At 36.9% G+C, this 66,867-nt stretch overlaps 4 protein-coding genes and 1 long non-coding RNA gene across 5 annotated transcripts; 3 read left to right on the top strand and 2 right to left on the bottom strand.

Moving 5' to 3' along the window:
- The first annotated feature begins 7,345 nt into the window (after positions 1 to 7,345).
- Positions 7,346 to 9,293, top strand: LOC133875013 (mediator of RNA polymerase II transcription subunit 30). The gene is made up of 3 exons (XM_062312979.1): positions 7,346 to 7,816; positions 8,513 to 8,614; positions 8,814 to 9,293. Exons 1-3 carry the CDS (start codon positions 7,403 to 7,405, stop codon positions 8,910 to 8,912), a joined length of 615 nt encoding a protein of 204 aa, XP_062168963.1. The 5' UTR covers positions 7,346 to 7,402; the 3' UTR covers positions 8,913 to 9,293.
- Positions 9,294 to 10,407: 1,114 nt separating this feature from the next.
- On the bottom strand, positions 10,408 to 13,426 carry LOC133875012 (non-specific phospholipase C6). The gene is made up of 3 exons (XM_062312978.1): positions 12,004 to 13,426; positions 11,221 to 11,397; positions 10,408 to 10,882 (listed from the first exon to the last, which is right to left on the bottom strand). Exons 1-3 carry the CDS (start codon positions 13,115 to 13,117, stop codon positions 10,584 to 10,586), a joined length of 1,590 nt encoding a protein of 529 aa, XP_062168962.1. The 5' UTR covers positions 13,118 to 13,426; the 3' UTR covers positions 10,408 to 10,583.
- Positions 13,427 to 18,329: 4,903 nt separating this feature from the next.
- On the bottom strand, positions 18,330 to 24,991 carry LOC133875438 (CBS domain-containing protein CBSCBSPB5). Its single transcript, XM_062313572.1, has 15 exons — positions 24,528 to 24,991; positions 24,028 to 24,174; positions 22,532 to 22,700; positions 22,274 to 22,406; positions 21,996 to 22,166; positions 21,805 to 21,883; positions 21,567 to 21,680; positions 21,321 to 21,387; positions 21,029 to 21,134; positions 20,896 to 20,954; positions 19,975 to 20,084; positions 19,757 to 19,890; positions 19,266 to 19,351; positions 19,079 to 19,168; positions 18,330 to 18,839 (listed from the first exon to the last, which is right to left on the bottom strand). Exons 2-15 carry the CDS (start codon positions 24,144 to 24,146, stop codon positions 18,660 to 18,662), a joined length of 1,617 nt encoding a protein of 538 aa, XP_062169556.1. The 5' UTR covers positions 24,147 to 24,174; positions 24,528 to 24,991; the 3' UTR covers positions 18,330 to 18,659.
- Positions 24,992 to 37,972: 12,981 nt separating this feature from the next.
- On the top strand, positions 37,973 to 45,769 carry LOC133875067 (uncharacterized). Its single transcript, XM_062313065.1, has 3 exons — positions 37,973 to 38,202; positions 43,486 to 44,696; positions 44,781 to 45,769. The coding sequence occupies exons 1-3, from the start codon at positions 37,973 to 37,975 to the stop codon at positions 45,767 to 45,769; spliced, it is 2,430 nt and encodes an 809-aa protein (XP_062169049.1).
- A 3,664-nt stretch (positions 45,770 to 49,433) lies between these two features.
- LOC133874651 (uncharacterized) lies at positions 49,434 to 57,231 on the top strand. The gene is made up of 3 exons (XR_009901342.1): positions 49,434 to 49,563; positions 55,452 to 55,773; positions 56,810 to 57,231. It is a non-coding gene; the product is annotated as an uncharacterized LOC133874651 (long non-coding RNA).
- Positions 57,232 to 66,867: the final 9,636 nt, after the last annotated feature.

The following is a 66,867-nucleotide window of genomic DNA, read 5'->3' as shown; positions in this document are numbered from 1 at the left end:
CTCTATTGCATCTTTCTACATGGAAGGTAAAGCCCTCATCTGGTTTCAAGAATTAAAATCAATTAGGGGGTTGTCTAATTGGGATGGGTTCTTGAGAGCCTTGACCATTAGGTTTGGCAAGGGATCTTATGATGATCCTATGGAGACCTTGACCAATCTTAAACAAGTTGGGTTACTGGAAGAGTACAAAACCCAATTTGATACTTTAACCATTAAGGTGCATGACTTGCCAGATTCCCTTAAGCTTGGCATGTTTCTTATAGGATTAAAAGAGGAGATAAGAGTACATGTGAGAATGTTTAACCTGAAAACCCTTATAAATGCTTATTCTTTGGCTCATATTCAAGGGGAAGCCATTCTATCCAACAGGAAGTTAGGCAAAAATAGTAGGAATTTTTCTCAGTATCACTCAGCTTCTTTTTGGGGGCAGCAGTCTTCGGGTGGGTTTTCAAGGAACAATGCTACCATGGGTACTAGAGTCGCAATGCCAGGGCCACAAAGGCCAACTACTCAGTCCCAAATTCTAGTGGGGCAATCTGGAAAAGGAACTATGGGACAGCAGTAGAGCCAAGCATTGGTTCCAGTATAAAAGATAACTCAGGCTCAGATGGGGGAAAGAAGAAGAAAAGGATTGTGCTACTCATGTGACTCCAAGTGGTCTAAAGGCCACATTTGTAGTGTGCCTAAGTTGTTTTTGATAGAGGCCATTGGAGAGGTTCAAAAAGATAAGTTGCAGGGTTTAAACCCTTAAGAGGTGGACCCGGGAGAATTCTTTTTAGAAGAATTTTCCGAAATATCTCTCGATGTCATTATTGGTTCACCTAGTCCTAAGACTGTGAGGATAATAGGCATTTTGAGGTATCAAAAAGTGACTGTCCTGATTGATTTAGGCAGTACTCATAATTTTTTGGATGTGAAGATTGTAACTTTATTGGGACTTCAATCGGTGGTTCATAAAGGGGTGGAGGTTCAGGTGGCTAATGGTCAGTTGATACCTAGTCCAGGGAAATGTCATCAAGATAGTCTCTAGCTCCAAGAATTTTACTTTAACTCAGACTTCTTCATTCTACCCTTGGTAGGGTGTGAAGTGGTGTTAGGGGTGCAGTGGTTGCATAACCTAGGTCCAATCCTATGGGATTTTGAGAAGTTGCAGATGCACTTCTCTTATTTGGGGAAGCCAATGGAATTGCAAGGTATTCGGCAGGGTCCTTCTCTTAATTTGGAGGAAGCTAGTTCATTTAAACTCTCTAGGGCTGAAAGTAAAGGAGTTTGGCTACATTTGGGGTCTATTATAGCACAAAAGACAACAACTAATTCTCAGTTGCAGGGGCCATTGCAGGACTTGTTGGGGCAGTTTGGAGATATTTTTCAAGAGCTTAAAGGGTTACCTTCGGTTCAATCCCATGATCATACTATTCCTTTGCAAGAAGGGATATCTCTAGTATCAGTTTGGCCTTATACGTACCATTTTTATCAAAGGGAGGAAATAGAAAAGATTGTTAAGGATCTTATGAAGTCAGGAGTGATTCGTCCAAGTCGTAGCCCATTTTCTTCTCCAGTTTTGTTGGTGAGAAAGACGGATGGCACGTGGCGTATGTGCATGGACTACAGGGCCCTCAATAAGGTAACAATCAAAGACAAAATTCATATTCCTATTGTAGATGAATTACTTGATGAACTGCGGGGAGCCAAAATATTATCTAAGCTGGATTTAAGATCCGAATACCACCAAATCCGGGTAGTAGATGAGGATACCCCTAAGACGACATTTAAAACTCACAAAGGGCATTATGAGTTCTTGGTGAGACCATTTGGCCTCACTAATGCCCCCATCAACATTTCAAAGTTTAATGAACCATATCTTCAATCCTTACATTAGGAGATTCATACTAGTATTTTTTGATGACATACTAGTTTATAGTAAGGACTTTGAATCTCATTTAGGCCACTTGAAGGTTACTTTAGAGCTGCTGAGACATCATCAACTTTATGCCAAGATGTCCAAGTGTCGGTCTGGAGTGGCAGAAGTGGATTATCTAGGCCATATTTTTTATGCACAAGGAGTGTGTGCTGATCCTGAGAAGATTAAAGCAGTCTTAGATTGGCCTTTTCCGAAAAGTATCAAATCTTTGAGGGGTTTTTTGGGCCTTACAGGATACTATCGGAAATTTATTAGAGCATATGGTTACATTGCTACTCCATTAACTGGTATGTTGAAAAAGAATTCATTTTTTTTTTTTGGACAGCCGTGGCTAAGGAGGCTTTTCAATCACTCAAAACAGTCGTGGCTCAAGCACTTGTTTTGGCCTTGCCTAACTTTTCTCAACCATTTGTTATTGAGTGTGACGCAAGTGGATTGGGAATTGGTGCAGTGTTGATGCAGAAGAGAAGGTTGATTGCTTACCTTAGCAAAGCCCTCAAGGGTAAGGCCTTGCATATTTCAACCTACGAAAAAGAACTTTTTACCTTAGTTACGACCATTCAAAAATAAAGGCCCTACTTATTAGGGCAATCATTTGTCGTAAGAACTAATCAGCAAAGTCTAAAGTTCATATTGGAACAAAAGGTTGGCACTCATTTTCAGTAAAAGTGGCTTATGAAGTTGCTGGGATATGATTTCAGTATGGAATATAAGAAGGGAGTTGAAAATAAAGTAGCTGATCCCTTGTCCAGGAAGGAGGAATGGGATAATGATACTGAAACTAACACTGCAATGATTATGTCCTTTCTATCGATTCCAAGGGCTGATTGGGTGGAGGAATAGAAGACTCAGTATGCTTTTGATCTTGAATTGCAACCTCTGTTGGTTCAATGGCAGAATCAGGAGCTGGACTCTCGCAAGTATTCATGCAGGGATGGAATTCTACTTTACAAAAACATAATTATACTTGGCCAGTCTCCTTAGCTTAAACAAAAGGTCATCTATTTTGTTTATAGTGATCCAATGGCTGGTCACTCTGGCTATGACAAAATATTTCAAAAAGCAAAGAAAGATTTTTATTAGAAGTGATTTGAGGCATTTCATTCGGGACTGTGAAGTCTGCCAAAGGAATAAGCATGAGAATGTTTCCCCTCCAAGGTTATTGCAACCACTCCCAATTCCAACTCGGGTTTGGTCTGAAATTTCAATGGATTTTGTAGAAGGATTGCCTCTTTCTCAAGGCCATTCTATTATCATGGTAGTAGTCAATCGATTATCTAAGTATACTCATTTCATTGCTCTCTCCCATCCCTATATTGCAGTCACAGTGGCTAGGGTGTTTGTGGCTCAGATTTTTAAGTTGCATGGCATGCCCAATTCAATCGTCTCTAATAGAGATCCTGTGTTCATTAGTATTTTTGGAGAGGATTTTTCAGACTGCAAGGGACTTCTCTTAATATGAGCTTTAGTTACCATCCACAGACAGATGGTCAAACAGAGATTGTCAACAAAGCCTTGGAAAATTACTTGAGATGTTCTACTCAAGATAGACTGAAGCAACGGTCTAGTTGGCTACCATGGGCGGAATACTGGTACAATACCAATTGGCATACTGCAACTAAGATGACTCCTTATGAAGTTGTTTATGGAGTACCCCCTCCCCGGTTTTTGTCCTATATACCAGGTACTACATAGGTGGAAGCAGTAGATGAGGTGCTTAGAGCACGCTGGCAGATCCTTACTCTCCTTCAACAGAACCTGCACCAGGCTCAGCAACGTATGAAACGTTATGCAAATTTGAAAATGAGTGAATGAAATTTTGATGTTGGTCAGCTGGTCTACCTTAGGCTGCAACCTTATAGGCATTCAATTATTGCTATTTGAATGGCACTTAAACTATCACCTCGCTTTTACGGGCCTTTTCCTATTCTTCGCAAGGTGGGGAAAGTTGCCTATGAGCTGACTTACCTTTAGAAGCCCGAATTCATCTGGTTTTCCATGTATCTCAACTCAAAGCTAAATTGGGTTCTTCATCTTCTGTTATTCCCACATTACCACCAGTTAATTCTGAGGGTGTCTTACAGTCACAGCCTGCTGAGGTCCTTGATTGTCGCATCAAGCCAAAGAACAACCGAGCATGTGTTGAGCTTCTTATTCGTTGGGAAGGATAGATTCCAGAGGAGGCCACCTGGGAAGAGTTTCACCAATTGAAAGACACATTTTCCACACCTTGTGGGCAAGGTGTTTTAAAATGGGGGAAGTAATGTTACAAGTTTGGAAGTTAGAAGGAAACGTGGCAATTCTGGAGTATGCGACGCAAAATGTGGATTCCAATTGGAGTAGGTGGATTCCAGTTGGAAGTTGGTTGTTCGGTATTGCACGTGCATGAAGTTGTAATGTCGTTTTACTCGTAAAAGTATCCGTTTTGATTCTGTTTTACAATAGGAGTTCAGTAGCAATATATTGAGCAGAGTTGAGTTGTAGAATTACATTTTGACATATGTATAGTTCTGCTGAACTAAGGAGATTAGCTTTCTGGAAATAGCTTGAGATTGGCACTCTCAAACGTTGCCAAGTCAATAAAATGTAGAATTCTTCTTCAATTCTCATTCTTTTCTTTCTTATTCCTTTCTTTCTTTCATTCTTTCGCTGAAATTACAGTAGCAATTGAAGATAACTGCTACAGAAAGGGTGAGAAAGAGCTGATCTGAGAGAGAGACTCATAGATTGAAAGAAGAATAAGAAGAAAAAGATGGTGAAGCCAAGAGGGGTTTCATTAATGAGTTGTTGAGAGGTAAATCTCTAGTTTTTCTCTATGTTTTCATTATACCCGTTAAAACTAGAGCTCGATTATTGGGTCACTGGTATGTGAACCGATTATGAAAATTGATTCAGGTTTTCATTTGACAATTGATTTTTGGGGGCTTCGGTTGGGGATAACCGGATGGGTTCATTGAGTTTTGATTAGTTTATGTTTGATACATCTCAGACTTGTGAATTGGGTATGACCGATTAAAATTAAAAGATTGATTTGATTGTTTGAGTTTTGGGTTGAGTTATTGAATTGAGGTTTTGTTTTGGACGTGTTTTGTAATAATTTTGAATGGGTTTTATATAGGATTGAGGTTCTCTTTGGTTTTTGAGTGAACAATTGATTGGGGATGTTTATGTTTTTAGTATCTTAAGCTTGCGATTTAATTATGGGTTCCTTGGATTTAGTTTTGTGGAGGTTTGAGTTTAGGTTCATTGATTTTTGTATAGAGGTTCTCTTTGGTTTTTGAGTGAACAATTGATTGGGGATGTTTATGTTTTTAGTATCTTAAGCTTGCGATTTAATTATGGGTTCCTTGGATTTAGTTTTGTGGAGGTTTGAGTTTAGGTTCATTGATTTTTGTATAGAGAAGTGATATTTGTGTTAAGAGGTTGGAATTATTACAATGGTCGAATGCTTATTGGGTTTATTTGGGAAGATTGTAAATTGCAATTGTTATCCTTGTGTTATGTGGCTTTAGTAGCTAAGGCTAATGGACTTGATTTGAGAAAGATTATGAGGTAAGTTGTGATTCGGTGTTTAGGGTATTGAATTGGTTTTCTTTATAGAGGCTGATTGTTATGTTTACGGGTTTGTTGATTGAAAATCTTAGATGCATGTTTAAAGAAAGATGAGTTACTTGGAGTCTTTATTTTTGGCTTTGGTGAAAGGGAAGAGAAATAGAGTGGTGAGAGAGAGAACTAGGGAGTGAATGAGTTAGCAAGAGAATGGGAGAATGCCAAAGCTGCAATTGCAAAAAGAGATAAGAGAATCTTTATTTTATGTTTATGATAGTCTTTCACATATAGGAGATTCAGAGTTTGATTGTAAACACTCTTTTTCATAGACTTTCCCTTGGTTCTTTGAGTTGAACTTAAAAGATAAAGGATAACAATAGAAAATGAGAAGATACGAAAAAAAAAAAGAAAAAAGAAAAAAGAAGAAGAAGATTTAGTAAGAAGACAAAAGTGGGAAGACTAAATTCTAGGAATTTTATGATTTAAAGAAGGTGAACTTTGATTGTAGGTATTAATCTTTAATTATTTTGCTTTTAGGATGAAGTGACAGACTAAGGCATGGTAAACTTCAGTGGTAGTAGTGCAGGAGCTTAAGGTAAGTAGAACTAATTAATTAATAATTTTATGAAAATAATACGCCCAAAGTAAATATTTTCAAAATAAAATGTATTCGTGTGTATATACATGTGCATATGTTTTATTGTCATTGATTCTCAAAGTAAATGAAAATTTTTGAATAAATCATGTAAATAGTGAGTCAAGCTATATTTTGATAATGATGATACATAATCTAATATTTGATATAATAGTGCTATTGTGGAATTTATATGTAAAATTTTATAAATGCAAATTGCATTGATTAATCTGGAAAGACATTGAGTTACCAATGTGATATGTGAGAATTTTATGATGAGATATGACATTTTGTTTTTCAAAAAATGGTAATTGGCACTTTATGTATAATTTTCTAAATGATTCAGTTATCTGTGAGTACGTTGATTATGATTTGAAAACTCCATATGGCGTAGTGAGAAATTTATAAGTTCGGTACCGAATCTAGTCCTTATATGAGGATGTCGAGTGTTTGGATCCTAAATGTTGGAATCGTGCAACTATGTGTGCTTTAGAGGGAAAGACAACATAGTAATCGGTCATGGGTGAATTCCTCAGAAACTGTATGGGCAGTCCCATGGCTAGAGACTCCATGGATGGTCGTTTCTTCTTGCCCAATAAAAGGTCTCAATCCCAATATGGGGACTACACAACCCAGTCAGAGGGGGCGAAAACGTTTGACAACAAGTGTATGACATTTGGGAGATGGTTTTAATATATTTGAATCATTGCGTTATTTTATTGCTCACAGTAAGAATTGTTACTCATGTGTACAATTCATTTTCATGGTTATTGAACGCTACAAAAAGTAATGTTTCGTATCTTGTTTTGAAAATATCTAGCATTGTTCTATAAAGTTATGTGCATAATTTCAACTGGTAAATGGCTTGATATCACTCACTTGATTAATTATTTCTATTTACTAAAGTTGCTCATTATATTTTATTTACACTTTTTTAGAGGTATCACAGACCTTGGAGTTTAGCAAGAGACTTATCTTGTGAAGTATTTTTGGTAAAACGTTAATATGGGAAAACCTTATGTGGTTTATTATGATGTATTGATACTAAATTTATATTTTGTTAACTTGAGATTTGTTATTAGTGTGGTAATTAAGAAGTGATTGATGTTATTAGGGTGAATTAGAGTATTATAATTTTATCATGTGAAGATAAAATTCTTAGTTGACTATTTTGATAATTTATAAAACATATTAAAGAGTATAAATGCTCTAGTTAACCTTTGAGAATTCTTAAAGGCGGATATTTATGTAAATTTTTGTATGGAGAAATATATGCTTTGTGCCGTTTAAGATTTGGGATGTTTCACAAACAGACTCCGAAAATGGAAGAGAAAACTGCGAGTGCGATAACGAGCCCGAAGACGACACAAGAGCTGGCAATGGAGGGCCAGAAGCTTCTAGAAGAAACCATAGAGTCCGCCTTCCAGATTCTCTCCTCCATGAACGACGAGCTCTGCAACCCAGCCTTGTGGTCCACCACGTCCTCTTCTTCTTCATCTGCTACAACTACGACTTCGATTGCCAATGGTCCTTCGCATTCCTCAAACGGCGTCTTCAACGGCGAGGCGGCCTCTTCCGATGCGCACCACGCGGAGAGTGGCGGTGGCGGTGGTGCTGGCAGTGGAGGAGCGCTCGAAGAGGCTCGGTTCCGGTACAAGAACTCAGTGAACTCGCTCCGGGCAGTTCTCGCCGCAATCCCTAGCTCTCAGAGGGTACAGAATTTCAAAACCCTAGCTCGCTGTTTCGTCATTTTGGTGTTTCTGTGAGCCTTTTGGTTGATAAATTTTGGTTTCTGAGTTCTTTGTTTGGCTGGGAAATTTTTTTGAATTATTTCAATTTTGTGGTAGTGTTTCTATAAAGTTTTCAATTTTGTTATATGGGTAAGCTCAGTATTGAAGACACTCATGTATTATAGACATAATTTGCTAGATCTTAGAGAAATTAAGGACTTTTTTATGGGTTAGTTTGAAGTTGGGGGTGAGAGCCCTGAGAGGGGTCGTTGTTGATTATCTGCTAGAGCTTGGCACAAACTTCATTTCAAGAGACAGAAGAAAGCACGCATAGAGGTCGGAATGCGGAATGCCTTGAAAATCATAGAGCTGGATTCTGCTTTGAGTAAGAGAGTAGTTATCACTATAGTGAAAAGCTATGCTTAATGTTCTTCCTTCGTTATCCCTACTGTTTGAATAATGAGACAGTATAAAATAAAAATTGCCATTGTCCTATTATTGGTATTCATTCGAAAGGAAATTGTATTTCCTCTGGGGGTTTTATTTCTTGGTAACGAAGCTAATGAATCATATTCTGATGTCATTTTCCTTCCCAGTGAGATGTGTTGGCCGCAATAGGGATGTGGGGTTTGCTTTGTGTAACCTGTTGAGCTAACTCAGTTTTGGATGTTAAAATAGGCAAAAGCATTCGAAATGGGTTCAACTCCAAGTGGTCCGGTATCCCCAGCAGATCAGGTTGAAATTGAAAAGTTAGAAGAGCGAGCCTCTAATCTAAAAAAGGTAGTTTTGCATTGAATTGCGAATTCATATTGATGAATCTTATATTGGTGAATCTTTCAAGTGTTTGGGCTATGTTCTATCAAATTTTCCATTCTTGGTACTGGGTCTATGCTTTCGCTGAAATTGTTACCTTTTATAGCTCATCTTTTCATAACCTGACTTTAAATTTCAATTTGAATCCTTGTGTTTCTTAATGTAGGAGCTTGCAAACAAGAACAGGTACCTCAAGCTTCTCATAGATCAGCTGCGAGATCTTATTACTGACATATCTACATGGCAAAGCCCTTGTTCCGTCTGAAGTTGTGGATAGATATCTTTGTCTTGAGTTACGGTTCCTGAGAATAGAGACTTTAGTCCATATTTTAACATGAGGTGATGATGCATCCGTCCTGACTTTCTTGCTCCTTCTGTTTAAACTTTGACATATATTCATTTTAGAGGTTAAAAGCAGGGTGACCAGGTTCCACAGGGGGAAACAATTATTTTGGAGAAATTTTGAATGAAAAATAGAGCAGTGAAGGATTTTGTATATCCTGATATATTTTACATTATGGATAAAAAGGATTTCAGGTCTGAATAACCTAGTTTGTTCATGATAGTCATTCATGTGATGAGATTGTTCATCTGATTGATGTATGAAATGACATCAGACAGATATTAATGTTAATTTGGCGTGTAAGTTTCAGGAGTTTGAGCTAATAGGTCTGCAACTTGAGGATCGAGTTGTTCCTCAAGATAGCAGCTACGGAAAATAATAACTCTATCACCAGTATGTTTTGCTTGAATAAGCCAAGTGGTTGGTTTAACATCGCTTTAATTGTTGCCAACTCTGTCACCACAGAGCTCCGTGAAGGTAGCAATGCTGTTAGGAGACTGAGTTACTGCTTTTTAGGCCATTCCTTGATCCTCAATTTAGGAGACTGAGTCTCTCTCTCTATTCCAAATATTTCATTTTTTACTGGGGCTGGTGATGTATATGTACGCCGCATGCGTTGCTATTAGCCTATTATGTATAGAATTATGGCTAACTAAATAGAACATATCCTTTGTTTTCTTAGAACTGAATCGTGGAATTGGTTTCATGTAGGCAATCACAAGTAGTTAATTTTGAGGCTTGTTCAGCTGATTTGAGTTTTAAGAAAGTTATGTCGAGTTGAGTAGATTCTAGTTAAATATATGTGGACCTTATATATATAATTCATCTTGATTGTTATCTCGTTTTATTTCACCTTTTAGAATCTTGCTTTGGCCATTGGAATCCTTGGCTATTATTGTAGGATGTAGGCCAATGTGTTAGGGTGCCATGAATGCTAGGAATTCCAGGTGCTTGCATATCTTTTTCCCTGAAAGATTCTCTCCACTTAGCCTAATCTTGCTTGCCAACTAACAGACAAGTTGACCCATCTGCATTCCTTACCCTTGCATTCAAGCCCCATCCAACGATTGGTGAGCAAAGCTAAAAACTATATTTTTATTTCATAATTATTTCACAATGTTGATGCCGATACGGCAGTTTTAATCAACTCTTAGATCAATTATTATTAAATAAAAATAATAATAATAAGGGTTGGTTGAGGTTGTTTCGTCGTCAATATTGTGGAATAATTATGAAATAAAAATATGGTACATAACATTACTCATATTTGGTACCATGTGTATATATGCACCGCAAGTGCATTGGTGAAGCCTATGGAATCACTCTGATAACGGTGAATTCTTATATGAAATGGAAAGGATCCTATTTGATTCTTTATAGGTTCTATTGATTGCCTCCATAACCACTTAAAAGCAAATGAGAGACAATGGAGATAGCCAAATCACTCTAGAAATTTCTGCTTCCCCTTGTTTTCATTGAATTATACTTTGACAAAATCAATAAGAATAGACCCTTTCTTAGACATTTATAAGCAAGACATGGATTTTTGACATATAACTATATTAAGATAAGATATGACTTAGGAGGATTCTTTTAGTTATGAATTGAGGATCTGGTGGTGAGGGATGATCTCATATCAACAATGGCAGACTGATCTGCGCCTAACTTGATGGCTTCTTTGCTGGCTCTTACGAACCTTGCAACAGCACGCCTCACATACGCATGGGCTTCTTTCACATTCATTTTGTTGCTCATTTCATTTGGAAAGCTGCTCAAGAAGTGGTCGCCATTAAGAACGGCTGCTAGTTGAACCACCTCACTCTGAAATTCGGAGAGCCCACCGTCTTCCTTTGCTCCTGTACTCCTCAAAGGAGCCACATCTGGCAGGGTCTCTGCAATAAAAATTTATGTAATATGTTAGAGCATTCTCTTCCGGTTTTGCTAGCGGGGATGCTAAAAGGAGAGTAACAAGAACTGTATTTGGCTCAGCAATTTGGAGAAACATTTGGTGAGCACCGTTCACTCACCAAATGTAAAAACAAAGCATTTTTTTAAATACAGAGCCAGATGTTGATGTTTTGAAAAAGTAGATAATTAAAATAAAAAAACGTAATTTTTTAGCTAAAATAAAAAGCAAATTTGTTGAGCCCGATGTAAATGATTTTTCACCGCTTAGTTTCTTATGGTACGTAATTGTTACAATGGGTCTGCAATGATACGATAGATATACCTGGGCAGTCAGTTCTAGGAGAGGTAAGTTCCCCGACAACCTGCTCAAATGTTCCAGCCCATGCATCCCTGTGAGTCAAGAAGTTAGAGGAGAGGTTGAACATCTTCTTTATGGTGGCAGGGATTGAAGAGTGCTCGAACTCGGAGTTTGGAGCAGGCCCTTTTGCGCCACTTATCACTGTAAAAACAGATGCAGATCAGTACAATAAAAGACGAAAGTGATACATCAACATGTAAATTCAAGTTTGAGGTTGCCTTCAATGAAAAAATAATTGGACTTCTCCCCCAATCTTGTTTTCGCATGAGATCTCTAATGTAATTCTACTTTTCACACTCATTTCACACCGGTTGACATAACGTGTTTTAAGTAATTGACACGTTAGCTAATGTAAAATGATTACGAAGAGTAGCCTTACTCGTTCAAAAATCAATTGCCAACTTGTCAAATAAGTTGACACCAAACCCGTGACCAAGCTCCCCAACCTAATCCACTCGACCATTACTCCATTAGACACGAGTGTGTACAGAAGATATGCACTTGGAAAATTAACCACCACCACCTAATCCAACTTAAATCTCAGCAATAACATATGGAATTATACTGCAATAACTACAGAAAAGGCCAGCATTTATGATATAATTATGTAGTTCCCAATCAATTCAATACCAAACAGAATTATTTGCCTCTTCAAATTAAAGCATTTCCAACATGAACACATGCAAACAGCTTTAACTGGACAGAAATATTTAACAAATGCAAAAATAAGAAAAAATTTGAGCTTACCAGTCCCTTTTTTGATCCAGGGAGAGATCATAATTGTCGGCACACGAACACCAAGCCTATCAAACTTGAAGAAATATGGAGCAGGGCCGGTGTTCCCATCTGGATTAGGAACATTAACATAAGGAGTCTCGACATGATCATAGAACCCACCATGCTCATCATAGGTGATCACCAAAAGGGTCTCATTCCACTGAGGACTTGCTCTCAATGTCTCATAAACTTCCTTAACTAGTTTTTGCCCATTAGCCACATCATGAGAAGGGTGATCATCATTTGCAGGAATTCCCTTCAGATCAAAATACCTCGGCTCGATTACTGTCAAGCTTGGAAGCTTACCATTTCTAGCATCTTTCTTGAACTTCAAATCATACTGGTGGAACTTTGATATGTACTTTAACTTCCTCATATTTCTGTAAAAGAAAGTTGTGGGTATGTTTTGGAAGTAAATCCCAAAGTCCATGCCATTCTCATGAAGAGAATCAAAAATGGTTTTTTGTGGATACCCAAGAAGCAGCTGCTTCTTAACATGGCTTGTTGAGCCATGAGAAGTTGCAGAGTACACAAACAGCCTATTGGGTTGGGTCGGGCCTGGAATTGAAGAGAACCACCTATCAAAGACAGCAAATTCGCGAATCAAAGCCGCGTAGACTGGCACAGATTCAGGTCTAAAGCCCTTCATGACAGTTTCTGATAGATTTGGGGACATTGACAGTGCTTGTTCCACAAAACCAGACATGGAAGGAATGGGGCCTGAGCCAAATACCTGTTGCGCCACTGCTTCAAAGGAGTGGCCCGGATCCGGATCCACGAACTCGGCATCATCCGTGAAACAAATGGATTCTGGGTCTGTGTGGTTGGTGGATACCGGGTTGCATTCTTCGCCCGTGACTCCATTGATCAATGGGTTGATGGATTTCTTCATCCATCCAAGCATGTGGTCAAAGGACCGGTTTTCCATGACCAAAACCACAATGGTTTTGATGGGCTGCTGGGGTGGTGGGATAGCTGAGACAACATGGGTGGGTGGGGAAACATGTGAGAGAGTGAGAAAGAGCAAGAAAACGGAGGCAAATGAAGGTACTGGACCTGGTGGCGTGGCTTTGGAACCTCCCATACTGACTTTCTGAAGAGATGGGTGTTTCTCTGTTTTGGGTCTTTGGATTCAATTCAAGCACTCGATAGTGGAGCAAATGGTATGTAGAGCAGTAGAGGAGAATCTAATCCTAAAATATACCATATCTGATATCACTGTGTTTGTCAGATATGTTTCACAGAGAGAGAGAGAGAGAGAGTTACAGTAGTTGTTGATATGGAGTGGAAAGCAAGTAGAGAGGAGAAGAAGCTTCTGGTTTTTAAGAAAAGTGAAGCAACGGAGAAAAAGAGAGATGCTGTGTCTGTTTTTGGTAACTTTTTTGGAGTTGGAAGGCAATCTGTCACATGGTCACTGTACGTAGTTAGGGAGTGTGCCTTTCACCAGTTTCAAGCAAAACACGGGTCAAAAACAGCGCGTCTCTTTCGCCAGTTTCAGTTACCAGAATTAGATTACGCAACATGGTACACAATTCTAGGATCATGAACACATAAAACTAAGCTGACCGTCCAGATAGTGTGAGACTGTATACGTGGAAAATGTTGGAAATAAAGACAGTGGAGCTACAAAAAAGCAAAAAAATAAAAACTGTATGAAAAGTTATTGAACTGACGAATATTAATTTGTTTCTTAAATAAATATTACCTCTTACTTAAACAATAAGTTTTACAAAAAATAATACAACAATTTTGTCCTCAGGATATAATACAGCTCGTATGTAATGTGTAATTTATAAATCTTGTGTGCAACGATGCACACGTACTAAGTGTGTCTAAAGCAACTAAAAGGCAAGCGTGCGTGTGACGACTGGTACGAATTGACACAATTAGCACATGTGTACTCAAAATCTTATCTAATATAAGAGTAAGACAAATGCTTATAAAGCACACAAAAAATATATAGCTTTTTAATGTGAGAGAAAGAGTAATTAAAAAGATAGAGGAAAAATTGAAATATTCAAAAAACTTAAATTTTCATGAAATAATTTTCAACATAAAATGCTTGCCGCAACTTTTATTAGGACTTTTTTTATTATTATTATTATTTTAACTGAGTTATTTCTAGTATTTCTCAATTTTAATGGGTTTATATTACAAAAAGCATAAAATTTAAAAGAGTGTGAATAGTTGCTCATGAGTACACGTGACACTTACTAAATCAGCCGTAATAGAATTTAATTGTTTAATGGCTGATTTGGTAGAAGATTTATAGTAAAAGTTGTAGCATTCCTAACAACACTTGTGCAAATGAATCATCTCCGTTATATAAATTTTAATCTTTTTTATTTATTTATAATTAAATGTTTCAAATTTGGAATTTTTAAACAATAAATAGCTTTATATATATATATATATACAGATAACATTATTATTTTTTAATTAGATAGTTCAAAATTTTCCATCTAAATATACTATTTAATGAAATACAATGAATTGATGAAAAATTTGACATCCTTTACACGTGGTAAATGGTAAATATATAAATGATAAATTTTGAATCATTTAAGTAAACAAAATATTTTAGGTACTTCACTGCAAGATTTTATTTATTTTTTTTTATCCCTATCAGAATATGGGCTGCAAGTGTTCAATAATGATCATGCATCTTTCCTTCTTTTATTCCCAAGTCAATTGGACAAAATTTTTCCTTTAAATTTAGTTGGTGGAAATTATTTTTCAGTCTTTTAAACTTATATGTATACAAAATGCATGTAATTTTCACATCCATTCTTAATAAAATATGTTCAGACACATGATAATTTAATAGGCTGAGATGTAATTTTTTTTAATTTTTTTTTTTTCTAATTTAAACGAAAACTTAGCCTAAATCAATAATGAGTCTACTTGGTATGGATATTGGATAAGAAGCAAGAATGTGAAAGCCTCAAAGGCATGACGGAAAAGGTAAGTTGTTTTATTCCCCTTCCTTGTTTTGAAACAAATTGATTTTGCTGGCATTTTAAGACTTTGGTGGTGCATGAAGTTCTTTATCAATAAAAACAAAAGGCTTTTTATATTAGAATGGAGTCACCACCACCAGGTGTGAAATGAAACAATATTGAGAGTCAGAATAGGGTAATATAATACATTAAGGACAGGTTGTACAGAAAAAGGCTAATTAAATTAGTCAGAAATTGATGATAATCATGATTGCTTCACACAAAGAAATAACTGGCTTTTTGTACTAATTGTGTTCTTCTTTTGCTTGTTATACTGCGAAAAAGGACAGTTTTCTTTGGGTTCTAAGAAATTCTTTCAGCCATGCTATCAAATCTTAGATCAGCCATTTTTTTTTTTCTTTAGATTAGGGGTTGTTTTTCATTTTTCATCAAATTAGAGAATTCTTAAACACATTAGGTGTTGTTTGACAACGTGTTTTCTGTGCATTTTTTTTGTTTATCAATTTGAATTCTATTTTTTAGTGTTCTCTGACTTGCAACACTTCAAAACCTAAGTTTGCAGCTACCCAATAAAAAACACAGTTCTTCCACATTCTGTGTAAACTAACATTTATTTCACTTCTACAATAATTTTTTGTGCTGATGTCAACGCTTCTTATACAGTTAAGCGAAAATACCTGTGTAAGTGAAAGTAAAAGAATGGGATAACTTTACAAAAAGATACTAAAATACCGCACGCTTTGACATAAATGTATTAAACTAGTAAACGTCTCGAATTGGGATATCAAACTATCAAAACATCTCATGGAAGGGTATTCAGTCAGGATTCGCTGTTAAATCCTGACGGAGTCCGCAACACATGCCTGTCATGTAATTTTTGAAGGGCGAAGTACCCATTTTGCCCCTCGAGGCCAGGTCCTTTATTTGTTTAGATGAGGAGTAAAACGGGTACTTTATCCTTAAAAAAATCACGTGACAAGTACGTATTGCGAGTTCTGTCAAAATTTAACAGCAAATTCTGACAAAATACCGTTTACCTTTTGGATAAAAAGTAAAAATACGCCCATTAATCGTTTGCAAACAAGCCCATAATCTCTTCACCCAATCACCTATAAACCACCACTAATTTAAAAAGTTGATTGCTAGATATTAAGCATTTGATCAATCCCAAAAAAAAAGAAAAGAAAAGAAAAGAAAAGAAAGTAGAGTGTAAAAGAAGAAAAAAAGAGATTTGTTGAAAGAGACATCGGACATGGATGTAATCAACACCAACACCTTTAATGCTGCTGTGACATCACTCTCGACCCTCTTTCTCTGCCCACTATCATGTGTACCTCTTTTGCCATGTGGACCGCCCTACTTTGCATACTTTAATCGCATGCCCGCGGGCAATAGCCAATAGGGGTTGGGGTCAGGGGTGTATTAATTAATTAAGCCTCACACTAAGCCTAAATATTGCGCCTCCCATAATTTTATTATTAAATTCTCATATGATGTAATGCACGTGAAGCATGTAACATATTACATATCTTTCCATTTTGGCCTCATTTGGGATTCATATCATGGACCTTATAGTGCTTCATTCTTTAAAACATTAAAGATTTTTTTTTTTAAAAAAAAAATAATTGTTACACTAATTACAATCCTTTAACAATTGTCTTGATGTGATAGTGAAATGTCAAATGTGTGATTGCCATGTCAGTTCTCTCAAAGAAATTTATTGATATCACGGTCAGGAGTAGGGATAGAACTAGGTTTTAGTGAGGACAATAAAAACTTTTCTCTTTTTAAAAAAAATGGAGTAAAAAATCAATTTTGGAGTCCATCTCATATAAAACATGAAAATTTGAGGGATTTTATTTATTTATTTATTTTTAAAAAAAGTGAGGACCTTTTTAAAAACTTTTTTTTGGAGGGGGGTTCACGGTTGTGGAGGGCATATAAAGAGTGATTTCATCCTTGATCACACGATGTAGCACTGTCACAACAGTTTATAAAAGAAAAATTGTCCAGCCTTTACCCAATGCATTATTGGGAATGATCGCAATCACTCCCATAAGTCCACGACTCGAGAGTGGTCGTGGCCATTAAATCCGACCAATCTGGAGTAGTCTTATCATCTCTACACAATGGCCGGAAGTGATGCTGATTAAGAGGAGGGAGGGGTGTAGATTTTATCTCTATAATGTGACAGTACCACATGAGGAAATTAAGGAAAAAATTGTAAAAAATAAAAATAGAAAATAAATTGTTGGTGGGGGCATTATTCAACGCTAATAATACAATGCGAATGTGGGACTGCAAGAGGCATCTCTTACCATTTTATCTAATCTATGGAGGGGTACGCGATAACCGTGATTTAAGGTGATTTTGCTAATAAATCATAATCATATTAAATAAAGGCATAGAGACTGTTTTGATTCTTTTGTCAACAAGACCAAAGGCAATAAAAGTATATTAGTATAGTGGCATTAGTGGGGAACAAAAAAGTCAAAAGTTTCTACTACAAAATGTCAAAAAGAAAGATAACATGGAATAGGCGAATAGAGCCAAATGGGCCCCATGCACCGGCAATGTATTACCCGGAATTACAATTCAACCTTGATGGGCTGGAAGGCCTAGGCCCAGGCCCAGTCCCCGGCTGTTCTGTAGATGCCATTTGAAAACCCGCCGAGGTCCTCAACTCCCAATTTTCCCTTAAAGGCCACAATCTAAACCCACTCCTCCGATTATATTATTAAAAAGTGAAAGAAAAACTTTGAAGGGGTAGGAAATGGGCCAACACTTGAAATAAAAAACCCTCTTCAATGGCTTCGGTCCAATCGTTATCAATGTTATCTTTCTCATCGTGGCTACCAAGATCTCTTGCCATCACAGTAGCAGTTTCTTAAGGCAATTTATCCACTTAACTGCCTAAAAAACAGTTGTTTTCGACTATCCCTTTCTTGACCTATGTGTCATCAAACCATTGGATCGGACCTTTTGTTCAGGCCATTCTCAGATTTTTTTCTAGATTTTTTTTTTTACACTGTAATGTCTGTTTATGTTGTCTTTGTTAGGGTACCACTATCTTTTTTCTTTTTTCCTTTATTCATGCAATCCTGTTAGGGGAAAAAAAAAAAAAGGAAGGTGAGGGGGCTAGAAAGTGAGTTCGGTGCCCCCAACCCCCACCAAACAAGGGATAGAAGATGTTTTGACAGTTCGGTTCTTTTTCGTCGGAGGAGATACCGTCTGTGATCCATGTATCTCCGATCGGGAAACCGTATCTAAGTTCTGTAGCTTGTCTGTGCTCTTTGGACTTTTGGAACTTAGCCAACTTAATTAGAGCCATGATAATTTATGTAGGTAATTGGAATTTCAGAAACCTGAAACAAAATGTAGATTCCACGTGTCATCATTTGCTTTTACACAATCTCAAGGTCCACGACCTTTTAGTGGACGAGAGTATACATGGTACGAAAAAGTCACGCATGCAAGCAGTGGCAGATAAACCAATGCAACCACCAGTGCAGTATCCAGTGCCCACAAAATTGATTTTCGTTCTATATGATTTATACGTAAACAGATATCAACCACAAGACATGCCCACCGGACCAATTCCAATTTGGGCTCTCAGTTCTGTCAGTCTTGAACTCGTTTACTGACTGAAAAAAATGATTCACAATATTAGGTCCCGGCTCTTCTCAAGTAAGCTAATACGCCTAACCCAGCCACAAGTGCAGCTCCTGCTGCAACGGCGCTATATGCGGAAGCCCATGCATCAGAATTAGCATATGCCAAATCTCCTGAACTGGAAGCTTTTCTACGACCATCTGTTCCTGAATATTCTAAATGCAATCTCAAACCCTGCAAAGTTCAAATAAATCACTCAAATGTCAAACTTTAGTTCAATTGCTGTGAGAAAACAAAGGCTCCTTTCCATGGAAAATAGTTCAGGATGCCTTTTCCAAAATCCTCCTAGGTATCCGTATTTTAAACTTTCTTATAATGTTCCACATTAAACTGTCCTTTAATTATACAGGACAGTACCCTATGTTTCCTCTTCTAAAATAAGCATTAAGAAGCAACAGAAAGATTAATCGTACCTTCAAACCAGCTGACCTTGCATGTTCAACAGCAGCTGCAAGATCATTATCTGATGCTAGTACAACTTTATCGTGGTCTTCATCTTCATACTACAGCATGTGGCCAACAATTAGCATATAATCGGGGGTCTAGATAAATCAATAACCCAACTGAATGCTGATGAAACATGATGATCTTAAGATATACCAGAATCTGAGGCAGGTTGTTGCGGTCGATGTCATCTCCCACCCTCTGAAGAATCCCAGCTAGAAGATCTGTCATACTCTGGGTTTCTGAAGTCAAGCAACAACACAAAAACCCAATCAACCACCAAATATAAGTTCATTGCTATATTTGGATGCTGGAGCTGAATCCAGATGTAAATGGCTAATCGAGATAATCTCTTAATGGAAAGGCCTTATCCATTGTTCAAAATAAACAAAACTAGATAATAAGTAACCAGTATCCTTCATCTAGACAACCATAGTGTTACCAGTGCAGTTTACTAGCTTCACAATCACAAAATAAACAAAACATATAGTGGTGGACTGCTAAGTTCAGAACTCAGGCAAACAAAGAGCTAAAAGTGAGTCACCCAGATGGATCAAACATGGAGCTACATGTATTAAGAACGGAATACCATAAATTATAGCCATTTTATGAGTGCCATATGTGATAAGCAGAAAAATGTAGCATACCACAAGTAAACCTGTGCATCCTGCCCTTCTTATCTTCGATCTTAAAAGCAAATGTATTAGAAAGTTTTGATAAAGTATAGGGAAGCAATCTCCCTGTCTCCGTTGCATCTGAAGCCAATTTTAAGGAACCTTCACTGAGACATCACAAATATTTGTAAATACATATTAATGGCAAAGTCAGAAAAATACTATATTGTATAACCAATGAATATAAATACCTTTGCGTATCCTCATCATCATCATTGGTACTTAAGGCCATGGCAGAATCCCAGAACTTTTGCATCATAGTGTTTGTGGCTTCATTAGTTATGCCAGAAGTATTTCCAGCCTAGATAGTGAAGGAAATGATGAAACCATATTATCCTCCAAAACCATAATATTTTGAAGGTCGAATAAGAAAAAAAAAAAAAAAAATCATATGCTTCTTCAAAATGAAAATCTCCATCGCAAATTTTGGTATTTATTTTTGCCAAGTAATTTTCTATAGGTGCCTACTAACTCATGTCTTCTGTATACAATGATTAAACCTCACCTAAATCCCAAATATTTTGCAAAAATTTCAATTCAAATAAATAAAGGATGCTCATACAAAAAAGAAAAGAAAAAAAGCCAAGGGGGAGGAACAGGTTTTAGTTTATCATTACTTTATGAATTTCTTAACCACCCAAGTCTGAAATTAGATGAGACAACAGAAGAAAGGAGAAAAGGTTCAGTCTCGAAGTAAAGGAAAAGTAGTTTCCAAAATTACAAAGACATGCTTTAAGTGAAAGTAACATATAAGATGAAAAGATAAATTGCCAACTAGTGCCTTGTATATGTTTTTTGACAGAATGAAGGAGTTATATAACTTGCGACCATGATGAATCACATAACATGCCACCTTCCCTTTTTCTCTTGCTTCTAGTTTCCCACTTCCCCCGCACCAAAATAGATGATGTGACTTCAAATGAAAAGATTAAGACTTGCACTTTTTAAAGTTAAATCTAATAATCAAATAGCAACTACAATTAAGACATGAGTGCTACTAAAGAATAGGTTATCCCTTCGAATCCTGTTAAATTCATGTAAGATTAACACATTGTATGAACTCGACATTATTGAGCAGTATATAGTCTCAGAAAGGTATAGACTTGACTTACTGTTGCCACAGCAGCATGTGTGATATGTATTACATCCACGAGAGCAACTATAATTCCATCTGTATTCAACCATCAATATTTATCAGAAACTACCACGACTTATGTGCAACATTTTCTCCCATTAGTGTATTACCTCTATCTACTACGGGAAGGTGCAAAAACTTCCCGTCATGCATACTATGCAGTGCATCAACAATTGGTGTATCTACCGTTGCGCATTCTGGATTTGGAGTCATGACCTGTAAATCAAATCAATAGCACGGTGCATCAAGAATCAAGTTATTTTTCTTTTATTAATTATACAAATCAAAATTGTGCTGCCTCTTTGCGGTAGCTAATATTCCAACTTCTAGCAAGGAAAAAATCTAAAGGAAGTTTTTAAGACAGTAGGCCAAACATAAATTCCCAGATGAAAGAGAAAATACCTTATCCACCAAAGTGGACTCTGGAGGAAGATTTTGTGCTATTACCCGCATCAAGATATCCTTTGATCTGACAATATTAAGATGCAAAAATCATGAATATGTTTGTCATTAAATAAAGATGCAGCACAACGATAAAAATTAAAGATCGTTCTCTTAGAATTAGAAAAATTATGGGCAATGTTAACTTTTTCTCTGGGAGTTCATAGATGCTCAGGGGTAAGGTGCAGCAATCAATAAGAGACTTACGTAAGAATTCCCCGTGGTTTGTTATCAATTGTCACAACTGCACAACTTAATCGAAGTTCAAGCATCTTCTTTGTTGCCACTAAAACTGTTTCCGTTGGGGAAATTGTTACAATCCTGAAAGATGCCACTATCTGTTTAATAAAGCAATTTTTTTTTAACTAATCATTTTATGACTTATATAGTATTATTATCAAATAGCCATGCACACATAAAAATTTACAAAAGAAATATTACCTACTTTGAATTCTCTGGAATGATTGTAGACAGAGATGGCCTAAACATCCGCTCTCGAAGCGTCTCAACGAAGGTATTGGGGCCTGCACATCAACCAAAACAGCATAGAATAAAATGTCGTTTTTTTTTTTGGAGACACACCTAAATATATATTAGCAACGAATAAAATAATAAGGTATTCCAAATAACTCCAACCAGAAATTGATGCCCCCCAATGTTTTTCGACACCTTCAACAGCTGCAGCAATAGCCTTTCCCTTTTCAGCTGCCCTTTCCATACGAGCAATAGCATCATATAAACACTTTGCTATATCAAGTAAAGCAATGACCTCCCCGTTCTCCACCACAGGCAAATGTCTGAATTTTCCTGCACAGACAGGCATCAGGCTCATGTTCAAAAATCAAGATACAAAAAAGTTTTATTTTTCAAAAAAATTGAAGAAAAGGTAAACAAAATTGGATGTGCCCCTAAACCTTGCACCATCTTTTGGAGGGCTTCCACAGCAAGAGTGTCAGAGATAACAAATATTGGGTTTTTTGTCATAACTTTAGAAACAGGTGTATCCTCAAGGTTAACCTCACGGGCAATAACCCTAGTTGCTATATCCTTCATCCACAAAAAGGAATAGTTAAATGAAAATGTATCACTACGGTTGTTAAAATCCAGCAAATGTAGCATTTAAGACCATTATTTTCATGGTAATTTGATCACATGAAGAATTCAAGTCAAACCTTGTCCGTAAGGATTCCAGAAAGTAATGCATTGGAGTCAGTTAGCAATAAAGCATCAACTCTACGAGCAGCCATCCGACGGCAAGCCTCAAGAATAGTTGTATTTTCAGGTATTGTTAGGGCCTTTGACAGCCGCAGCCGTTTTACAGTACGTTCTCCACTTAGCCCACTGTTCCAGATGCAAGTAGACAGGGAGATTCATTACTATAGTTTCATTTAACAAAAATTAAATTGAGTTAGCCTATTAGCCACCTGGCTTTTATAGCAGTTTGTAGAGCTGGTGTGGATATAGCTGTGTGTCTATAGGTGTGATTCTGATAATGTTGTGTAAGGTTCAGAGAGCATCTCGTTTGACAAAGAAAAGCGAATGCTCCAGTTTTTTATCAAGCTGTCAGAGAACAACTGATTCAACTCTTGAGGCCAAAAGAAGTAAAAGATTTAGGCCATCAAGAAGTTGCAACCCAAATGTACAGATATTTGCAGAAAGTAAAAACTCCCATGATAAATAAATCTTTTTACCCCTCAACCAGCCTTCGCAGAATTAGGCGGGGAGGGGGGCATCCCCCACCCTGTTTAAAAAAATTGTTAAGGAAACAAGAATCTATGATTGGTAACCCAAAAGTACAGATATTTGCAGAAAAGTTAGGAGATGAGGAGGCATATATAAGTGTCTAATTTAATACACTTGCTGTTATGCCTCTTAAACCCCTGCATCAAAGTAGCTAAAGATGGAATCATAACCTAAATGCAGAAACAGGACTGTGTTCTAAGTATCCTGGTGCTAAGTTATAGCATCTCTAAGGAACAGCTGATGGCCAATGAGAATCTCAAATACTATGCACATCCCAATTGAGTCAGAAGTATAGAAATCACTATAATGTCTCCTAATCTAAGAGTTGCTAAAAAACTGACACTCACGCATAGGCAAAAAAACCATAAAAGACAGGATCCCCCTGTTGCATAACTAATAAAATTCAACTATGACTTTTCAATCAATTAACATTCATCTTCTTCTTCTTTTGAGTAACTATTCTTTTGTATGTGTGATATTAAACATCCAAATTAAATGCCAAATATGCACCTCTGATCTGAAGGACCTTTTTCAGACACTCCAGTTAATAGCTAAGTTATCATAGGTAAAGTACTAAGACTCTTGAAGCAGGTTCAGATTAAATAAATAACGTTCTCAAAATTTTCTTCCACGACTCATAAAATAACAATCAAACAAACAAATATGTACCGATTCACTTCCCACTTACAAAACAGATAACCCAGATCCAATACCTAATACATTTGCTCTGAGACAACATAAAGCAGAATCTCAAGCACCAAAAGCTAAAACCCTTTGATAAAGGACTAAATAAGTTTCTAATATTGACATCTTTTCACAATTCACACGAGAACACAACCAACGGACAAAACAAAAAACGAGAAATGTCTACAGAAAAAAAAAAAATTAATAATAATAATAATAATCTAGCGTACTCAGGACATACATGGATCGCGAAGTTGAAAGAGATTTTCGTGCCGCAGACTCAGGGCCTCCATTCTCCGAAGTCTTCTTCTTGTTTGTCAGCGACAGACTTCTCCTTGAAGAGCCGCCTTGACCAGTCATCTTCACCGATAAATCAATTCCAGAATACCTGCAATAGTATCCCCATCAGTATTACGCATAATGAAAATAAAACATCCAACGGCTCTGTGTTGGTTGCTGAGAAAATTGGAAATAATTAATTTTTTTCCAAAAAACAAAAAAAAAAAGCTCGAAGAGTTTTTCATTTCCAGTTTTCTTTGCTCTTAGGCTTAGATTATTTCATTTCTTTTTCTTTTTAAATAGTTTCTGAAACCAAGGAAACAAAAACAAGAACATGAAATATGAGTTCTCAAATTATCCTCGTGGCGGTTAACTTAATTTTTCTCTGTTTTCTCACCAACCAATCAGAGCGTCAATTCAAAAATTCGAAAGTTCTTCGCAAAAAAAAAAAAGTAAACTCACCGAAGCTAAACCCTCCCTCCGCAACGAAGATTGTTGATGATATCAGAGTCAGCGATTTCAATGAGAACTTGATATCTAATTCCGATTAATCATAGCTGAATCATGACAAGAACGAAATTGGAAATCAGACGGTTAAGGACCACCGAATATTCTTCGCGTCAAGGAACGCGAGAAAAGGTTTGGATATTGGACAGATGTAGAAGAATTTGAGATTTTCTTGGGAAAATAGAACAAGAGCGGTCGGGGAATCTTGTCGGAAAATATGAATTTTCCGGGGAAATGCACCGACCGGTGAGAAAGAGTAAGACAGGTCAAAGACGGAGCCCCAATAAATGGGAGGATGAGAAACTCAATTCGATGCGATGAGAGAAGAGGAGCCACTACGATTCGTGCACGTCAACGAAACCTTTAACAGAAATACCTCCAATTTCAGATGACGTTTTGTCAATTGTGAATTGTGAGGCCTCCAAATTTTTCGTAGAACGGTAGAAGGTTGAGCTTTTAATTAAAGGTAAGGAAAAAAAAAAAAGGATTGATTTACGTTTTTGGCCTTTGGACACAGAAGGTAATACTAATTAATTACTTCTCAAACCGAAAAATTGAAAATTGTAGTAAATTCGAGCTAACGAGGTTTTTGATAGAGTTTAACGTTAAATACTTCATTGGTACATGAATTTTAAGCGTTTTTAAATTTAATACTTGAATTTTCATTTGTATTATAGGTGGTACTTGAGTTAGGGGTAAAAATTCATTTAGTACCTCTGTTAGATTTTCCATCCAAATTTTAACGGTTCACCTCATGTCAACCTCAGCACACGTGATAATATATAAAATAAAATAAAATAAAAATCTTTAAAAAATAATAAAATTTGAAAAAAAAAAAAGAAAAAAGAAGAAGAAGAAGATGGGTGGCTGAGCCACCCCTTTGGCCGATCTGAGTGGCTGAACCACCCCTCACCCCATGGCAGGAAAAAAAAATTTGATGAGTTTTGGCTCATAAGGGTGGTTTGGCACGTGACGAGCCGTTAAAATTTAGATGAAAAATCTAACAGAGGTACTAAATTGGTTTTTATCTTTAACTCATGTACTACCTATAATACAAATAAAAATTCAAGTACTAAATTTAAAAACGTTTCAAACTCAGGTACCAATGAATTATATAACCCTAGAGTTTATCTGTTTGAATAAATGAGTCATCTATCTTAAAGTTTGAGCATTTGCTCGAATATACAAGTAGAGTTGGTAATCTTTGACGCGAACTCAATATGAAATTAATAAATTATGGTTAAAGAATTTGATCTGTTTAATTAAATGAGTTGAATTGTGATTAATTTGTATAATGTTATGTTCATATCTCGACATAATCTAAACCCAATACGTAAATACAACTTGTCATCCCTACAAACAAATAGACTCGATTAACTATCAAGGCCCTCTTTTTATATTTTTTCTTTTGGTTTCATCAAAGAGCAAGACTTAGGCAAGGCAGAGTTTAATCTAGGTTGGGTTTGTTAGGTTTTTTTCTAGCAATAAGTAAATTAATTATCAAACTTCACTATTTATTAAGTTTTGTTGAGTAAATCAAATATGACGACTGTATTTTATAATTTAATAAAAAACTTCTGACATGATATGAACGGTTAAAAACTGACTAAGATATTATGGGGAGCTGGGGACTATCCTGTCATTTTAAATGGAATCGAAGAAAGGTTGTTTAAAAGGCAAGACTTTCTGATATTCATATATATAATTGCCGGATTATAGACCGTCCTTGTAGGCTTGTAATGCTTAGCAAAGGTTTCAAGGAAAACGCGCTGAAAAATGAAATGCAAAGTCAATGCCTCTGAGTTTGTACACGTGTTAGGGCATCACAAGTCCAGGGTCCACTTTGAGTCACCACCTACGTGAGAGCCACCGACCATGGATCGGAAGACCTGAGCGCGCGCCACTGCAGCCTTGACCAACTCGTTTCCATGAAGGAGAAAAGAAGCTTTTCTAGCCATTCTTGTTGCCTCTGCACTGCTCTCTTGTCAACTGATCTGAAGCTAACATTCACCACTCGGTGGCGCGTGGTTCTCACTCGCCTTCAATACCGGTTCCCACTCCACCTTCTTCTATTGCTTCTGTTTATATGTTATCTATGCTTTTTGTTTACGTGTTTGTTTTTAGACTTTTCTGTATTTACTTCTCATTGTTTATTCCTGTTTTGGAGTTTGGATCCTTGTGATCCTCTATACATCTCAAATCATTTTTACTGGTGACTCCGACTTTTTAGCATCCGTACCACAAACTAATCGGCCCGCATCTTCGAAAGTATTGCCCCCGCGTACTTTTATTCTTAGTTTAACTTTTGGGTTGCTTAGCCCTTGTAATGTAATTTATTTCTTGTTATAATTTTGTTTCATGTATCTAAAAATAAAAAATAAAAACATTCACCACCCTCTTTTTGAGAATCAAGATATTATCTTCCCTTTTTTTTCCCGCCTTTCTAAATTATTTATTACGGATTGCATTTTCAGTTAATAGTTATAATTAAGGCTCATGATTTGTGTTCGCGTGTTGAATTAAACAAATTAGACCCCTTAACCATAATTCTCTAATTTTGTATTGAGTTCGTGTCAAGTTCGCAAATCTTGTAAAAAATTGTTAACCATAAATATCATATGTCGAATTCGGATTGTGTCAAGACATGTATTAAGATTATAGGTCAACCCTAATCCGGACCACTTAATTTAACAAATAAGAGTCATCAACCCTAATCTATTAATTTAATATTAAATTCGTGTGAAAATCCTAAATTTTGTAAAAAACTATCAGCTCGATCAAGCTATAATTCCTTAACGGTTGCAGCTAAAATGTCATATGAGACTCATATCCTACTAAACACAAGGATTTCTGGACGCCAACGTTTAGAGCATGCAACAGTGCCTATCAAACAGCCATCAAACTCACAGGAAGCTTAATCTTGAGACTCAAAAGTCAAAACTATATGAACCAGCCAAAATTTTATTCCCATTCTTGTGCTCCTCTCCATTAATTAACATATGGATGTCCAAGTTGCCCAAAGAGTTTTGCCATCGAGTGTGAGGCTAGATCAAGTTATAATCCAATCACCAAATCTGGGGTATGCGAAGATTTAGTATATTCAAATTTTTGTACAAAATTAGGATAGAGAACGAAAGAAAATACCCTAGTGCCGAGGTGCCCGGCCAAGTGATGAGCCCAGGCTGCCCGGCCAGCATCCCAGACTATCTCACGAGCATTATTGATAAGAAAGAAGTTTAGCCAGAGCGATCAAGTAAGCAAAGCTCTCACAAGGGAGATTGCCAAATAATTATGTATCGATTCCATGGAATCATTCCTCGTAAAGGATGAGATGTAAAACCCAACGATTGGGTCTCGTTGTGATGCATTTCTTTAGTAGAAAGAAAGAGGCATTAAACGCATAAAGGGAGAGATGCTCATATCAATCAAATCTTTAGATGCCTGCTGTGATATATAATACGTACATTTCTTGAACGAAAAGAATAAATTTTTAAAGTGACCCCTTTGTTTTCAATCGTCCAACTATATTCATTATGACATATATTATTCAAAATACAAACACAGTTTTCTTTTAAACATAGAGATATAAAATGGTATTAAATTATATGTTGTTTTGAGATAAGAGTACTGAGCTAAAAAAGTTTCAAATTAGGATATCCACGTTTTCAAACGTTTCATCTAAGGGTACTTCGTTAGGACTTGTTAAATCCTAACGGAGTATTCAAAATACCCATATTTTTTTTTTGTAGGAAAATAAAAAAGAGAAAAAAAATGCTAGAATTTAGGTGTTGGTCAGAATTTAATGGAATTTGCAAAAGTACCAATGCCTGAATCTTTGAAAAAACGTATGGGTATTTTGAGAATTTTAGCAGGATTTAACAGCAAATCCTAACGGAGTACCCTTAAGTAAGATGTTTGGAAATGTGGATACCCCAGTTTGAGATGTTTTCTAATTCAGTACTTTTATCTTAAAACGGCGTATAATTCGATATCCTTTACGAAGGTATCTCTTAAATATATAAAAGAGTGCCGAAGAATCTACATTTTCTTTCACCAATGTCCTATAAAATTCCAAACCATTAATGTTGGCTGTGAAAGTTCAATCGAAGGCTGCCAAATCCAAAGCAGCAATGGTTGACTGGGCGCCCGTTTTACTTGGGTTACTGCTATTCATACTCCTCTCCGCTCTCCCCTGGCCTCCTATTCCAATTACCCGGGAACAGCCGCCACATCGAATTTGGCAGCGTCACCACCAATGGGAAGGCCATACTCGTCCACACCCTCCTTTTCTTCGTCATCTTCACTATCGATCTTCATATTGGCGGTTAGCGTGCACATTTTCACTGGCTGATTTCATGTTACTCACCATCACAATCTTATGTGAATGTGGCTTCATATAAAATCTCCCTTGGGAGACTTTGGTCGATCAGTCACTGTTTTTTTGCACTGGCCTGGCGTGCGTGGTTGGTTTGTTGTTTTTTTTTGGAAAATGGTTGGTTTGTTGTTTTGGATCTAACTTAAGTGGTGTAAAAAAAAAAAAAAATTACGGTCTTTGCAACGGTCCAAATTTAATTTTACTCTTTCTTTCGTTTTTACTCATTAAAAACTTCAATTGAATTTGAATCATTGACAAAACTACAAAAGATGTGTTGTATTTTTTTTTTTTTCAGTACCTAAGCTAAATCTTAAAAACAAAAACTGAACCACAAAATAAAAACAAAAGCGTACCTAAGAAATAATGAGAAAATGTAAGAAACATGTGAATCATGGCGACTTTACCATTAAAGATTGCCATTGAGAGAGAGAGAGAGAAGAGTTTTAAGATGCTCAATTTTTCTTTTTCACCTATTTGGTGGTTGCTGTGAAATAATTGTAGTTGAAGATGCTCAATTTTATGAATTTTTATGCTTTCTTCTTATATATATATATATACACGGCATTGCATTTTTCACATTAAATTTCATGTTCGTGGTTATTATTATATTCATTGATTTGGGAAGAAAATTTTGGTTTCCGGCCAACTATTTTTCGATCTAGTTCATTTGATATTAAGAGGATATTCATATGCATATTGATTGGATCGATTTGGAGAAAAATAAAAAGAAAAGGCTAAGATAGAAGACAGTGGTGGGATATATATATATTCTTCTGCGTATTGGATAGTTGTTGTTTTTTACCCTTGTGGTTAATATAAGTCGCCACGACGAACAATGTTGTTTTTATGTCCACGTGATCTTCAATGTCTGTGTGGGTTGCATTGGATTGGATATGGTTGTGTCTATTTTGAGGTTGATCCAAATAGATTGATAGTGCAGGACTGGGATTGGAGGATTAATATGGACATGTCGAACTCTGTGGCAACTGCAATTCGTGAAAGAGACCGACAATTTGTAGCACTCAAATATTAGTTGTTTATACTAATTGGTTGCAGTGGCAAACATTCTGTGTCTTCAAACATTTGATTTCTAAGATCTTCTTGTAAATGTGTCTTGCGTGTGTTAACGTTCCCCCTTCTTTTTCTCTCTAATTCGATATGCAGAAAGTAGTTGAAGCAATTTATCTAAAGACGGTGATCATCGAAGTGTGTTTGAGGAAAAGAAAGAAAGCCTATCGCCACTAAGAGATGTGGGTTATCCTTTTCTAACAATCATCTTTCCTCAATGACCACCGAATTCTATATATGCATCTTCGATCGATCTGATCAATTAATCCAAAAGGCGTGGCTTTTCAAAATCAATCCACAATTTTCTGATCTTGTGCAGGCTCATCAAGTATAACACCTAGATTTAAAAATTTAAAAATATGTCACTTTATTAGACTGATTTATAATAATTAGCTACAAATCAGTTCGTAGCTAATTTCTGTCCAAAGTAGAACAATGAGGCATGGCTAAATATAGGCTTGGGCTCCATCTGTTATCAACAGAGGCTTCATGTTAGAGTCCACCATGAAAGTAGGTGCATGTCCTAATAGGCCGCCACCTTCTACTGCATTAGGTGTCCTTTGACAAAACAATAAAATATATCCTAATAATAAAGCCACATCCCTAATTAGTCTAAGCATATCTGATCAGCTATGGGGAAATGATATTATGGGGACGGTTTTTACCGTCTCCCAGTTGGCTTTTTTAATAAAAAAATAATTTTTTATTTTTTATTTTTTTATAAAAAAGTAACTTATGATGTCACATCAGAAGTTGTTTTTTATAAAAAAAAAAAAAAAAAAAGTCAATTTTAATGAAAAAAGGGGCGGGCAGGGGACGGTAATCTGTCCCCTGCCATTGCTGCCAATCACTTCTCTCAGCTATGTCATGTGTGGTTGTGGTGGGTAATCCAACCAAAAACATGAAAGTTACGGAGGGTTTGTGCTCACAATGTATTTTACAAATTCAGTGAGTAGAATAGCTCAAGACTAAACCATTGGAAAATCCATAATATTTTAAGGGTTCCAAACACACACCCATAAACCTTATTTACTAATTTAACCACAACACTAGTAATCCAAAACATTTGTTTAAGATTAGGCACCAAAACAACATTCTAACATATACCCCTAATATTAAACACTTCCCATATTTCCACTACCCCATAACATAATAATGCTATCTAACCACAATATCAATAACTCCCAAATCCGAACCATTTCTAGAGAGAGAGTTACTTCTTTGTTGTTGGTTTCGCTGGGAGAGGGAGGTGGTGGTACCTCCTAGCCCTCTTAGGGCTATGGAGTTTTTTGTCCCTCCATGGTATGTACCAGTGGAGGTTAGGTTTTCTCCCAACCTTTAGGGTTGTGGTGCTGTTGTTTCCTCCTGGAAGATCCGGTGGGGCTGCTCTTCTCTTAGTCCTCTGTGGGCTTTGGTGTTTTGTGTTGGTTTTTTCTTGGTTTTCTTTTCGTTTTCTGACAGGAAGCTTTTCTTCGAGACGTCCAGTGGAGTGACGCTGCTCTGGTTCGTGTCGCCGGCGAAGAGCTGGTCGGATTTTCATCTTTTCCCTAATTTTTATGATGCCAAATCTACGCTCTTTCATCGGTTTCGGTGAGACACGCGCCCCTCAGACGTGTTCATTGTCGTCCTCTGGTCTTACCGACCCCTGCATCGGCCGTTCGGGTCAACGGTGACCGGCGCGTGTCCATCACGCGCCTTGGTTCTTTTCTGTTTGGACCGGCGTGATGGCCACGCTCCGTCTTTTCTGGCTGTGCAGGGGTGGCGACGAGGGCTACGACGAAGACAGAGTCCTCTGCTGCCGGCTCGGTTTGAACTTGCTGTTAGATGTGTTTGTGCATTCCTTTGTTGCTATGTACAGTTTGTCTATGTATGACACAAGTTTTATTGGAATTTTTTTGTAAGGAGAGCTTAAATGTAATTCTAGTGAGATTTGTGTCTTTGCCTAACCAGCTGTTTTTAAGCCAAATCCTTCTTGGCTTAGAGTGTGGGGGTATGTCCTCATTTCTTAAATTGTATGCCTTCAGGCTGTTCCAGTATCAATGATAGCAGATGCTTTCGTTCAAAAAAAAAAAAACTCCCAAATCATATTCACTAACCTAATCACAATAAATATTAACCCACTAACATAAACACTAACGTATTTAAAATAACATTAACCCATAAGAAAATCTTAGGGTTAAACTCATAAATATCAATTAAACTAAATATCCATAATCTAGGGTTTGCAGAACTTACCCAAATAATACCCGAAGTTTAGGGAACCACAAGCAAGCAACAAGTAGTACAACACCTAAATAAAAGAGTAGATTAAACTCATAATTCTCACGATTTAACCAAAAATCTCAAAAATACAAGTTTAGTGATTTACCTTAAAATGATCGGTAGAAACGTAAATCGGGCTTCGTAAATCACGTTTTCGAAGTTGGATTTGAGATTGAACGGCTAGATCTCCGTAGATCAGCGTTTTTGTGTGAAAAACTAAGAGGAAATCATGAGAGAGTGGAGAGAGATCTGGAGAAATGAGCCAAAAAGAGGCTTTGTCCCGAATTTAAGTCTAGAGCCATCCAAACAGGATAAGTGAACGTCTGGACGCACGCACGAGAAGTCGCAACTTTCTACCAAGGCCGTCCGAACGGGCTAAGCAAGTGTCTGGATGCCAAACCATAGTGCACTTCTTGGATTTCTAAGTGTTTTCTACGCGTTCTCTTGCATTTTCTAGACATCTAATTAATCATAGTCGTTTATCCTCTAAATTTTACTCTTAAAATGCTAATTAATATCCTGGACATTACATGCACCCACTAGTTAACCAAGTTTTGACAAACATTTTGGATTTGGAAGCCAGATATGCGCCAAGTCTAATGCTCGGTTTGTTTGGGTATAAAATATTTTTTTAAAAATATTTTATGTATATTTTAGTGTTTGGTACAACCAAAAATGATGGTCAACGAAAATCATTTTCAATTTAATTGTAAAAGCCTCTTTAAATTTTTGGAAACAATTTACGGTTTTGAAAACCGTAAATCGTTTTCTAGATTTAAACTCTTTATTTTTGCACGCACGTTTGTGAGAATTCGCTACCACTACCGCGGGGCATTAGAGTTTGTTAGTAGCTCGAATATATCGCCTAAGGTCCCTGAATTTTGGTATCCTATTGCCAGAATCCAACGGCACTGGCCGGATTCTGGAAACAGTCACCGGAATTTGGATATGTGCTGGAATCCGGCAACGTTCGGCCGCAGCCGCCGAAATCCGGCCAGCTTCTCCGGCCACAGCCGTCAACGTCCGACTGTCGTCGCCGGAATCTGCAGACTCCCAGCATTTGGGTTGATAACCTTGGAGCTCTCTCCCTCTCCTCTAATCCTGTGTTTCGTGCGGGTGTTTCATGCCCGCACGAAACACATCGAGGTTGATTACCACTTCATTCACGAGAAGATCTTCAACAAAGATCTCTTTGCTCGCTACATCTCTACTCAGTCCCAACCTTCGGATATCTTCACCGAAGGGCTATTCAAAGCCCGGTTCCTCCTTCTTCATGGCAAGTTGATGGTTGATTCTCTCCCCATCAACTTGAGGGTGGATGTTAAGGATATGCTCTCCCCCTCCTCAATCAAGGAGAACTGCCCAGAGGATCATGCAGCAAATCATGCTGCAGATGATCGTGAGAGTCTAGCTCCAGCTCATGCAGCCAATCACGCTGCATGCATACAAGGAAAGAAAAGCCTCAGCTATACAAGGCAATCCACACAGCACCTCAAGTCCTAGAAGGAAAGCACAACAGAGCAGATCCCTCACAAGGCAACCGTATAATCCCAGCTATGCAAATCGTTTCCAATATAAACAATTCTGATTTTATTCATTGTAATCAACGTTAATTTTCCTTTCTTCTCACGTCTACATATCTGTATATATTGAAATGTTCATCTCAATGTAACAATCAATTCATACAAACTCCTATATTCTCTAACTACTGCATGTGGGAGTAATTCCCAGTAAAATGGAAACCATGGGCCAAGAAAGAGATGAGGTACGCTTATTCGAAGGGAAGTGACATGTTATTTCATGACAAGTACCAAACAGAGCCTTCGTTATAAGCCTACTGGCTACTGCCGTTGTTTGTATCTATCTGCCTACTGCCGCGCATTGAGTCTGCTGGTTGAATTAGAATAACAGGTTTCTTTGTCCTTTAATTACATGAAAAATTGCAGTGTGGCTTCGGGCCTCTTGAGACCTGAAAAAGGCTTGGATTAGCAAATGGTAGCAAAGGGTGTGGGCTTTATTGTTTCCTAGGCCCAAGACCAAGAGGGCCACCACCGACACCTAGCTAGGTAACCAGGTATTCCATATAGAGAAATGCTACAGGTACTTACAAACTCTTACAAAAAAGATTTACAAACTGACATGGCGTCCATGTGGCATTTTATTAATTGAAAAACTCATTGGAATCCTAAATTGAAAAACTCATTTAAAACTTATAGGAATCTGATAAGCCATGTCAGTTTGTGCCTCCTTCTTCGGCTTCTCACTGAGCACTTCACCTCGGCTGGTCCTCCAGCCACATCGTCTCGGTGACTAGACCCCGACCACCGGCGAGCTCCCGACAGAGAAAGAGAGATTCGTCCGGCGACAGAGACAGATAGATCTGACCACGAGAAAGAGAGATCCGGCCACGAAAAAGAGAGATTTGGTTGGAAACCCATGCACACCAGCGTGGGTTTGGGTCTGACCGGAAACCCATGCCAATTTGCAAGGGTTTCCGAACAAAGAGAGATCTGGCTCTTTGTTGCTGGATCTCTGTGGCCGGATCTATGTCGACGTAGTAGTGTACACCCACCCACAGCTGGCGACCATTGCCGGTTTCATGCCGGAGTCTCAAAGATCTAGGGGCAGAGGTCCACGAACGAGCGAGTTCTATGAGGCTGGGACACGTGGAAGAGATGACGGGCCATCGCCGACCTGTTCTGATCAGCTAGATTCACGACGGAGGGTAGTGGATCTGGCGAAGGAGGGTCTGGAGGCTCGATGGGATGCCAAAGAAAGATGACGAAGAAGGATCGGTGGGATCTGACGAAGAAGTTTTATTTATTTATTATTATTATTAAAAAAAGAAAAATGACATCAGTTTACAAATGGAGGTTTAAATAAGTTTTTCAATTAATAAAATGCCACATGGATGCTGTGTCAGTTTGTAAACTTTCATTTGTAAGAGTTTCTAAGTACATGTAGCATTTCTCTTGGGTTCACTGGCTATGAGTTTAGGTACCTCACTAAGAGACAAAGGGGGGAATTTACACGTGTTTGTGTTTTTTAATTGAAAAAAGCCACATGTTCTCCACGTCAGTTTGTAAACTTTTGTTTGTAAGAGTTTGTAAGTACCTTTTTTTTTATAGGGAAATGATTTTTCTACATTATATTACGCTACATCAACTCTACACCAAGACATATAGGGTGTGTGACACATGCATGTAGGTCCCATATATGTGGGTCTCATATACATGGGTCTCACACCGAATGTGTCTTGGCGTAGAGTTGATGTAGGGTAATGTAATGTATAAATAATACATCCCCTCCATATATATTGTGATAATAGAGTTATGTATAGCATTTTTTTTTTTTTTTTTTTTTTTTTTTTTTTTTATCATTTTAAGGTTGATGTAACTTTTAAATTTACCATTAGATAAAAATCTAGTAGTAATACATCATAAATTTAATTGTAATTTTAAAAGTTACGTTAACTTTAAGAGGATAAAAATAAAGGATTAAATACGTTCCACCTCCTGTGGTTTAACGACTTTATTTTTTTGCCCTTTGCATGTGGTTCATTTCGTATCGCAGATGGTACCTTGGTTATGACGAAAAATAGAGATGATAGTTTCGTCCAAACTTCCGTCTAAAAATTGACGGAAATCCATGTCAATGCCACTAAACCTCCTTTTAAAGACGACACTTGTCCTAGATGCCACGCCATACATCGTTCGGGTTAAATGAATGCCACATAATATGAACTTAATCCACGTAAATTGGTGTAAACGGCCATCTTCGTCTTCCTCACCAAATTTCCCCCAAATTCCCGAAAATGCTCAAACCATAACCAGTTCCAGTAACACCATTTCTCCCCAAACCAAACGCAAAATCTAAAGCAGATCAGGCCAATATAGCTTCCCGTGGACAATATCAGCTGTACTGTTTGTCTTCCCAACAATTCGACAACCTAAGTCACAATCGGACGAAATGGCATCAAGTCACCCACGAGATTCGAAAGGGATAGAAGTTTCCCGTGCAATAAATAAGGTGTGTTCTTAACCCATGTTTAAATTTGTTTTGTTTGAAGTTACGATCTTAACCCATTTGTGTTCTTAACCCAAAGGCTCAGTGTTACATGCCTTCTTTCTCAAACATGTAACAAATAAATTAGGGTAGTTTCAGGAACCCTAAACCTCCCAAAACAACTAATAAAGTTGATAATTAACTTCTTTAATTACCTTTATTAATAAATAAACTTGGTACGTTTATATAGAAAATTACAAGATAGAAACTAACTTGAAATAAAATACTAAATTCCTAATTCTACTGGAACTCAACGTTCCTTTTAGGCTCGTATTGCTTTAAGAGCAAAGCCTCAATCTTAATGAAATAACAACATTGTCTAATGGGACATAAATCTGTTGAGATTTGTGTATAAATCTAAAATATAATAAAAGCGGAATAATAGAGGAAGCAAGAGAAAGCAAAGAGATAGCGAAAATTTACATGGTTCAGTTTATGATCTACGTTCACAGGGTAAAGCCCAAATGGCAACATTATGCTCAATAACTTGATTGTTTACAATACATAGGTCCATATTTATAGATGACTAAGTCGATCTATGCAAGTAAATCTAAATCGACCTAGACTAGGAAATATAAATCAACAATATTATATTTTGAATATATTCTAATATCCTCCTCAAACTCAAGGTGAAAAATTCTTGAAGCTTGAGTTTAAAAATAGAAAATAGAGGCTGGTGGTGAAGACTGATAGACGCTGCTAGAGGATACAAGAGGCTGGCAGACCGCAGGTGAGAGCCAGTGGTGAAGACTGACGAACGCTGACTTGGGCCTAAAACTGAAAAAGCAATGATCCATTTTTTTTCTTCTTTTCTAGCTTTTTTTTTTTTTTTTTTTTTTTTTTGAAAAGGCCAATTGCAAGAAATGAACAAAAAAAAAATGATGAGCCCACTTGGGCGGTTATTGGTAGGTGATGTGCGCCAAGAACCGACTAGAGGCCGACTACATGCCAAGAAGGAAAAAAAGAAAAAAAGAAAAAAAAAAAAAGAAAAAAAAAAAAAAGGATGAGCCCAATTGGGCGGTTATTGGTAAGCGTCATGGGCCAATAACCGACTAAGGGCCGACTGTAGGCCAAGAAGAACAAAAGATGAGCCCAATTGGGCAGTTATCGGTAGGCGCTGTGGGCCAAGAACTGACTAGGGGCCGTCTGCAAGCCAAGAAGAACAAAAAATGAGCCCAGTTGGGCGGTTATCAGTAGGCGTTGTGGGCCAAGAACCAACTAGGAGTCGACTACAGGCCAAGAAGAAAAAAAAAATGAGTGAGCCCCACTTGTGCTTTTGTCAAGTTGGCGCACCAAACCCAACTCAAGCAGGGCGCGCATAATGTGATTCATTTTTTTTTTTTTTTTAGCTGATGGGCTGATGAAGAGAGATCAGATCCAGTGCAGCGAGAACTGAATTGGATCATGAGCTCAGACTGATGAGGCTTCAAGGGAGAGCATCAGACGTTGTGCATGACTGGGACAGTAGCTTAACGAAGGTGGATGGATTGGTAGTGGATGGATCTGCGGTGGACGGACCGTCGGTGCATGGATGGATTTAAGTATAAAACGTCACAACTGTAGCAGTAGGGGGGGCTCCCATAGTGGCTGGCTAACAGTGGCTGAGAAGCACGGTCGTGGAAGCCGGAGAATGGCGACAGGCGAAGGATGGTACGCTGGCCGTGGACTGATCTGCCTGGATTGGACGGCTTGGGCTAAATTAGTTAGCCCCATGTATGGTTTATTGGCGGCACAGATCATTGGAGGATTGGTTGTGGAACGATTTTGGGCAAATCGTCAAAGGACCAGTTGGTGGTGTAGCAGGCTAACAGGGAGGTGGACTTCGTGGCTTCCGGTGGGGGCGGTCGATGGGTCTCTTGGGTATCGGGTTGGGGATTAATCTTGGCGTGGCCATGTCGGGATTGATCTTGGAGTGGCTGGCTGCAATGGCCAGATCTGGCCAAAGATAGTGGCTGGATGATAAGTCTTGAATTATTCTATTCAAGACCCCTTAATTTACATTTGTTATGCCTAGTTTGTATTGTATATATAACATTTTGTTGTAGTTTAGTTTTATGTCTTATTTTCAGGTCTTAGTTGAAATCTAATTCAAAACACTTGAATTAGACCTGAAAAATACATCAAGAGTATTTTAGTCATTTCCAGAGTTCGAGATTGTTCCTGGGAGCTGAAGAATTGGTTAAGGCAATTTGATCGATCGACTTAAAAGTGGATCGATCGAAAGTAGATCGATCGAAATAAAAGTGGATCGATCGAAAGTAGATCGATCGAAATAAAAGTGGATCGATCGAAAATATAGTAGATCGATCGACTTCGCGTCTTCCAGAAGGTCAAGATATTTCCAAATCTTTGTGCGATCCAAATTGAAAGTTGAGTTTAATGGACAGAAATGGACACCGACCAGCTCTGTTTGTGCGGCTAGGATTAGCTCTTGATGTTCTTTTGTAAATCCAATTCTCTATATATATGAGATTAGGGTTTTAGGTTAGAACATGCATCTTTTGAGGTTTATCCGAATTTGCTCAGGTGTATCACTCTAAATCTTCATGTTTTAGTTTCCTTTAATGCACGTTTTCTGGGCTTAGTTCCAGAGAGCTTGTCTCCTTTCCTTAATTTCAAGTTCTAGCTTAGCTTGTTCTTCATTTTCTTCCTTTCTTTGTAATCTGAATTTCCTTAGTTTAATATAGTTGTTTTTAAATCATTTCTTTCTTGTTTCTTTACTGCTTTTCTTTAAATTCATGCTTAACTTAGATTCAATTCATGTCTAGCTAAATTAGTCCTTAGGGTTTGATCCAAGTCCTATCTAAAATCATGTAGTGTTCTTGATGTTCTTAGGATTTTCTTTAGATGTTTGATGATTGTTAAGGACTAGAGGATATCAAAACCCATGCTAAAAGGTTTTGGTATCAAGATTCCAATCAAATTTATTCATGAAAAAGAGTTTAACTTGTCTATGAGTTTTTCTTGAAGTCTTGAGTGAAACCAACATTCTTGGAAATAAGAATGATGTCTTTTTCAATGGTGCTATTTGACATGATGTATGTTTTCTCATTAGAGTCACCTTATAGGGTATGCTAGGGAACACCAATCATTTCACCCCTTTGGTAGTCTAATTGTCTTTCAATTGTAGTTTAACTTTATGTGGAATGATTTGGTGTGAAACTAGATATCTTATCATTGTGGCCTAAATAGGGTTTTCATGTATTGTGTACACTTATTAGGATGTGTTATAGAGTAGTAAGCTAGGGCACATTAGTCACTCCACACCTTCGGTAGAGTAAAATGTTTTTCAATTATAGTTTAATCTTTACGTGGAGTTGATTAATGTAAATCTAGGTGCTTTATGATTACGTCTTAACGAAAGTATTTTCATGTCGAGGTCGTCGTAGTGGTTGACGCCCATTACGCGCTCATATCAAGCATGTTAGGAAGATCCATATAGACTTTAAGCATTGCATAGGTTGAGGATTGGATAGGATCAACACCCTAAGTTTTCTTTTAAGTTAATTTCATTTCCCGCTTTCATTTCTTTCACCTTGTCGTTGTAGCTTCAATTCTACAACCCTTTACTTTTATTTTTGTTTTTAAGTTAAGTTAAATACGCTCCTTTTCATATCCTATTACGCAAAACAACCAATAATCTCTGTGGTTCGATCACCCTTACTATAGTACAATCGATATATACTATTGCGAGTGGTAAACTTATAAATAAAAAATCCACGTGTAGCCGGTTAGTCCCGAGCTATCACTACTGGAGCAGTGGTGACTCGATAGAGGATGGACAATGGGCTGGATCTGAGCGGTTGAGCAGCGTTGTTTGGGCTGGATCTAAGCAAATGAGGATGAGTGTTGCGTACAGAGGTAGGTTTGGTTGTGGATGGCGGCGCATGGTCAAGGGGTGGAGTTTCAAAGGCAAAAATTCTTGACGACGCATGGAAGCGTGATTGGACTGTTTAGGTCAAGGAAATATGGTTCTGATACCATGTTGAGATTTGTGTATAAATCTAAAATAGAATAAAAGCGAAATAATAGAGGAAGCAAGAGAAAGCAAAGAGATAGCGAAAATTTACATGGTTCAGTTTATGATCTACGTTCACAGGGTAAAGCCTAAATGGCAACATTATGCTCAATAACTTAGTTGTTTATAATACATAGGTCCATATTATAGTTGAATAAGTCAACCAATACAAGTAAACCTAAATCGACCTAGACTAGGAAATATAAATTAAGAATATTATATTCATAATATATTCTAACAATATTTAGATTGCTCTTTTAAATTAATTGCTTATGAATATATTTAGTTTTTGTTACATATTTTAATTGTATGAAATATATAATTGTGGTTAGTTAAAATTATGGAGATCAGCAATAATTCTATTGAGCTCTAAAACGAGCTCGTGTTAAAGTACATTTATATGTTTTAAACAATAATTAAATTTGATTGAATTATTTGTTTATTTTGTTAGTTATATTTTTAAAAAATTTAATTAATTTTTGTTAAATTTTATTTTTCTTTTATTAAAAAAAAACCAAATATCGACTTCTCTTAACTAAAATTCTGACTCTACCACTAAGGGTTCTCATGACTTACAATAAACTGAACTACTAGTCTACTATCAAACATGCACGTGGATTGTGCACGCCGACGTGTTCCCCAAAAACTATTAAGCATCCGAAAAGTGATATTTGTATATACATATTTTGTATACATATTTTATAATATGTACAATATATATACAAAATAAATGTATGTAAATAATACATCTCTTAACATGCACGTAGATTGTGCACGCTAACGTGTTCACTTTGATGAAATGTCCAATTTAATTAATAGAAAGAGACTACCACCAACACATTCTTGGGGTCGGTGGTGATCTCTCATAGGATGAGCTTCTATTAGGTTATCGTATCTACTAGTCTTTCCACTTTTCATATTCAAATAATTGATCAATCCGGATATATTCTGCAAAACAGGTAGGTGGATTCTGCAGGCTGACGTCCGTGTTTATCGGTGGAGGGTGGTTCAAAATTTTATCAATAGTTGAAGGAATTTAAAATGCACACAATTATACGGTTTCGATGAGGATTTTGATAGCCTCCGGTACCGGTGTATAATTAAGCGGTCAGTTTTTTATTGCTTAATAAAACCTAACCATTAAAAATCGTTAATTGTATAATTATTTTTGTAGGCGGTTAAAAAAAATCGCTAAACATTTAAGGCGGGTGGTTAATGGTTTTAAGGGTACGTAGGTAAATCTACGTACTGCTTACCCTTATATATACAAAACGACGTTGTTTTAGTGCCTTTGATGTAAGATATTTGTTTTGAGTTAAACAAAATTGATTTTTATTCATAAAATAATAATAATAATAATATTGAGCTTTGTAACATTTTAAAGCCTTCTAAATATTTAAAAAGTCTCAAAATCATCTAAAATTGGCCTTAAAAAAGGCTTAAGGAAGGCTCAAAAGGCCTATTTCTAAAAAGTGATTATGAGTTTCAATAACCGCTAACCAGTTATTATTTTAAATCTGCTAATCACCTAAGACGCAGCGGTTGTGGTTATGAAAAGTTAATAACGGCCTAAGATGGTTGCGATTGGCTGTTAGAGACAATAACCGCTAATCAGAATCGCTTATAGCGTGTAGTATTTTGATAAAAAGAACTATTGCGTGTTCCTTAATGCTAATCGCATAGTGTGGGCCCAATTCGATTTTCTAGCAAAATATAATAAAAGGGAAAAGTACACATATTCACCCTCAAACTGCCATTCAATTGTCAATGTTCTTCCATCAAACTATCAATTGTGTCAATGTCCCCTCAAAACTACTAAAAAATGTTAATATCTTCCTTAAGACTAATAAAAAGATAAAAATGACCATAACTTTTTTTAATAAGACACAAATGTCCTTATAAATTCGAAAAATAAAATAAAATAAAAAATAAAACTACAGGAAATTTTAAACGAAAAAAAAAAAGGATTTTTTTTAAAAAAAATAATAATGAAAATTATTTAAAAAAAAATGAAAAACCTGTTTTTATTTTTTATTTTTTTTGTTTTTTTAATAATTTATTGAAAGGTATTTTTGTCATTAGGTAGGACATTAATATTTTTTTTGATAGTTTAGGAAGACATTAACACAATTGGTAATTTGAGAGAAATATTGACAATAAAATAGTAGTTTGAAGGGATAACGTTTAATTTTCTTATAATAAAATAACTGTAAGTTTTGATTATAAAAAAAAAAAAAAAAAAACTGTTCCCGTTTCTTGTGCTTTCTCTGCGTGCGTCTTGCGACGAGATTGAAAAATATTGGCATTTACGTACGAATTCTGATACTATTTGGATCATTGGAAAGTGACTGCTTGACTTGGCACTTAAGGCGTTCCTTAAGTTGCTTATGAATTTTTTCCTGTTAAAAAAAGAAAAAGTAAAAAAATGGGGCTGAACTGGCGTGATCGATGCTTTTTTGTGATGTAAATGAAGCCGCCGTGAAGGAGAATTGAAGGAGGTGGCTGGTGGGCTTCAGATTATATTTAATCAAACTCTTGCAGACTTTTCCACTTGTTTCCTTAATTCTTCAATTAAAATAACTTAGTTAATCAACCAAAACATATATAGCCCAACAACATATATGGGGTTTGAAAAAGAAGACTGGTAAAATTTCGTTATTCTAATACAAAGAGAGGTGCATGGGGTCCGGATTCCTGAGGCTATCAAATGATTTAAATGCCCACCAAGCCTATCTTATCTTATATTAAGCTTCGTAACCATTTTAGGTCGAAAGCCTTGCATGTATCCTTATGTTGACCGTTGAGACATTTGATCTAGTCATTTGCCTCTGACGGGAATTAAAATATCTAGAATTTTTTAGCTTACAATGTCTAGAATTCAGTTCATGTGTAATATTATTTTGAACCTTTTTGTGCATCAGATAGTTGGCGTCTGGAAATTGATGCATCTCCAAAAATACGAAAAAAAAAAACATAAAGAAAGAATGAAAGACCAAAAAAAAATGAAGGTAATATATATTCCATGCTTCTGATCTCAACACTAGTTCTTTCGTGCTTTGTTGCATGACGTCGGAGGTATAACTCTATTTCTTGTCTTAGAGCTTCTGATGGTTCTAATATTTTAGGGAGAGATATATTGGTTCTTATTTGGTGGATCATTTTAGTACCTTATTCTCTTCTACGAATCCAATATTAGATGATTTCCTTTCTGATTTGGTGAGTCATGTTATTACTGTTGATGATAATGTTGCCTTGTGTTCTATTCATGAAGAAGTTGAAATTTTTCTTGTCATCACTGAACTTGGCCTTAATAAAAGTCCTAGTCCAGATGGTATGACATACTTGTTTTACAAAACCTATTGGCAGATTGTTAAATCTAGTGTTGTGTCTTCAGTTCAATCTTTTTTCCGGGGTGGGTTTATGCTTAAGGAGTTCAATCATACCAATATTGCTCTGATTCCGAAGTTAGTGAATCCTTCTAGGGTGAACCATTTTCGTCCTATTAGTCTCATCAATTTCAATTATAAGATTATCTCCAAAATTTTATCTAATAGGTTTAAGCCTCTTTTGCAAAAAATTGTTTCCCCTATGCAGTCTGCCTTTCTTAAAGGTAGATCTATTCAAGTCAATTCCATTATGGCGCATGAGCTTTTTCATACTATGAAGTATAAGAGAGGTGGGGGAGGTTTAATGGCTTTGAAGTTGGATATGGAGAAGGCTTTTGATTCTATGGAGTGGTCATTTCTTCTTAAAATCCTAGCTTTGTTGGGTTTTCATCCCATTTGGATTAATTGGATTGGTCAATGCATTACTACTTCTTCCTTCTCTATTCTTTTGGATGGATCTCCGTATGTTAATTTTAAGCCTACTCGGGGTATTAGACAAGGAGATCCCCTGTCTCCTTTTCTGTTTATTTTAGGCTCTGAGATTCTATCTAGGTTGATTTTGAGGAATGAGGCTTTGGGTTTTCTTCAAGGTATTAAGGTGGCTCCCTTAAGTCCTCCTATTTCTCATCTTCTTTTTGCAGATGATGTTATGATTTTTACCCAGGCTAAGGTTCAAGATGCTACTGCTGTTCTCAATTGTCTTTATACTTACTCTAAGTGGTCTGGCCAGTGCATTAATTTGTCTAAATCAGCTGTTTTCTTCAGTAGAAACTGCAGTGTTACTGCCATCAATGGGATTCTCAATCTCCCTCTTATTCCTGTTAGGGCTAAATATCTTGGTATTCCTCTTTTCTTGTCTCATAATAAGAGAGATGCTTTTATGGACATTAAAGATAGGATTTGCTCTAAGATTACTAGCTGGAAAGCCAAGCTTTTATCACAAGCTGCTCGTACTACCTAGCTAAAATCTGTGGCTAATGCGATTCCTACTTATCTGATGTCTCTTTTCTTAATTCCTAAGTCTTTTTGCTCAGAAATTACTGCTATTATGAGGAAATTCTGGTGGGGTTTTTCCCAAGATAAGAAGCATTCTCTAGTTTTTCTCTCTTGGGATACTATTTGTCAACCTAAAGCTTTGGGTGGTCTTGGGATTCGTCCTTTAAAGTTTCTCAATCACTCTTTATTAGCAAGGTTGGGTTGGAAACTTACTATTAATGATCCTGCTCCTTGGGTTGCTGTTCTCAAATGCAAGTACCTTAAGAATAATGTTACTTTTTTGGAGGCTTCTCCTTCCCCCTCTTCCTCTTGGCTTTGGAAGGGTTTGCTTAATAATAGAGAGGTTGTCAAGAAAGGTGCATGCATCTCTATTTCTAATGGTGCTCATGTGGATGTGTGGAGTTCTCCTTGGATTCCTTTATTGCCTGATTTTTGGCCTAGACCTAATGTGAACTTGCCTGATCTTCTTGAATTTTGTGTTGCAGATCTTATTATTCCTAGTACTAGAATTTGGAATAAGTTGCTGTTGGAGGATCTCTTTGACCCTTTCTCGGTTGAGTGTATTCTTAGCATTGATTTACCTTTTGTAAGGAATTTTGATAAGTGGTTTTGGGCTCCTGCTTCTTCAGGTATTTTCTCGGTTAAATTAGCATTTTCTGTTGCTTGTTCTTCTTTGGGTCGGAGATCTTCTTTTCCTGTTGAAATATGGCATAAGTTTTGGGATCTAAAGATTCAAGCTAGGTTAAAGCATCTGTTGTGGAAGATTGCTTGGAATATTCTTCCTTCCCAGGCTAATATTGGGCGTTTTGTAGTTTCTATTGTTGATGGAGCTTGGCAGTGTCCTTTTTGTAAAGGTCCTTTAGAAACTTTAAGTCATATTTTTCTTGAATGTGATTTAGCTGTTTCCTCTCCTTGGCCTAACTGTTATGTAAGTTTTTCTAACCGGCCTATTTCTGATTGGGTATTGGCTATTCTTTTTCCTTGTGAAAAATTGGCCATTTCGTTTCATGATGCTAGAAGATTCTAGTTATTTGCTTCAATTACTATGGATCTTATTTGGTTTTCTAGAAATAGGTTGATTCATGATGCTGTAATTCCTTCTCCTTCTAAGATTCTGCATCAGATTTTGTTTACCTTGGATAAGCACATTCTGGCTTGAAAGAATAAGTCTTCACCTTCTCTTTGGTTTCTTCCATTATTTGGACCTTTTAAAGGGAATTTTGATGTCACTATTAGGGGATCTTTTTCTATTGCAGCTGCCACCATTTCAGATTTTTTTGGTTCTATTATCTTGGCAGCAACCCAGCACCTTTACTGCTCTGATGTTCTTTTGGGTGAAGCGTCTGCTGCCTTACTTGCTATCCAGTTAGTAGCTACTTTGGGTTATGTTGATATTATTCTAGAGGGAGACTCTCTGCTGGTGATCTTAACTATTAATAGTCCTACTTCTTTTGTTTCTTGGTGTTTTTGTAATATTATTTCAGATACTAGTGTTCTTCTTTCTTCCTTTAAAAGCTGGAAGGCTTTGAAGGTTTCTCGTAGTGCCAACTTTAGGGCACATGCTTTAGGTAAGTGGGCCGCTACCAATCATCTTTTTGGTAGTATTTCCAAGGATTCTCCCATTCTTTCTTCCGTTCGAATCCAAAGTGGTAAAGACCCTTCTTTGTAACCTCTTTTCTCATTTATTTAGAAGAAAAACAAAAAAGTTACACAAATATGTCATCAACGCAAAGGCATCTTAATGGATCCCACCAGTACTCTTGGAGGGCGACGTCTGAAAGTGACGTCCACTTCTGCTCGGCAAAGCCTTGAAAATTCAACTGCGTGGGTTTTGGAAAACGTCTTCTCCTTCCAATTTTCCAAACCCCACAGACATGTCGATCACGATTCAAATGTAATTACGTACTAACCACATTGAAGTTATCTGTAAGATTTATATGATTTGATCCTTTCATTAAATTCTTTTAATGGATTTATATATATGATATAAATCATCGCTGAGAATAGAATTTGTCAAACTTTTGTTTTTCATGTGTAGTATGTTCAGCACTATTATTTATTTATTTTTTTGAAGTCAATGTTCACCACCATTTTGAACGGTTAGGACAACACTTGTCATTATGCCGACTTGGCTAAGAGAGCGCCCGTTCGGCACACTACTACCCACCTTCAGGCTTCAACTGGGGAGGTGGTTGCATGGTTTGTACAGGGAGAAATGCTACCTCTTCTCATTTTTACATTTTTAAGTACATATTTTCTGACGTAACAGTAAAAGTTACTATTAGATTTTGAATATATTCACCACTCTTGAATTTAAAATTCAATAGTGATTTTCACATCATACACATTAGAGAGTGTGCATTTAAAAATATATGAGTAAGAATGTGTGTAACATTTATCTTGTATAGGTGCACATATAAAAGGGTTTGGAAAAAGCCGTCTGTGAGGGGTTTAATTTGTATAGATGGACTAGGCTTAGGTGCTTTAAAAAAATTACAATAAGTGCTGAGTTTTTCTAACGGTTCAAATTAAATTTCAAGTTTTTCATAAAAAAGAAAAAAAGAGTAAAATTCAATCTGAACGATTGAAAAAATTATAGCAAACATGCTGTAATTTTTTTTTAGAACACCTAAGCCGATCTGTACAGATAAACGGAACATTCATCAATGTTTAATTGAAAGGCCGCTTAGAAAAAAAAATGTGTTAATTGATTGGATAGTAGCAGGTGACTTAGATCAGCATCTATTGGAGTGTACGTTAAAGTAATGTTGATTAAATATTAAATTTACTATTTCTTATTAGTTTAAGGTTTTAGAAAGAAAAAAAAAATTATAATTTAAAATGATATTAGATTTAAATGTTTTGAGTTCGAACTCAAACTCTATAGTTTATTTTTCATTTAAATTAAATATTCTACAGGTTAGACCTCACTTATTAAGAAAGAGTTTAATCTCACACGTGAGGAGAGTATTAATGTTATATTGATTAAATGATTAAATTGAAACCATATATATTTGCGGAGGAGGGAGAGTGTTATAGTAATATTGATTAAATTTACTCTTTTTTATAAACTTGACTTCAAAATAAGCGGTGATTTAATTAATTAGAGAAATGATACAAGTACATTTTTTATAGATTTACATGTAACTAAGTTTTAAATACACTATAAAATTTGTGAGATTTAATATGAGTGTTATAAATCTAATGATAAATTAGAAAATGAGATGGTTAAGGGATGTATTTGGATAATTTTCCTTTAAAAAAATCCTGCATATATAGACGCGCGACTTTGGTTTGGAAAAGCGGTCGATCAAATGTGTTTTGGTGGGCGGAGGGGTTGAAATTTAGAAATTTCCAGAAACACAACATGTCACTTTCAGGGCTTCCAGGGTTTGAAATTTCAGGGTTTAGAAGCACCCAACTTCCAAAAATACATGTCACTTTCAGGGTTTACGAAAGCCTGACGAGTTTTTCCCAAAATCGTCTGTATATACCGCCTCCTCTATGTACACGTGAATCTGATTAACTTGTTACAAACCATTCCGTTAAACATTGAAGAGTGTTCCGTTTAGCTTTAAGATTTATATGAACTCCGCCATGGCTGCAACAGCAGGAGATGCAGATTCAGCATGGCCTCGTCCATGTGAAGGTCATGGGAACACACAAGACTGTCCAAAATGTATGTACAGCAAGTACCAGCCGGAACAGGTGTTTCAGAAGATTTTATCATCAGCTGATGTACAGAGAAAAGGAAGTTATAGGCTTTATTTACCAAAGCAACATGCACCCAGATTCTGCCCCCCAGCAAATGGAAGTGAAGTGATTGTCTATGATGTTCGTATGAAGCGCTGGCCAATGCGTTTTCTTACGACTGGTGGAAAAGCATTTCTCACCCGAGGTTGGACCCGGTTTGCTCAAGCGCAGGAGCTAAGTGTAGGAGATGCCATAACAATTTATGAGCTGAATTGTAAGAGAGGGACAGGGACAAGGGTCTTCATGATTGGAGTCTCTCGCAAAGGATGTCTTCAGATTTTTGGAGCTCCAATTATAAATTAGACAAAAACCGAACATGCTTTTTCCTTGGTTTTTGTTATGTTTCATTTTGATTGCAGCGAACGTGAATCGATCTGTTCCAATAAATTAGACGAACATCGAGCCTCGATGGTTTTGTCTAATTTGTTTTTATTTTGTAAGCAACGTGTGTTGGTTTGTAATGTGGTTTTTTTCTTCTTCTACCTGTTGGGTGGATGTTGTTCCAGACTTCCACTATTGACTGGATGCAGTGTGTGTGCTGGTTGTGTTTGGTTTATAAAGTTTTCATTAAAAAAAAAAAAGTGTGTTTGCTTGTCATGGATCTCATTTCTTGTCTTGGATATTAATATTATGGTTTCCTTTATTTTGAGCTGAATATTATTGTAATAAAGTGATTGTCACGGTTTAAATATATTATTGAAAAAATACTTTAAATTATATTATTGAGCACATGACAGTCGCCTCCTTCAACCTTGAGTTATCGTAGCCCCCACCTGGAGCCGGAGGCCGGAGTATATATAATGAATGAACAAGAAGGCCCACCTATGGTACCCCCAAGAGAAAGGATATTCTGACATCTGCGTAACCACCCCGTAGGTTTCTTTTGTATATATATACTATATATATATAAGCTCAACAAGACTTTTGTTAACACTCATCTTCTTTTGAATTCAGAAGTCAACAACGCTTGAAAGAGGGAACGCTCATGGAGCATGGAGGGCTTCCATGGCCTCTCGAATCGGAACCTCTCAGAGGTTCGCCGATCACATTCGACCTTCGCCCTCGGAGGTATATATATATATATATATAGCTCCTTTTCTGTTTGCGTTCCTTGTTCTCGTGCAATTTTTCTTTTTCACCTGTTTGGGGGTTGCTGCGAAATAATTGTAGTTGAAGATGGTCCATTTTATGAAATTTTATGCTTTCTTCTTATATATATGTGGCACTGAATTTTTCATCGAGAACCTGATTAAGTTTCATGTTTGTGGTTATATTCATTGATTTGGGAAGAAAATTTTGGTGAAGTTCAGGTAAATATGTGCTGTCCAAGTTATAATGTGTTTCGAACTATTTTTTGATCTAGTTGATTTGATATTTACGGATATTTAAATGCCTATTGATTGGCCTTGGAGAAAAAGAAAAAGAAAAGGCAGAGAAAACTCGATCTGTGACGAGCAATTCGCAAAATAGAAAGACAAGTTTTAATTAACAATCTAACCGCATTGGCGGATCTGTTCTTGGGCCAGTAGGGCTAGCTGTGGCCCCTGCTGAAAAAAAAAAAAAAAAAATTGTAATTTTTTTCTACAGAGCTATGATTTTTTTTTTTTTTTTCTCCATAAAAGCACTAGCATCAGTCTTCGTATATTGGTTTCCTTCCCTGTATTTAGGAAAATTTCATAAAAAACATCAAAAAACTTCTACAGCAGATGTCTTATATTTAGATAACTTCATTGGGAATCTACAGTAACTCCCTATAACCCTATACATAGGGAGTTATTGTAGACACCCAATCCTTATTTTAATAATAAAAAAAGTATCTCCTCTCTGTTTCTTCTCCTTCTCTTCCCTCGTCGAGTCCGACCACCCCGCTCTCTCGCTTCTTCGCCACGCCAACTCTCATCCATGCCGCCGTCGCATGCTCGCTTCTTTGCTACTACCAGCCTTCTGTTGCAAGGCCGGGGACTCGCCGATATCATCCTTCCACCTTCCTTCTCTCTCTCTCTCTCTCTCTCTCTCTCTCACAAAACACTTCTCAACAATCATAGACCCTAAAATTTATAGCATAATCAGCTAATTGACAACAAAACAACATACATCTCTTTACTCTACCGCTCATAAATTTTAGGACAACAAATCCAATCTTTCAGCTCCCATCCCTCTTAAATAAAACTCTAACTCTCCCATCCAAATGCCCAAATTATAATTTCTTTTAGAACACAAAAGGAAAAGCCTAGAGCTAATTCCGAAGAGGCCTCAACCCACTGTATCCTTCTTCTTCTTTTTCCCTGAGTCACTACTGTTGGGGGATAATCCTTCCCCAATAGTACAAGTCAGCATATAAAAGGTATACGCACAGTAAAAGTGTCAGGTACGGCACTAATACGGAGTTGCTAAAAGATTTTGTCGGTTAAATGCCTTACTTAAGTATTTTTTCTCCTCGGTATCGGGAACCATGCGAATCATAATGATATTCGATTAAATGAAGTCAAAACAATGTGCGGTTAGGTGACCAAATACCATGAAATTCGAGATTACACTGTGCCAAGCACAACATCCACACATTACCAATATCAGATCGTGGCGACCCTTTTTTTTTTTTTTTTTTTATAAAAAAAATAAGTCATCACAGTGGCATGACTACGTGTCACTAAGCTAACTCATAGTACACATTCCTTAACATATACCTGATATATCAGAGTTACATAATAAATGCAGCGGAATACAAAATTTAACTGCGAAAGTCAACATCATAATCATAAACTGTTTATTACACAAAAGAGCTAATTAATGTCTATCTGTTTAAGGCTTAAGCATAAATTATGCATACAAAAGAATGGTTACATCTACGTGTTACAAGTCACACTAACCATATACAAAATATACAAAAAGGGACAATCCAAGTCCGACACCCCTACTACTCAAGCGACGTGTTTAGTCATAGTACTCCACATAGTGTGCAACGGAGTCATTCTCCACATCATCAGTTCCTGCATCCAAAGAAGCTCCATCTATACGGTTGTGGTGGTAACCACATCCATATAGGTGAAGGTGTGAGTTCACCGCCTCAATAAGAAGTACCGATGCCTCAGTAGTATAAAACTCACTAAGTATACAATATACACAAACAAAAATGCATGCAAGGATCAACACCGTTATATATTCACAAATCATTAAGTTCATGCAACAACACCTTATCAAGTACAAGTCACGCTATTCATCACACACTTATATATTATCATTGTTTCAATACTAACTTACATGTGCTAGAGCTACGACTCTAGGCTTACCATAACACCGCCTGTAAAGCTGCATACCCACAGGGCAAACAAATACGCGAGCGCTAGAGTCACATACCCTAGACTTACCTTTTACAACACCGCCCGTAAAGTCACATACCCGCAGGGCAAACAAATACACGAGTGCTAGAGCCACATACCCTAGATTTACCTTTTACAACACCGCCCGTAAAACCACATATCCGCAGGGCAAACAAATACACGAGTGCTAGAGCCACATACCTTAAACTTACCTTTTACAACACCTCCCGTAAAGCCACATACCCGTAGGACAAACAAATACACGAGTGCTAGAACCACATACCTTAGACTTACCTTGTATACAAGTACTCATAACAATCATTATCACAAAACTCATATTCAAGTGCCAACAACCACAACTCAATCACATTATTCTCAATCATCCACCTTTCAACACATACCACAATACCACCACACACACACATATATATATATTGGTCCACGAAGACAAGGGTGGGATAGGAGTATGATGTGAGTGTACAATCAAGCATTTCTCTTTTTCTTTTTCTTTTTCTTTTTTTGATGGGCATGATAGGTTACCATCTGCACTACATTCTGAGCTCCTTCGAAATAGTTTTGTTTTCATCAATTGTTAGCTATTATCCTAGGCATTTATAAAAGAATCCAATTTATTCGTTTGGAATATTTTGTGTTTATAAGCCATCCATGCATGAGTACTGGTTATGTTTTAGAAATCTGATTGTTGTGAATATGAGGCTGGTGGTAATTATTAGTTGATGGATACTATGTAGCAAAATTTTGACAACTAACATATGAAAAGAGGAAAGGGCCCTATGAATTAGTAGTTGTAATGAATAGGTTAGCAATCAATTTGCCTGCTCGTTTATGTTAGTCTGTAGAAAATATAAAGGTGACACCTAATAAAAATGAGAACAATTAGCTCTTAATTAATCAACGCTACTGTTTTTAGATGTCAACATGATACATGAATGATTTCTCTCGAACAAGTAACGAGTTAATTTGTTTGGTTTTAAAGGAACCTAGACCCTCTAGATTCGTTAAAGGGAACTTAAACCTTTTCAAACATAAGGTTTGGGATAATTCTTCGATGATTTTTATTCATGACTTCTTCTCTTTAAATAGATGACATAGCATTGTAGGATTGATCCACATGTACAGCCTAGAACAAATGGTGATAAGGATCCACTCAAACTAAATAACAAATGATAGACTCCTACTAATCGGCTAACAATTTACCTAAGAACCTGAACTCAAACTACAGTGATGACTCATACTAATCTTTCAAACTAAAGATAGCAAGGACTCAAACAATTCAAACTAACCATAACAAGCAAACTAACAATAACAAGGACTCAACTAAAGTGGTAATATGAACTTAAACTAATCTGGTGTAGAGTGATGGACGTAGGACACCATGATCATCCATATAGTAACATTCCACCCTCTTTGAAAGTGTCCTTGTCCTCAAGGACAATTGGTGGAAACTGTTGTTGCATGACATTGTACTTCTCCCACGTTGCATCTACAAGGCCAATAATTTTAATTGTTTCCGTTGCAGTCGTGCTTTAGGCAACTTTTCGTTTTCTCCAACCAGCCTCTTCAATTTTAGTCTTGAATGAAACTGGGCTCAATGGCCTGGAACGAACTTGTCGTCACATTTTAAACACAATACTTTGGCTTGATGATCTTGCATCTTTGATGGTGAAAGGCGACGGCTCGGAATAGACATCCTTACAACACGGTTTAGCAGTTGTTCAAATTGTAATTGGTACTCTCTAACAGACCCGATCTGTTGTGAGATCGCCAAAGGGATCTTCAAAAAATGTTGGGCCATAACGGATGTGGAGTTGGACTTTGGGGGTCTTTGTGGATGGAGTTGACACGATCTGTGGCAATGAGGTTAGGTCTTGGGATTCAGCTAATTTTAGCATTATCTCTTCCATTTGCTCATCGGATTTCTCCTCGATTCTACTATTCTCCGTAGGCACCCGATTGTCTAGTTCGTCTTCCATTCTCTTTAGCTGCTCCGTTGAATGCTTGATGAAGTCTTCGAGCATTTTTATGATACTCGTACATAGTTGATCGAACCGATCTTCACTTTCATCAGCCATTGAGCAACCTGGCTTTGATATCAAATGATACGTGAATGATTTCTCTAACACATAACGGGATAATTTGTTCGGTTTTAAGAGAACCTAGACCCTTTAGATTCATTAAAGAGAACGTAAACATTTTCAAACACAAGGTTTGGGATAATTCTTCTAGGATTTTTATTCATGACTTCTCCTCTTTAAATAGATGACATAGCATTATAGGATTGATCCACATGTACAGCCTAAAACAATTCCTACTTCAACTCAACTAAGTGGTGATAAGCATCCACTCAAACTAAATAACAAATGATAGACTCCCACTAATCAGCTAACAACTAACCTAATAACCTGACTCAAACTACAATGATGACTCATACTAATCTTTCAAACTAAAGATAACAAGGACTCAAGCAATTCAAACTAACGATAACAAGCAAACTAACAATAACAAGGACTCAACTAAAGTGATCATATGAACTTAAACTAATTTGGTGCAAAGTGATGGACGTAGGACACCATGATCATTCATATCATAACACAACACTACTAGGCTAATTGTTCTCATTTTTTTATATTAGTTTTTAAGCATTGCCCTCTGAACTAATGGAAAATGTTCCTTTCATATACTGCTGCATAATACGTTGCAAATAAACTGCTTTTCTTGGCTTCCTCTATTGAGAGATGCCCTAACATGTTATATTATAATCTCATTATAAGACTACCAAATGTCAATCTCTCTAACAGTATTATGGAAAAATTGTTTTTGTTAGGACCTATTATATAATTGGGCCATATGTGGACCACAGTTGACAAGAACGCACTTGGGCTTGGGCTAAAGAGTCCTAATATTTAAATTCAAAATTAAGTGGACTTTAATTGGTGTTTTAATTGATTGGGTATCAATGAAAAGGTGCCTTTGATAAAAAGTGACATTTTATATATATATATGCGTGAACGACCCTATATCTTATTCGTGCTTAAAGAATTATCTTTCTCTCAAACTAATTGACACCTAATATGTTTTCTATCATACTACTCTTGCAACAGTTGTATTACGTGCCTACATAACGTGGGATGAAAAAGTAACAATGAGATAGATTTTGGTAGGATAATTCAAGGAATCCAAGACCTTCATAATTTAATTAGGGTAGTTTGACGAACTCTAACACCTCCCAAAACAACTACTAGAGTTGATATAATTAATTCTTGCTTACTTTATTCATCAACCCAATGAGTTTATATAGGATTACACAGATATGTAAACTTATAGAGATGTATCCTACCACTAACACTTAACAACTAAAGATAATGATAAAGATAATAACATACAATGAGATAATCTGTTCTAGAACTAGTATGATTATCTACAAGCTAGATGCTGAATTATGGTGTATTTCATGATATTAATGGTCCCATTTCAACTGGAAAAGAAGTATATATGTAGAGTGAACTGCTACCTTTAATTTCTCTACTGATCAAACCTACATCATGTTCTAGTTTCAATAATTACATTGGGTTACATGTTCTTGTTATGCAATCTTCTTCTTCTTCTTTTTTTCAACAGGCAAGCATTTATCATGCAACCACATTTGACGGTCAGGAACTGGCAATAATCAAAGTATATAATGTAGTATTTACTCCTGTTGGGTGGACTAGCATAGTCCCTTTTTATTTTGGGTCCATAATGGGCTAGACCTATTATGTAACTAATGTAACCAATTGAGGAAGCCATGTACTCTCACCCTATAAATAAATGGAGTTGGCCCATTAGACTTCATTAGGTCATTTGAAAATTATGGTTGAGAGACTAGACTCATCCACCCACACTACAAACAGGACGATGGCTGGAAAATCGAAGATGGCAAACTCATCATCAAACAATGAAGGTACGCTTATATCTTGTTCCTTCAGATGCTATGAAGTAAGACAGATTAATATGGATTATTTCTAACAATTGGTATCAGAGCCAATTTGTTTTTATTTGTGGCTGTGTTGAGTTGCTTTTCTTCTTCATCGTTCTGTGATAAACTTTTTTTAAGGAAGTTCTATGCCGCTGTAGTATTGAAAGTTTTCCCCTTTTAAAATAAAAATAAAAATAAAAATTGAAGTCCTATGCCGCCGTGTATGAATGTTCACACTGCAGTAGTGAACGTTGTAATTTACTTTCATCTATGTTTTTTCTTGGTCTTTGAGGATTTTTTTTTTTTCTTTAACAATGTGTGCCAGAAATGGAAAACTTTTTTTTTTTTTTGCATTTCAAATTTTGTGCTATGGGATATGTGTATGGCATAGACTTGTTTATCCTTTATATATTTATTTATTTTATTGTTGTTTTGTTTGCAAAAATCCTAAATCCCTTACTACAATGAAACAATATTGTACATCAAAAGATGATTTTGATTGGTTATATACCCGCCTATTGTGGGACTAATCATGACAAATAATTGGGTTTTTTATTTTTATTAAAATTTTAGTGCAATATGGATAATGCTCTTGTGCATAAGACTAATGGTTTGGATTGATTATGTATTCACCTATCGTGAGACTAATCATGATAAATTGGGGTGATTATTTTGTGAACTGCAATTTTACTGAGGTCCATACGGATAACTGATTTGCCATATCGGCAAATCATTATTTTGGTATGATGCTTAGGACGGTAAAGAAATTATTAAATGCTCTGCACTTGATGACTAAGTCTTATCCTCTCGATAACAGGTCATCTTAAGTCGTTGTATTTAATTATTTTGCTTTATCATGTGTACGAGTTCATTGTGTGTGGAACTAGCATAAAATTTTGAAATAAACAATTTGCGTAAGAGTCTATTGTGCATGTAACTCTAGCATGAAAAATATGATGACTATATGAGTGCATGCTTTTGTTTTTACATGCATAATAAAGTCTTGTTGTGATGTTCTCAGCTTTGGGAAATCAAGATCTATCTCTCCCATTATCAGCCATCAAAATTTCTATCGAGGACTGAATTGGTGCAAGTGTGTTTCAGTCTAATATGGTTGATGTGCCCTCTCACACTTGGTGGTTGGATACTGGTACAAATATTCATGTTACAAATTCCTTGCACGAATTAAAAAATACCAGAAATTCAAGTAATGAGGAGTTGAAGGTGAACATGGGAAACAGTGTGAAGGTTGAAGTTGAACACATTGGTACCGCAAAGCTTGTTTTGGCCTCTGGGCATTTTTTGGATCTAAAAGGTACTGCTTTTGTACCTTCTATTAGGAGAAACCTATCTCTATTTCTGTTTTGGTTTATACATGGCCTTCTTTATATCATTTCTCTTCTAATGCTCCTTCTGTGAATGTTGTAGTTGGTTCCAAGCGTAGTAGGGACATTGAGACTTCCTCTATGTTGTGGCACTGATGTTTGGGACATATTTCTAGGCCAAGAATGAAAAGGTTGATTAAAGATGGAATTCTTGTTAACCTAGATTTTTCTGATTTTGATGTGTGTTGATTGTGTTAAAGGAAAGTTTACTTCTAAAACTAGAAAACAAAAGGATGGGAGAAGTGAGAATGTCCTAGAACTGATACATATTGATATATGTAGATCCATTGCTCCTGCTGCTTTGGAAAATTATAGGTACTTCATCACTTTTATTGATGATTATTCACGTTATGGTCATATTGAGCTTATTCGTGAAAAGTCGGAATCTTTAGATGCTTTTAAAGTTTTTAAGGCTATTGTTGAAATTCAGAGAAATAAGAATGTTAAAGCTATAAAATCAGATAGAAGTGGTGAGTATTATGGGAGATATGATGAAACTGGGCAAAATGCAAGACCTTTTGCAAGATTTCTTCAAGCGTGTGGGATTCAGGCACAATATACAATGCTTGGAACTCCTGGAAAAAATGGGGTTGCAGAACGAAGAAATCGTACTTTAATAGAGATTGTGAGATATATGCTTAGTCATTCTTCCCTACCTTAATTCTTATGGGGAGAGGCCTTAAAAACTGCAACTTACATTTTAAATCAAGTGCCTAGTAAGTCAGTTCCTAAAACCCCTTATGAGTTGTGGTCAGAAAAAAGTCCTAGTTTGCGCCAATTTCATGTTTGGAGTTGTAGGGCGGAAGTGAGAATTCATAATCCATAGAAACTCGATCCTAAGACCATTTCTTGATACTTTGTTGGTTACTGTGTTGGCTCAAGGGGTTCTAGATTTCATTGCCCATCTCATGTGACTAGAATCATCGAGTCAGATTGTGCCATTTATTTCGAAAATGATTTTCAAAGTGGGTGTTCCATACCTCATGAGATCTCTTTTAGGGAGGAGCGTGTTGTTATCCCAATGCCTCTTATTTCACCTCTTTTGTCTACACCTCTTCCTATAAAGCAATCTGTTGTTGTTGCTCAAGAACATGTTACTGACACTGAACCCATTGTGGATGAGGGGACAATTGATTGATAATGTTTGTTTGAGATTGCAATGGACGCGTAGGCCAGCGGTTTCTGTTGACTATGTGGTCTATTTGTAGGAGCATGAGTTTAGTGTTGGACTGTCCATTGATCTAACTACTTTCCAGAAGGCCACTGATGGTCCACAGTCTTTGCATTGGATAGAGGCTATGCGTGATGAGATGGCATCCATGTGTCAAAATGATGTGTGGGATTAATTTGGTTGTATTACCAAATAGTTGCAAACCAATTGGCTACAAATGGGTGTTCAAGACCAAACATGATTCTAAAGGCTTGGTAGAAAGATGTAAGGCTAGACTTGTGGCTAAGGGTTTTAAGCAAAGGGAGGGCATTGACTATAAAGACACTTTTTCATCTATTTCTACCAAGGATTCTTGAGTGATCCAGGTTTAAATAACTTGACAGCTGCAAAGAAAGTATTGAGAGACTTGAAGGGGACTAAAGATTTTATGCTGACATATCGACGATCCGACATTCTTGATGTAGTTGGATATTCCGATATGGACTTTTGCAGGTTGTTCAGATGATATGAGATCCACTTTTGGATATATTTTTATGATGGCAGGAGGAGCTGTTTCGTGGAAAAGTCTCAAACAAACGCTTACAGCTTCCTTAACTATGGAGGCAGAGTATATAACTTGTTACCAAGCTAAATGTCAAGCTATATGGCTGCGGAATTTTACCTCAGGGCTGGTTATTATGGATACCATTGCAAAGCCTGCTGACTATATTTTATGATAATTCTACAGCTGTTTCTTTCTCTCGGAACACTGGATGCTCTTCGTGATCCAAACATATTGTTATAAAATATTTGTTTGTTAGAGAGAAAGTAGCTGAGTCTTACATATGTGTGGTGCATACTCCCACAGAACATATGTTAGCAGATCCGCTAACTAAGGGGTTGTCTCCTAGAGTGTTTCAAAAGTATGTGACTCATATGGGTTTATTAGAGTCTTCTATTCAATTGAGCTAGTGGGAGTTATGTGTGGTTTATTGTTGTGTATCATGAGAACTCATTTTGTGTTGTCATGTATTGTTGTGCGCGCATTTGAATGAACTATGACATTGGTGTTGTGATACAAGACATTGTGTATGAGTCTCGGTTGGCTTCATATATATATATAGTGATCACTATTGTGCTATTTATGTTTTACACTTGCATTCTATGTCTTGACCATGTGATTGTAAGTGCTTGTTGTACGTTATGCATCCTCTTGATGTATTATAACTTGTCACTTGCAAACACTTTTGGATCAGACGGTGTTTTGAAATGCATATTTGCGTTTGTTTTGTGTTTAAGTGACTTATGATGTCCAAGTCGAAGATTGTTGTATTTATTCCTTTTGGGTAGACTAGCATAGTCCCTTTTTATTTTGGGTCCATAATGAGTTGGGCCTATTATGTAAGCACTTGAGGAAGTCATGGGGGACATTGTTAGCTCTTTTAAACTATATCTTGTTGTAACTTAGTTTATAAGTGTATAACCAAGATTCTTGCTAACCGCTTGCTCCCGAGTTTGGATGACATTGTTAGCTCTTCTCAAGGGGCTTTTATTCCTAACCGAAGCATCACAGAAAACATCCTTCTTGCTCAAGAGTTAGTAAGTGATTACCATAAGAATAAAGGGAAGGCTAGATGTACTTTAAAAGTTGATCTTATGAAGGCTTATGACTCGGTCAGTTGGGACTCCATCCTTCATTGTTTACATTGCTTTGGTGCTCCTTCAACCTATGTTGCTTGGGTTAAAGCTTGTATTTCCAGTCCTAGTTTCTCCATTTCTCTTAATGGTTCGCTTGTTGGTTTCTTCCATGGTAAGAAAGGGCTTAGACAAGGGGATCCTATTTCTCCTTATCTATTTGTTGTTGCCATGGAAATATTATCTCTTTTAATGGAAGAGGCTGCTAAAGATACCTATGGATTCTCTTTTCACCTGAAATGCAGTACTATTAACTTGACTCGTTTGTGTTTTGCTAATGACCTTCTCATTTTTCCTGCTACAAATTTGCCTTCTGTGAAAGCTGTTAAGAAGGTCCTAGATGAGTTTGAATGCCTTTTGGGTTTCAAGGTAAATCCTGAGAAAAGTTCATTTTTCAGTGCTAGACTGAATTATGAAGACAAGAAGCTTTTATTGGAGTTGCTTTGGATGAAAGAAGGCAGCCTTCTAGTCAGATACTTGGGGGTTCCTTTGATCACTAAACGGCTCTCAGCTGCAGACTGTGCTATCTTGGTGAATCGGATTACTGCAAAGATGAATTCTTGGCTTGTGAAGCACCTCTCCATTGCTGGGAGGCTGCAACTTTTAACTTCTATTCTTTTTAGCATCTAGATTTTTTGGTCAAGGGTCTTTATCCTTCCAAAAAGATTCATCTTATGGAGTAGAAGTTCAATAGATTCTTATGGAATGGGAAAGACTCGAAGGCCAATGCTAAAGTTGCTTGGGATCGAGTATGTGTTCCAAAAGTTGAAGGAGGTTTGGGTATCAAAAGTTTGGCTTTGTGGAATAAGGTCTCTATGTTGAACCATATCTGGTCTCTCTTTTCTAGATCAGGGTCTTTGTAGGTGGCTTAGGTGCAAGTCAACTGGCTTAAAGGGAGGAGTTTTTGGCAAGTCCCCATCCCTCAAAATGCTTCCTGGTGCTGGAAGAAGATTCTCAATCTAAGGAATCTTGCAAAAATGTTTATTAGTTATAAGGTAGGAGATGACCGAAATATTTTTCTTTGGTATGATAAGTGGCATCCAGCTGGGTGTTTATTTGATGTCTATGGGCATAGAGCTTTATATGATGTAGGACATGATATTGGACCAAAACTATCTTCTATCATTAAGGATGGTTCTTGGTACTGGCCTAGTGCCAGATCTGAAGCTATTGTTGCTATTCAGAGTCGTCTTCCTGAGGTGGAGTTGGGAGGTTCTGATCAAGTAATTTGGGATTCAAAAAGTGGTAGGTTCTCGAGTGCAGAAACATAGGATAAGCTGAGGGTAAAGTATCCTATTGTTGATTGGTATAATATAGTCTGGTTTGCTTATGCTATTCCTAGACATTCTTTCTTTCTCTGGTTAGCATTCCATAAGGCTATTTCTACTCGGGAGAAAATGTGTGGATGGGGATTTGAAGGTGACAGTTTATGCCTTTTTTGTCGAGTTTCCATAGAAAGCCAAAGTCATCTTTTCTTCGAATGTAGTTTCAGCAAGAGGATTTGGAGCTCTCTTATGAATGATTGTTCTGTGAGTTATTATCCTTCTGAATGGGATGAGGTTGCTATATGGAGTATTATAGCAATGAAGGGTAGTACTCTGGAGAGCAGTGTTCGGAAGCTATGTTTTGGGGCTGCTGTGTATCATTTGTGGCTTCAAAGAAATGCTCTCATTCATGGAATAACTCCTAGAACTGAAGAGCAAATTATTTCCAAAATTCGTTGGAAAGTGAGGTCTAGAGTGATGGCCAAGTTCCCAGCTAGAATGGACATTCATCACTTTTTATCTGTTGGCAGTGGCTGTTACTCTGTTTTGTCTTGTGGAGCTGTGTGCTTCTTGTTTCTTTGGTTGTATTGTGTTGTGTGTTGTGGTGTTTGCTCTACTGTTGAGCTGGGTGTGTCTTGGTTTGATGTTTTGATGCAGACATCCAGGTTTGTGTCTTGTTGAACTTCGTATCCAGTTTTGATTGGAGTGTAGTTTGCTGTGTTTGGTTATTAAGATTTTGGTTCATCAAAAAAAAAAGTCATGTACTCTCACCCTATAAATAAATGGAGTTGGCCCGTTAGACTTCATTAGGTCATCTGAAAATTAGGGTTAAGAGACTAGACTCCTTCACACACACTACAAATAAAACGACGTCTGAAAAATCAGAGATAGCAAACTCATCATCAAACAATGAAGGTACGCTTATATCTTGTTGCTTCACATGCTATGAAGTAAGACAGATTAATTTGGGTTATTTCTCACATATAAAACTTCTGTTGTGGTTTTGAAGTATGTCCGGGTGACCCTTTTTGGCTTGATATTGAATTTAACTTGCAGCTCATGAGTCCCGATAATAAATTTAGCCTGCTGTTCTAAACTATAAAAGGGACAGAGATGGTTATGTACGAGGTGACTACTGTTTTAGATATGGATACTGCGTGTGGGAGTAATTCCCAGTAAAGTGGAATGGAAACCATGGGCCAATAAAGAGATGAGGTAAGTTTATTTGAAGGGAAGTGACATGTTATTTCATGACAATTAAGTACCAAACAGAGCCTTCATTATAACCCTACTGGCTAGCTACTGCCGTTTTCTGTATCTATCTGCCTACTGCCGTTGAGACTGCTGGTTGAATTAGAATAAATGGTTTTTTTGTCCTTTAATTACACGGAAATTGCAGAGTGGCTTTGGGCCTCTTGAGACCTGAAAAGGCTTGGATTAGCAAATGGTAGCAGAGGGTGTGGGCTTTGTTTTTGCCTAGGCCCAAGACCAAGAGGGTCACCATGCACCGACACCTAGATAATCAGGTACTCCATATTGTGATAATATTGTTACTTGTCATACTTCAAATGGCTTATTCTTGGTTAGAATCTTGGATCAAGATGAGGTGGTGAAGTAGAAACAAATTTCTTGCATGCTGGCGAAGTGAAAGGGTTGAATAAGTGAAACTCGGTGTTTGGATTATAAAACGTGTTTGAGTCAATATGGGCTTTCAGGTCCTACGTGGTTTCTGTGTAATAACTAATAACTGACTGTAATTGGTTACTTTGTAGTTAATTAGGGGCTCACCTGTCTATAAAAAGCCCATATATATACGAAGAAAGTTTACCCAAAATTGTTTCTTGTAAATGGAGAGGTCATTTTTTATTCAACCTTCATCTACTTCACGGCATTAATTCCTTCTATTTCCATAATCATTCCTTTACAGTTTACGTCTCAAGAACCATTTCTATCCAATCCGAATACAAAAACAAGAAAATACATTGCATGCACCCCATCATTCGGAACTAGTTTGGGGCAGGTTCTTAAAGGGACTAGCCTCCAAACAACGGGTTTGGAGATTCAAAATTCGATCAGAATCCGTTTTTATTAATCAGACGGTGCCTAGATACGTCCTCCCTTGTAACCCTTTCCCTTATTCAATTAGAAAGAAAAAAAAAAAAAAAAAAAAAAAAAAAAAAAAAAAAGACGGTGCCTAGATACTAAATAGGCCTACAATATTCTAGAAAGATAACAATTAATGATCCCAACTGACGGGACACATCTACAAATTAACGTAAAAGAGATAAAACATAACAATTGCTAAACATTATCAATGACGACTTGGCCGGGTACACTTTGAGGTCTAATTAAGCGTTTCAAATGCTTCCGAGGAGGCCGTTCCGGAGGGGGCTTCTCTTCCTCCTCCGGCCACAATGTCGACCTCCACACGTCTTGACTGTTATTTCGTTCTAAAGTTAGTTTTTTCATACATGTGTGATAAGCTTGCATGGTGTACACGTGTGATTTTTAATAAAGATCATCTTAGCACATACGTACAGATAACCCCATCTTTGCTCAAGACGTAAATGCGTAAGACAAGAACACTGAAAATCACATAATATACATTGCGGTGATGCCATATATATATAAATATAAATGCAATGGCACGATGAAATATCTATGGATTTTTTATTTTTTTTTTTCAATGCAATTCACCTTTTGAACTTGATAACTTATAATTAAGATCATTACAACATCGATCAAACACTACTAAACACCAAACTCTCCACAGATTTGAACTCCTGCGCTTTACTTAGAAGGTCTTTTGGAAAGCTCTCAGCCACTACGTACACACGTCATTATCAGATGTGCTCATTCAATTGGTATGTACGTAACAATTCATTTTACGGTTTCTTGTTTCTTATATAGTTATATATTCTATTTCTAAGCCAATGAAATATTGATTAAGAAAAATGAACCTTTGGCTTTACCTCTATAGCAGATCTAGGAAGGATGACCATCAGGCTTACATTGTAGGGCCTGATATGCAAGGGATAGTTTGCCGTCCCCTTACCTCATCTTTTCATTAAATAAGTGTATTTTAATATAAAAATGTCATTTGATGTGATATTGATAGACATTTTTACATTAAAACTTATTATTTTAATACAAAGAGGGGGTTGGGAGACTGTTAGTTGTCCCCCACAAATCATTTCCCAACATTGTAACACATGCATGGTTCCATCCGGCTGATATAGACCATAATTCCTTTCCGATGTCGGCCCAGGCTTCAAATCTTCATTGAACAAAGCAAATAAATAAACTTCAAGCGTCATATTAGGCCTCAAAGGTGTTCCTTCATTTTTAAATTGTCGTCTCACCAGATTCCATAGTAAGCGGTGGCATTTTCTAAAGTTGCACCAATTAATTTCATTGGGGTCTCCTTTTGACGGCCAACCAGTCTCAAAAACCCGAACTTCTATTCCACCAAAGCCTATCCTAAGTTCCTAACAATAGAGCAGATATTGTTAAAGTATTAATTAAATGATTAAATTTACCTCTTCCTATCAACTTAAGTTTTTGGGATAAGTGATAATTTAACATGGTATCAGAGAGCCAAAGGTCATGAGTTCAAACCTTGAGTCTGTCATTTACCTCCCGTTTCAATTAAATATTTCACGTGTTTGGCCTCACCTATCAAAAGAAAGTCTGAGCCCACACGTGAGGGGGAGTGTTAAAGTATTAATTAAATGATTAAATTTACCCCTTCTTATCAGCTTAAGCTTTTGGGATAAGTGGTAATCTAACAGATATAACTGCATCTGCTTGAGCATACAGAATATTATCATAATTTAGGTTGGTGTACGTGTGGGTTCATGCCTCTTGTTTTAAAACCAAATAGAACATAATCCAAAAAAAAAAAAAAAAACTATTTGGATTGTCTTTGTAAACAAACATGTATTTCTCACATGTTATATTTGATAAAGCGTGTATTTTTCACATGTTAAAAAATACATGAAATGGGTCATCTTCCTCCGCCGTGTCTTCTATGAGATTTGGTTTGGATTTTGGGTCAAAATCTTTGAATCTAGATCTACGCTCCTTCGCTAAGTTTTGCGCAACATGCACCTCTTCAGTGAGTTCGCCGGCGTCTTCTGCGTCTACCGATGCTCTGGGCGTTTTTGTTAAACCTTTGTGTTCCTCTTCTCTATATTTATCTTTGGAATTGTGTTTTGGTCCTATGGACTTCTAATACACCTTTAACAACTTTTACTGGTGGCCCAAATTTTTGGCATCCGCATGCTTATTTTCTTAGGTTTTCTTTGTTGGGTTGTCCAACCTTAAATTGTCGTATTTTTATTTGTTTTTACTGTTTGTAAATTTTTTTGTGTATCTATAAAAAGTAATAATAATAATTAATTATCAAAAGAAACACTAGCAATGAGAACAATAAATGCTTCATAATTAATTATCAGAAATTGTCAAATGAAAATTAATAGTCATCTAGAGCAACCAATTGGCTATGATGTACAATACATAAAATCCAACAAGGATTCGGCTCCTACGCAGTACAATGAAAGTACCGCATATCTGAGATTATAAAATGGATGGAGAAGATCGATGGCAAAAAATTTAAAACACACGACGTCATTTTTAAAAAGGAAGAAAAAGATTCATTTAAGACAAGTTTTTGATTTGGTCACACAAGCTTCTATAAAATGCTGTTGTCTTTCCCTTCAAAATAATAAGCAAAATGCCGTTGTCTTTCCCTTCAAAATAACAAGCTTGGTAAGGATGCTTGGTGCCAACTGATTCCCCACTTCGATGCGTAAGTTAACTCTTTGAATATTCTGTATAAATGTCTTAATAACAATACTTTCAGCTAGAGGAATACCTGAAGTAGGCATGTATTTATACTAAAAGATGGAGTCGGTTTTCCCCGAAAATGGTGGAAATCGGCTCTCTGATCGTAGGTCTCCATTTTCAAAACATGAGTATTCACGCGGTCCGAAACATGGATCTTCGTATCTTCCAGAACATAGGTTGCCACCTGTCGGATGGGCACGTCTACTTGTATCTAGATGGTGTGCGCCTACATTCTGAAGCATGATTGTCCAAGACGTGGGCTGGAACGTTATGAGACACGTTCCTGATATCTCAGAGCTTCGGCTTTCTCATGGCTTTCTATGAGTTTGCTTCCAACTGGGCCTGGTTGGGTCATGTGATGGATCATGAGGCCCAGCCCTTGGGCCTGGGGGGAGGCGCCCGGTAAACGGTCTTCCTTGGACTAGTTAGCAAATGGGTCGAGTTGAGCTCCCAGACCCATTTACTAACTACTAGGAATATTTGCCAACACGTGAACTTCTTACCATTCATAAAGCGGTTCAAACACGAAAAAAATAAAATCCAAGGCACTATTTTCTCTTGCTTCCTTGTCAATGTTGTCATACTCACGAGCAAACCAGCAAGAGCTTTAAGGACCACCTAGGGGTGTAAACGAGCCTATCTTGAGCAGGTATTGGTTGTTCGGGATTGGCTCGTCTAATTTTTTCTTGAGTTCGAGCTCGAGCTTAACACGAGCCTCATTTTTGTGTTCGAGCTC

This window comes from Alnus glutinosa, chromosome 8 (genome assembly GCF_958979055.1).
Source record: "Alnus glutinosa chromosome 8, dhAlnGlut1.1, whole genome shotgun sequence".
NCBI lineage: Eukaryota > Viridiplantae > Streptophyta > Magnoliopsida > Fagales > Betulaceae > Alnus > Alnus glutinosa.
This window is presented reverse-complemented; position numbering and strand designations above follow the sequence as displayed.

Bases quoted from the DNA above. Each gene is read 5' to 3' on its own strand.
- LOC133875013 (XM_062312979.1), top strand. From the start codon at position 7,403: ATGTTTCACAAACAGACTCCGAAAATGGAAGAGAAAACTGCGAGTGCG. The intron at 7,817-8,512 runs GTACAGAATTTC...ATGTTAAAATAG, and splicing joins CAATCCCTAGCTCTCAGAGG to GCAAAAGCATTCGAAATGGG. The intron at 8,615-8,813 runs GTAGTTTTGCAT...TTCTTAATGTAG, and splicing joins GAGCCTCTAATCTAAAAAAG to GAGCTTGCAAACAAGAACAG.
- LOC133875012 (XM_062312978.1), bottom strand. From the start codon at position 13,117: ATGGGAGGTTCCAAAGCCACGCCACCAGGTCCAGTACCTTCATTTGCC. The intron at 11,398-12,003 runs GTAAGCTCAAAT...CTGTTTTTACAG, and splicing joins CTGGATCAAAAAAGGGACTG to TGATAAGTGGCGCAAAAGGG. The intron at 10,883-11,220 runs GTATATCTATCG...TTTTTATTGCAG, and splicing joins TCCTAGAACTGACTGCCCAG to AGACCCTGCCAGATGTGGCT.
- LOC133875438 (XM_062313572.1), bottom strand. From the start codon at position 24,146: ATGACTGGTCAAGGCGGCTCTTCAAGGAGAAGTCTGTCGCTGACAAAC. The intron at 20,085-20,895 runs GTAAGTCAAGTC...TTCACTATCTAG, and splicing joins CACATGCTGCTGTGGCAACA to GCTGGAAATACTTCTGGCAT. The intron at 19,891-19,974 runs GTATTTATATTC...GTGATGTCTCAG, and splicing joins GATGATGAGGATACGCAAAG to TGAAGGTTCCTTAAAATTGG.
- LOC133875067 (XM_062313065.1), top strand. From the start codon at position 37,973: ATGGCGACAGGCGAAGGATGGTACGCTGGCCGTGGACTGATCTGCCTG. The intron at 38,203-43,485 runs GTATCGGGTTGG...CTAATATTTTAG, and splicing joins GCGGTCGATGGGTCTCTTGG to GGAGAGATATATTGGTTCTT. The intron at 44,697-44,780 runs GTACTACCTAGC...CTTTTTGCTCAG, and splicing joins GCTTTTATCACAAGCTGCTC to AAATTACTGCTATTATGAGG.